This window comes from Bombina bombina, chromosome 5, assembly GCF_027579735.1.
Source record: "Bombina bombina isolate aBomBom1 chromosome 5, aBomBom1.pri, whole genome shotgun sequence".
NCBI lineage: Eukaryota > Metazoa > Chordata > Amphibia > Anura > Bombinatoridae > Bombina > Bombina bombina.
In genome coordinates, this window is record NC_069503.1 from 60113385 (window position 1) to 60185473 (window position 72089).

The window sequence follows — 72089 nt, forward strand, 5'->3', positions numbered from 1 at the left end:
TGCAGAGTTTTATAGAAAAGCCCAGAGTAACCGTCGGGGCCTGGGGCTTTTGACCCTTTGAGATTCTTAATACAAAATTTTATTTCCTCGTGAGTGATAGGTTTATTTAGGGAATCGCATTCATCTGTGGTGATGGCGGGGAGGGAACTGTTTCCTAAAAAGTGTTGTAGTTCTGTAGTCATGTCCTTGCCAGTCTTGCTGGTCTTTAAATTATATAGTCTACTGTAGTAGTCTGCAAAAATGTTCGCAATGTCTTGGGGATCATTGGTAATTTTATTGTCTAATGTTTGCAGCTGGGGAATTGTAGTGGTTCTAGTGATTTCCTTCAGTTTGTTAGCAAGCATTTTATCTGGTTTGTTTCCGTATATGTAGTACTGGGTATCAGTTACTTTTATTGATCTAAGTGCCTCTCTGTTTAGGAGTTTATCCAGTTCGTCATTTATTGCTTTTAATCGTTTAGATATGGTGTTTGTAGGATGCGTGCTAAATAGTAGTCTTAAATTATTTGCTTCTAATCTTAGCTTTGTTTTAGTATCTTCCATGAGTGTGCGTTGTTTGGCTGATTCTGCAATCAGAAGCCCTCTAATGTATGCTTTCAAGGCTCCCCACTCGAGGATTGGATTATTAGTGGAGCCATCATTAAGTTCAATAAATTCTCTAACTTGTTGTTGTACCCTATCTAAGATCACACTATCCTGGAGCAAAATGGGGTCGTAGGTCCATGTTTTAAGTCTGAGTGGGTTAATCATTCCCGCCAAAGAAACTGTAACAATAGAGTGGTCTGACCAAGAGCAGTTTTAAATTGAAGCTCTGATTAGCAGGGGCATTAGAATTTGACTGATAAGAATATAGTCTATTCTGGAGTGTGTTGTGTGTGCTGGAGAGTAATATGTGTAATCCCTGACATTTTGGTTCAATGACCGCCAACTGTCTGTTAGGTTGTGGTCTGTAACAAAATCTAAAAGAACTCTGCTCCTCTTTTTGGACGAGTCGCCTTGTGTAGAGGCTCGATTCGTCCTGTCTACTCTATTGTTCATAGTGCAGTTGAAGTCACCTCCTACAATCATTTTATGTCTTTTCCACAATGTGAGATGTTTACTTAACTTGGAGATAAAGTTTGCCTGTTGATCATTTGGGGCATATATGTTGACTATTAGGACAGGAGTGTTTTGTAATGTTCCCATTATAATTAAGAATCTCCCCTCTCTATCCTTCACAACCGATTCTTCGTGAAAATTCAAAGTGGAATGAATTAGTATTGAGACCCCGCATTTTTTTTTAGGTCCTATGGCGTGGTATTGTGTAGGAAAGGCTTTATCCCAATATTTGGGAGTGAATTTAGGTGTGAAGTGTGTTTCCTGCAGCATTATTATGTGTGCATTAAGAGCTTTATATTCTAAGATTGCTTTTTTCCTCTTGACGTCTGAGTTTAACCCTCTTACGTTATGTGAAATTATGTTTATTGACATGATGTGTCTGTGTGGGGGGAGTAGCTTAACCGGTACCTGTGATCATACAAGTGGGGGACCCAAATCCTGAATTCCTGAGGGAGAGCAGTGCGGATCATTCCATTTGTTGTCTCCTCATTCGAAGAGCACACCATAACTGTATTGTAAGCAGAGGAATGGCAAATTTTAATATTCAACAATGAGGTATACATAGTAGAGAGAGAACAATTATCATGAATTTCAATAAAGAGAGCGAGACTCACACCAAAAAGAAGAGCAATGTTGGAGATTATATCGAACAGGTGAACAAAAGGAATCATTATTCGACATATAAACCTATAATCATTATTACGAACATGTGCAGATCGTTGTAACTAGGTGGGAGCAGGGGAGAATAAGGAGGGGTGAAGGGTGGGGGAAGGTGTGGGAGGGAAACAAAAGGATTAGGGGGGGGGTGAAATCCTGAGAATTTAACCATAGTTTTTATGTGCAACATTGAGCTCGGCAATAAATGTGGTGACAATAATATAGAATGCAAAAAAGACTATATGCTAATATGGTGTTATTAATCCAAGATCGGAGGAGATAAACTCTTCCTATAGTTATTCGGGAACTTTTCAACTCTGAAACTATGAAATAAGAAGAACAAAGTACAAACTGGTAACTTGTAGGTGGCATGTATGAGCCAGTGTTCATGAGCTCAAAACTGCTCAATCAGTCCATGGGCCAAACTTGTATCACTAAAGTTTATATACTAAACCTCTGAATTAAGCTGAGGAGTCTTCGTCTTCGGTGAGGTGGGCCGCCTGTGTGGTGCTGCTCATCTTCGTTTTCTGTCTCTTAGCTTTACCATTTTTCCCCACTGGGGTCCATTCTCTTTGAAAAGATTTCTTCTGGGGTTCTGGAATGGCTGGTGAGGTAGGAAGGTCCGATTGGATTTTTAGGCGGTCTAGTATGGCTTTTCCTTCTTCCAGAGTGGAGCATGCGTAGTTGTTGTTTTGGTAGGAAAAGGTAAGCTTAAAGGGGAAATTCCACCTGTATTTAATGTGCTCCTTGGTGAGGGCCGTGGTTATAGGTTTCAAATTTTTTCTCTTCCGTAATGTAATGGGAGCAAGGTCTGCAAAAATCTGTATGATGTTACCTTCGAACTCAATGCATTTTTTTTCTCTGGCAGCTTTCATGATGAGCTCTTTCACGTGGTAGTAATGCATTTTAAGAACTACGTCCCTATTTGCATTTTGCTGAGGTCTTGTAAGGGCTCTATGTACTCTATCCATTAGTAATAGGGGTAGATCAAGGTCGGCACCAGCTGTTGAAACAAATCTGTCATGGTGGCTTCTAGATCTTTATAAGATTCTGGAAGGTCTCTGATTCGCAAGTTAGATCTACGTGATCTATTTTCATGATCTTCAAGCTGGTCCTCTAGTTTAGTTATGTAGGATGTGTTGTCCTGAATGGAGTTTTTAATATCTGGTATTTCTTCAGCCAAATTGTCTAGTCTTTCCTCAATTTCTGCCGTTCTTCCACCAATTTCTTTGATGTCTTGTCTAATCTCTTGTAAAGCTGTTTTAAATTCTTCCTGGAACAAGGATTTAATCTGAGACAGTAGATCTCTATTGGGGTCCTCTGGTTGAATGATTACAGGGTCCCCTAGGTTGCTCGTTGACGGGCTAGTGGTAGTAGCAGGGTTATTTTTATCTGCGCTTTTCTGTTTCGATTGTGACCTAGAAAGGCACTCCTTAACGGTTTGGGACTTGTTTTTCATGCTGTGTTGTTTTATAGAGCACAATAAAAGACTGTTTGGAAGAGGGAAGGAGACACTCTGGTGTATTGTGGGGATGGTAGTTCCCTTATAATTCTCAGGATTTGGCTTGGGAATTAACTTATTATGCACATGACTGCTATTATCCAATATGTAATTGGAATTACATGCTGTATAGGTTTATTGCCCTACTCCACTTCTCTGCTCTTACATTAAAGCAACAGGTGGCAGAGGTCTGGAGCTGAAGAAGTGTTGTAGTGTCCCTCTCGTCTATTGACTTATAGGCCCCAAATGAGTCTCTCCCAAAATTCCCAGACCGCCTCTAATAAGTGTAGGTTCCTAGGTTGAGAGTTCCGTTCTGATGAGCCTAAGGAGAGGGTTTGTGAGTTGCTTATTAAATTCTAAAGTTTTGGGAGCATGCCCCGCAGTGGGATTCTAGTACAGTGCAAGCCCTTTAGTTGTGGATAATGAGCGTAGGTTTAAAATGGCGTCCTTCCCGCCGTCTGACTATACTGTGACTGGGAATGCTGCCGCCCGAACCCCTCTGTTTGTTAATGGGTGTGTTTGAGTGTCCCTCAAAATTTCTTGCTGTGTTCTGGCTAGAAGTGAGGAGAAAGTCTTACGTGTTATATATCTCCGATTCTCCGCAGGCTCCCGCTATGTGGGCCAATTCACCTCTTTCTCCGTTCCCGTGTAGGGATGCTGCTACTATTCTATGCCGGTCCCGGCAGTTGCTAATGTCACCCGGGTGTCAACAGCGTCAGGTGAGCTTGCGACACTGAACCTGGCAGTCACCGGAGCGGAGCCCCGACCCTCCGGTCACTGCTGCGTGCTCCTAAAGGCCTCAAGTTTTAAGCAAACGGGTTGTAATGGGACCCGATCTTCAGGGTATCACCCCAGAGCTTGGTGTTGCTTTTGTAAGCCCTGTAATACTTTTTTCAACTCAGAGGAGCTATATAGTGACAGAAAAAAGCACTTTATTAGTCTCAAAGTGCAGAGCTCCTCTAAGACGCGTCTGTCTCTCACAGCAGTTAGCTCCACCTTCTTAATGCCTTATTTTTAAAGTAATGATAGCAACATCACAAGGAGCATTCATAATATGAGACAATTTTTAAAGTTGCTTAAAATAGAATACTCATTCAGAATGTATAAATCATTAATTTTTTAACTGTCTCCCTTTAAGTATATTTTTAGTTCATGTCCCTTTAAATAAACATTTCACAATAATGCTTGAAATATCAGAAACCTAGGCACCTTCCTTTTGATAAATTAGTATAACATATGAGTAAATAAAATTTAGATTAACTTCTGGATTGTTTTACACACTGACTGAAATATATATTGTAAAGGAGGTATTTCGGAGTCTTCAGCTTAGAGGGACATTAAGCTATATGTTATGTATGCATTTTGGATAAGATTATAATATTTGAACAACTTAATATGTTTTGGTATTCAATCATTAGATTGTAATTATATATATTTTTGGATTAAATACATATCTACATAGGCTATTTTGATGCTGATTGTTGGTTGCACATAGATACCTTATGTAATTGACTAAGATATGTGCATTGATGTTTGTTTTTCAAAGTATATTTAAAGACTGAATGTAATTCTATAGTACTTTCTAAATATGTTTAAATTCTTTTATGAATTATTTAAAAATCAATACACAATATACTTTGTGAATGTCCCTTTAAGGACAAAAACATTTGTAATGTTGATTTAACATTGTCAAAATAAACTAAAGGGGAATGAAAATTATATATAGATATGTGATGTCTAACCCAAGAGGTAAGATTTTAAAAACTACATAATATTAATAACTATAGTTAAATGACTCCACTAGAAAATCAAATCGATTAACCTGCCATCCAATAACTAGCTTGTGAAAAATATCAAGTTAAATGACCTACCATTTATAAATGTAAAAATTAAAATAATTTAGCAAATAATGTTTTGAGATACCTAAGGAAGATACAAGATCTTATAAAATTAATTTTACATTCAACAACACTGTCACTTTAATGTAATTGAACCACTTCCCCTTCTTAAAAGTGAAAACAAATAATTTATGAGAAATTGACTACATATCCGAAATTATTTTAACATCTAAGAATTTCAAAAGAAAAGCATCGATGGATCTCACTCCCCAATGAATGTTAAAAAAGATAGTTTAATGTAATATTCTCGGAATCAGTGGATTTTCTACAATTAATGCATTATTTGATCTTATGCATGTGCTTGTCAAATAGACAACTACCAGTCATGGGAGTTAAATTGTTTTTTATTGACAGATTATATGGATATTTATTATAATCTGTTCCAAAGAGTGTATTTAATACTAAAATGTTTATTATTACCATTTTAAAAATTAAGTTTCTGAACCAAAAAGAAAAAAATATTCCTGGAAGTCATCAGATGCCAATCTGAAATTAAAAAACAAAATTTTAACAAAGTTAATACACACGTAGTCAAAGATTCATAAAATACAATTACAATCATCTTGTGTCTATGCTCTAACTTTGTTCAACATTTTTTAAAGATATTTATTAATTAAATTTAAAAAAAAAAAAAAAAAAAAACATTATATTGTGTAATAAAAAAATAATAATCTGATTTTCTAATTATACATAATAATGTATATCACATTTCAATAATATATATGTTGCACATAAATGTCATATTTCATGTCCATTCAAATACCTCTATATCAACTATAATATGTATTCCTTTTTCTGATTGTGATCCCTAAATATCTAATGATGAAATATGTATGACTAATGTATGTAAGCTACCAATAATCAACATTCTTCCTGTGATTCTTAACTAGCATGCATTGGTACACCAACCTGGATAATGCATGGTCTTTGAAAGTCAATTCAGGGGTAAACAGTTGATCTTCAATAGGTGTCTTATTCATCATTTCAAAAATAGAGGACTGAAATCCCATCTAAAAATTAGAAATTCATCTAAGTGTCTGATTGTGATCTCTAAATATCTAATTAAGAACTAAATATGACTAATGTATGTAAGCTACTAATATTCAACATTCTTCCTGTGATTCTTAACTAGCATGCATTGGTACACCAACCTGGATAATGCATGGTCTTTGAAAGTCAATTCAGGGGTAAACAGTTGATCTTCAATAGGTGTCTTATTCATCATTTCAAAAATAGAGGACTGAAATCCCATCTAAAAATTAGAAATTCATCTAAGTGTCTGATTGTGATCCCTAAATATCTAATTAAGAACTAAATATGACTAATGTATGTAAGCTACTAATATTCAACATTCTTCCTGTGATTCTTAACTAGCATGCATTGGTACACCAACCTGGATAATGCATGGTCTTTGAAAGTCAATTCAGGGGTAAACAGTTGATCTTCAATAGGTGTCTTATTCATCATTTCAAAAATAGAGGACTGAAATCCCATCTAAAAATTAGAAATTCATCTAAGTGTCTGATTGTGATCCCTAAATATCTAATTAAGAACTAAATATGACTAATGTATGTAAGCTACTAATATTCAACATTCTTCCTGTGATTCTTAACTAGCATGCATTGGTACACCAACCTGGATAATGCATGGTCTTTGAAAGTCAATTCAGGGGTAAACAGTTGATCTTCAATAGGTGTCTTATTCATCATTTCAAAAATAGAGGACTGAAATCCCATCTAAAAATTAGAAATTCATCTAAGTGTCTGATTGTGATCCCTAAATATCTAATTAAGAACTAAATATGACTAATGTATGTAAGCTACTAATATTCAACATTCTTCCTGTGATTCATAACTAGCATGCATTGGTACACCAACCTGGATAATGCATGGTCTTTGAAAGTCAATTCAGGGGTAAACAGTTGATCTTCAATAGGTGTCTTATTCATCATTTCAAAAATAGAGGACTGAAATCCCATCTAAAAATTAGAAATTCATCTAAGTGTCTGATTGTGATCCCTAAATATCTAATTAAGAACTAAATATGACTAATGTATGTAAGCTACTAATATTCAACATTCTTCCTGTGATTCTTAACTAGCATGCATTGGTACACCAACCTGGATAATGCATGGTCTTTGAAAGTCAATTCAGGGGTAAACAGTTGATCTTCAATAGGTGTCTTATTCATCATTTCAAAAATAGAGGACTGTGAAATCCCATCTAAAAATTTGAAAATCATCTAAGTGTCTCCAATAGGATGCCTCAACAGCCTTATTCTATCAAATAGTTTGCACTTACCATGTGAACATGTCTTTGTATGGTTTTCAAGGTCAGCAGATTTGAAAGATAATGCCAGACATGATCCCATTGGTATACTTCAATTTCAATCTTGGCTTTTTCCACTGTCAGTCTGGGCAATCTTCACTGTCAGGCTTCTAATTCTTCCCTTTCAGTCTTTAGATTAAGTCAGCTCCCTAATGGCATAAAAAGTTTATTCAAAATTACTACAAGTGTGTGAATCATTTCTGTAGCCCTCTCCCACCCCCCATTTCATAAGAAATTTCTGTCACTAGCTTACTGTGTAGCATCTTGTGTTATGTTCTATCAAGTGTGAAGATGAGTCATATTGAGCAGAACAAACCTCTAATGTGTGACATTGAACCATAGTCATGCTAGAGGATCCCTTTCTGAGTATTTACATTTTAAGTAATGTGTAAACTAAATACTAGTTTATAAAATGTATGCCATATGATGTATTTGTGTACAATTCATGCCAGCAACAGTCCAGACATTTATACTTACCAGCTGATGTCCTCTTTAAAAACCAGGTGGCAAAGACTCGCTACAGGACCCAATGGCCAGAGCATCACCTATATTAATAAATGAAACACATTTTTAGCATTTGATGAACAATCCTAACATGTTTGCACAATTCTCTACTTGTCATTTCCCTAGAGTTCACATCTATTGATAATACTCCAGTCTAACTTCTATTCTTTACCGTCTAAAGTTGCGGTTGATGATGTCTGCTCTGACATTGAGCCCCTCGTCCCGGAATGGCCCCTCTAGAACAGGATCATCCTCCTCATCTCTGAGGAGGTTTCTGTCCGGCCGGACGGCCTGCAGCATCCCAGCCCGCTGTGCAATATTATGCAGGACGCTACAGGCTACAACGATCTTAGCCACCTTCTTTGGGTTGTACTGTAGGGCTCCTCCCGACCTGTCCAGGCACCTGAACCTCATCTTCAGGAGCCCGAACATCTGTTCAACCACCGCCCTGGTTCTCTTATGAGCCCTATTGTAGCGCTCCTCAGACACATCAGTCGGGCTACGCAAGGGGGTAATGAGCCAAGGCCGGCTCATGTACCCAGAATCACCTATAAATTATGAACAGAACATAATTCTAACAGAATCCTCAAAATAGTATTTGTAGTACATTAAAAAGTTTTGTACACGATAATCCATTAACAAATGTTTATTTTAAATTTAAAATATCTAGTTCAATATTATTCTCTATCTTCCCATTTCAGCTAAGACATGCTACATATGCGTATTTCTCCTAAATCAAGCCTTGTGTAAAATGCTAACTACATGGTTACATTGCATTCTCTATCTGAGCATTTAAGGTAAGACATGCTACATATCTGCATTGAACTAAAAGACATTAGCGGAAAGAGACAATGACATGGTTAAATTGCATTAGCTAATATCTTCCCATTTCAGCTAAGACATGCTACATATGCGTATTTCTCCTAAATCAAGCCTTGTGTAAAATGCTAACTACATGGTTACATTACATTCTCTATCTGAGCATTTAAGGTAAGACATGCTACATATCTGCATTGAACTAAAAGATATTAGCGGAAAGAGACAATGACATGGTTAAATTGCATTAGCTAATATCTTCCCATTTCAGCTAAGACATGCTACATATGCGTATTTCTCCTAAATCAAGCCTTGTGTAAAATGCTAACTACATGGTTACATTACATTCTCTATCTGAGCATTTAAGGTAAGACATGCTACATATCTGCATTGAACTAAAAGACATTAGCGGAAAGAGACAATGACATGGTTAAATTGCATTAGCTAATATCTTCCCATTTCAGCTAAGACATGCTACATATGCGTATTTCTCCTAAATCAAGCCTTGTGTAAAATGCTAACTACATGGTTACATTACATTCTCTATCTGAGCATTTAAGGTAAGACATGCTACATATCTGCATTGAACTAAAAGACATTAGCGGAAAGAGACAATGACATGGTTAAATTGCATTAGCTAATATCTTCCCATTTCAGCTAAGACATGCTACATATGCGTATTTCTCCTAAATCAAGCCTTGTGTAAAATGCTAACTACATGGTTACATTACATTCTCTATCTGAGCATTTAAGGTAAGACATGCTACATATCTGCATTGAACTAAAAGTAGACATTAGCGGGGGGAAAATATATGGTTAAATTGCATTCTATAGCTGAACATTACGCTAACATTTTAAAACTACAGTGGCAATTGTCAAACTAATTAACCATGTTGTGCACAAATACTCACCAACGAGATAACCAGGGGGCATTTGTCTTTCCTCAAACTGTCTCCACAGGGACGACAGAGAGAGGATGCGGGCATCATGACAAGCCCCTCCAAAATTCGCACACACATGCATAATCCTCATCTGTGCGTCACAAACATACTGCACGTTGAGGCTATGAAAATGTTTGCGATTTCTGAAGGGCGAGTCATCAATTGGAGCACGCAGCGCAATGTGGGTACAATCTATGGCTCCCAAGACATTGGGCAATTGAGCAATATCAAAGAATTCCCGCTTCAGGCGCCTCCAATCACCATCATTCTGTGGGAATCCTATGTATTGCTTACTGATACATACCATGGCGTCCAGAAAGTTATCAAACACACCAGAGAATGTACCTTGAGCCAGGCCATGCATGTACAGTTCTCCGGATTGAAAACTCCCGGAGGCCAGGACGTATAGACAGCTTAGCATCTTACTCATGGCGGGAACAGCAGTCCTTATTCTTATACGTGGCTCCAAATGAGGTTTAAGAAGATCGTAAAGGCCAATGAGCTGTTCGCAATCGAGCCGATACTTATCATAAACCTCAAAGTCGCTCATGTTTTCCAAGGTGGGTCTCACCCTGTAGACACGAGGACCTCGAACCAGATGACCCCTTCGTCTCAGTCTGAGCCGCCGAGGCTGCCTGATTCGACCAACAGCTAGTTCGCCAATAGCAGCACCAGCAGCGTCTACCATGTCATCATCATCCATCTTTCAAAACAGCGTAACAAGGTAAGCACTTGATCTGATGTGGATCACAAGTGATGCATTGGCCATGTTGTTTGGGGGATTTATAGTACAATTAGTCCAATGGTAGTGAGTTTGTAATGATTGCTGATTGTATTCACCTGTTTGTATGTGAGCGGCGCGAATGCTTTCACAGTGGGCGTTTATTTGTTGTTTGCTGAAATGTTATTTTCCAACAATGAATCTCAATGTGAAAGTGTCAAATATCACACATACAGTGCATGTTTGTAATGTTTGATCATATGCGTAATCAATATTTCTTAAACGCGATCTTATAGTAACATGCACACGTCCAGGCTAACATGAATGAAAGTGCATAGTTGTGTATAATGTGCATCGAATGTGATCGATCAATGTTGCTGCAATATTGTTTGTAAACGATAAAGTAACAGCTGCCATCTGTAGTATTGTATATATAAGTGATTGCCGAGATGTCAATATTGTATGCGTCCCTTTAAAATCGCAATAATAATTCCGAACTTCCCGTCTGCCATCTGTAGTATTGTATATATAAGTGATTGCCGAGCAGTCAATATTGTATGCGTCCCTTTCAAATCGCACTAATGCTGAATAACTTCCGGCTGTCATCTGTAGTATTATATATATAAGTGATTGCCGAGATGTCAATATTGTATGCGTCCCTTTCAAATCGCACTAATACTGAATAACTTCCGGCTGTCATCTGTAGTATTGTATATATAAGTGATTGCCGAGATGTCAATATTGTATGCGTCCCATTAAAATGGCACTAATACTGAAGAACTTCCCGGCTGTCATCTGTAGTATTGTATATATAAGTGATTGCCGAGCTGTCAATATTGTATGCTTCCCATTCAAATGGCACTAATACTGAATAACTTCCGGCTGTCATCTGTAGTATTATATATATAAGTGATTTGCGATCTGACAATATTTATTAATTGTCCCATTCAAATCTCCCTAATAATGCTGTTCCAAACTGTTCTTTACGTATATGTTGTATTGTAGTATTGAGTGGTAAAGTTCAGAAAGGGGCGGTACAGTCGTGAATCTGTGATGTGTATGGTTGAATCTTCTAATGACGTCATGATATTATTAACCTGCCTATGTAGTTCTGAAATCCTCATTGTGTTGTTGTATTGTGCTACATTGTTATTGTGTGCTGAATAAAATCTAAATGTGTGCTTTGTGGTTGCGTGATGCGTGTTATGTACATGTACGTATATATTGTGATTGTGTCCCACATATGCTGACTTCTATATAGCGGTCTGGCATTGTTGTTCCTTCCCATAAAGTGACATCTGTAATCTGGTGTAATGATGTTCTTGTTGTACGTAATTCCTAATGGTTTCTGGTGATGGAATCATGATGTTAAAAGTACAGTAAAATCCATATGTTCTGTTTTGTGATTCCTAGAGAGAATGTAATGGGGCCTAGTTATCAAGCTGTCAACCTCAAATACGCTGGAATTCCGCAGCGTATTTGTGGCGAGGCTGATTCGCCTTAGTTATCAAAGGCTCGAGACCGGCAAAAGTAGAATTTTGTGACGTAAGCATCGATCCGCCGGACTCAGTCCGACACAGATCGATTCTTACGTCACTCCAGTGCGGCACATTCTCACTACTTTTGCTAGCTATCAAAAAACTAGCAGGTACGCTCGGCACTTTTACGGCCCAGCGTACCTGGTTTTCAAAGCGCCAGCCTGGAGGCGTCGGATCCCATAGGAATCAATGAGAGTCTGACCATAGCGAAAGTACAAGTTCGCTGCTGACAGACATCCCATTGATTTCTATGGGAGCTGTCTACACCTAACACCCTAACATGTACCCCGAGTCTAAACACCACTAATCTGACCCCCCCTACACCGCCGCAACGAAATAAAGTTATTACCCCCTAAACCGCCGCTCCCGGAGCCCACCGCAAGCTACTCTATACATATTAACCCCTAAACCGCCGCTCCCGGAGCCCACCGCAACTATAATAAATGTATTAACCCCTAAACCGCCGCTCCCTGAACCCGCCGCAACCTATATTAAATGTATTAACCCCTATCCTGCCCCCCCTACACCGTCGCCACCTATAATAAATTTATTAACCCCTATCCTGCCCCCCCTACACCGTCGCCACCTATAATAAATTTATTAACCCCTATCCTGCCCCCCACTACGCCGCCGCCGCCACTGTAATAAAATTATTAACCCCTAAACCTAAGTCTAACCCTAACGCCCCCCTAACTTAAATATTAATTAAATAAATCTAAATAAATTAACTCTTATTAACTAAATGAATCCTATTTAAAACTAAATACTTACCTTTAAAATAAACTTCGCCCGGATAGAAGACCTCTTCAGCGCCTCTTTGAAGATGACATCGGCTGGATCGAAGACTTCTTCAGCGCCGCCTGGATGATGACTTCATCGGATGGAAGATTTCTTCAGCGCCGCTTGGAGGATTAACTTCTTCCGCTCCGGATGTCCTCTTCAGTTCCATCGGTGGCTCGGCTGAGTGAAGACGACTCAAGGTAGGATGATCTTCAGGGGATTAGTGTTAGTTTTTTGTAAGGGGGGTTTGGGTTAGATTAGGGGTATGTGGGTGGTGGGTTTTAATGTTGGGGGGGGTTGTATTTTTCTTTTACAGGCAAAAGAGCTGAACTTTTTGGGGCATGCCCCCACAAATGGCCCTTTTAAGGGCTGGTAAGGTAAAAGAGCTTTGAAATTTATTTAATTTAGAATAGGGTAGGGTTTTTTTTATTTTGGGGGGGTTTGTTATTTTATTAGGGGGCTTAGATTAGGTGTAAGTAGCTTAAAATTGTTGTAATATTTTTAACATGTTTGTAACTTAATTTTTTATTTTTTGTAACTTAGCTTTTTTTATTTTTTGTACTTTAGTTAGTTTATGTAATTGTATTTAATTGTAGTTATTTGTAGGTAGTTTATTTAGTTAATTTAATGATAGTGTAGTATTAGGTTTAATTGTAACTTAAGTTAGGATTTATTTTACAGGTAATTTTGTATTTCTTTTAGCTAGGTAGTTATTAAATAGTTAATAACTATTTAATAACTATTCTAACTAGCTAAAATAAATACAAAGTTACCTGTAAAATAAATATAAATCCTAAGATAGCTATAATATAATTATTAATTACATTGTAGCTATCTTAGGGTTTATTTTACAGGTAAGTATTTATTTTTAAATAGGAATAATTTATTAAAGTATAGTGTAGTGTAGTGTTAGGTGTAATTGTAACTTAGGTTAGGATTTATTTCACAGGTACATTTCTCTTTATTTTAGCTAGGTAAGCTATTAAATAGTTAATAACTATTTAATAGCTATTGTACATGGTTAAAATAAATTGAAAGGTACCTGTAAAATAAAAATAAATCCTAAGATAGCTAGAATATAATTATTATTTATATTGTAGCTATATTAGGGTTTATTTTATAAGTAAGTATTTAGTTTTAAATAGGATTCATTTAGTTAATAAGAGTTAATTTATTTAGATTTATTTAATTAATATTTAAGTTAGGGGGGCGTTATGGTTAGGGTTAGACTTAGGTTTAGGGGTTAATCATTTTATTACAGTGGCGGCGGCGTAGTGGGGGGCAGGATAGGGGTTAATAAATTTATTATAGGTGGCGACGGTGTAGGGGGGGCAGGATAGGGGTTAATAGGTTTAATATAGGTTGCGGCGGTTTCATGGAGTGGCGGTTTAGGGGTTAAACTATTTATTTAGTTGCGGAGAGGTGCGGGATCAGCAGGATAGGGGTTAATAATTTTATAATAGAGGGCGACGGTATAGGGGGGGCAGGATAGGGGTTACTAGGTATAATGTAGGTGGCAGCGGTGTCCGGGAGCGGCGGTTTAGGGGTTAATACATTTATAAGACTTGCGGCGGGGTCTAGGAGCGGCGGTTTTGGGGTTAAAACATTTATAAGACTTGCGGCAGGGTCTAGGAGCGGCGGTTTAGGGGTTAGTAACTTTATTTAGTTGCGGGGGCCTCCGGGGGCGCCGGTATAGGGGGTAGAACAGTGTAGTTTAGTGTGAGTGCTTAGTGACAGGCTAGCAATAAAGCTGGGAAAAAGCCGAAGGGCAGCGAGATCGGATGAGTGATAACTGTCACAGTCCGCTGCTCATCGCCCCGCGGCTTTTTGACAGCTTTATTTGATAACTTAGGCGTATTTTTTAAGGTCCGCGGCGGCGAAGGTAGGCGAGCTTAGGCGGACGTATTGGGCCGGCGAAGCCAGAAAAGTAGACGGCTTGATAACTACCCCCCAATGTGTTTTTCCCCCATCATTTGAATGCACATGTATGAGTGAATGTTAAAAGTAATGTATGTGCATCCATGACTGATCATGTGTTAAGCCTATGTAGATATGCTGTTGCTGCAAGCATATGAGTTGAATAACTGAAATGCAATAATAAAGGTAAATGAGAATTGTTTCCCATTGTGTAGTGTTTGTGAATCCTGAAAAGTTGACATTATTTTTGTGTCCGTTTAAATGTAATTTTTTTGAAACAAAAATTTTGTTACTAGTGATGTTGATTTGTAGTTGATGTAATATAAAAGTCTGAAACAATTTAATGGTGTTGTGAATATTCAAACAGTAAAATCCATAAATCCACCATAGGGAAATAGTCATTTCTTGATCTATTTATCATAGCTGGGTCTAACGCATGAAATCATGTCTTTTCTAGCGCTGGTATTTGGAGTTTTTCTGTCTACGCTATTTGCGTGCGTTAGGGAAATGAGGGTTTCGCGTGCACGAGCACGTCTTCCCAATAGAAGTCAATGGAGGCTCTAAAATATGTTCATTTTTTTTTCTAAGACTGGTTTTCCTCGTAAAGTGAATGACGTCATGAGCTTTTGTGAAAAAGTAACTAAATCGTGTTCTTTTTGTGATAAATAAATATTTTGTGTATGTCATGTGGTGTATATTGTTTGTATGCATCGATGAGTGTATGTTTGTGATAATGTTATTAGTTAGATGTAGGTATATGAGGGTCTTTTCCCGTATGTCAATGTAAGTCAATGGGAAAATGGATTTGTGTTGTTTTTTTTTTCTAACACCCGAGATCTCGCAACTTTAATCCTTTGTATTTTGATGAAAAATTATTAAATATGAAAAATAAATATAGTGTCGTGTTTGTATGAGTGTAAGTGTACTTTGTGTAATATTTGTTTTGTGATTCGTGGATGTTTTTTTTGTCGGTATATGTTTACTACTGGTTCTGAGGTGTCGGTAGAAATTTGAGCGTTAGGTGTTTTTTGAGTGTCGGTAACTGAACTCTAAATACCGGAGTCCGTAAGAAACCCGCGTTAGGAACCTCTAACGCTGGTTTTCACGGCTAACGCCAAACTCCAAATCTAGGCCTAAGGTAGGAATGTGGTTATAAATCTAATTTAACTTTTAAATTCTTTGTTGTCTACTGTTTTATTTACTTAAAGAACCTGTTTTATTTTTTGATATTATACAGGATCCTTTCAGAATTCTAATGCCGGGCCTGGCCCTTATTTGACTGTGTATTTAATAACTGCTGTTGCTGTTGAGAGTTGGTACAATTTTCTCAAAGGAATTTTCTATCTCTGAAAGGTATATAGTTATTAGTATTGCATACCCCTTTAATTCATTGACTTTCTTTTACTAAGTTTTTTATGTTATTTTTGTGTATTGTTTACTTAATTATTCTGTTTTTCTTTTTTATACAGGATCCTTTCAGAATTCTAAAGCCGTCTCTTATTTGACTGTGTATTTAATAACTGCAGTTGCTGCTGTTGCGAGTTGGTACAATTTTCTAAAAGGATTTCTCCATCTCTGGAAGGTATATAGTTATTATTATTGCATACCCCTTTAATGCATTGGCTTTCTTTTACATAAGTTTGCATGTGTTGTTTTTGTGTACTGTCTACTTAATGAATCTTTTTGTTTTTCTTTATTATACAGGATCCTTTCAGAATTCTAAATCCGGCCCTTATTTGACTGTGTATTTAATAATTGCTGCTTTTGCTGCTGCTGAGAGTTGGTACAATTTTATAAAAGTCATTTTCCATCTCTGAAAGGTAATAATATAGTTATTAGTATTGCACACCCCTTTAATGCATTGGCTTTCTTTTACCTAGGTTTGCATGTGTTATTTTTGTGTACTGTTTACTTAATGAAACTCTGTGTTTTTCTTTATTTTACAGGATCCTTTCAGAATTCTAAAGCCAGCCCTTATTTGACTGTGTATTTAATAATTGCTGCTTTTGCTGCTGCTGAGAGTTGGTACAATTTTATAAAAGGCATTTTCCATCTCTGAAAGGTAATAATTTACAGCTAGATTTGGAGTTTGGCGGCCAAGGGGGTGCGTTAGCTACGCAGGCTTTTTTCTGGCCGCACCATAAAATTAACTCTGGTATTGAGAGTCCAAAAAAATGCTGCGTTAGGCTCCAAAAAAGGAGCGTAGAGCATTTTTACCGCAAATGCAACTCTCGATACCAGAGTTGCTTACGGACACGGCCAGCCTCAAAAACGTGCTCGTGCACGATTCCCCCATAGGATACAATGGGGCTGTTTGAGCTGATAAAAAACCTAACACCTGCAAAAAAGCCGCGTTCAGCTCCTAACGCAGCCCCATTGTTTCCTATGGGGAAACACTTCCTACGTCTGCACCTAACACTCTAACATGTACCCCGAGTCTAAACACCCCTAACCTTACACTTATTAACCCCTAATCTGCCGCCCCCGCTATCGCTGACCCCTGCATATTATTTTTTAACCCCTAATCTGCCGCTCCGTAAACCGCCGCTACTTACATTATAGCTATGTACCCCTAATCTGCTGCCCCTAACACCGCCGACCCCTATATTATATTTATTAACCCCTAATCTGCCGCCCACAACGTCGCCGCCATCTACCTACACTTATTAACCCCTAATCTGCCAACCGGACCGCACCGCTATTATTATAAAGTTATTAACCCCTAATCCGCCTCACCAACCCTATCATAAATAGTATTAACCCCTAATCTGCCCTCCCTAACATCGCCGACACCTAACTTCAATTATTAACCCCTAATCTGCCGACCGGAGCTCACCGCTATTCTAATAAATGGATTAACCCCTAAAGCTAAGTCTAACCCTAACACTAACACCCCCCTAAGTTAAATATAATTTAAATCTAACGAAATTAATTAACTCTTATTAAATAAATTATTCCTATTTAAAGCTAAATACTTACCTGTTAAATAAATCCTAATATAGCTACAATATAAATTATAATTACATTGTAGCTATTTTAGGATTAATATTTATTTTACAGGCAACTTTGTAATTATTTTAACCAGGTACAATAGCTATTAAATAGTTAAGAACTATTTAATAGTTACCTAGTTAAAATAATTACAAAATTACCTGTAAAATAAATCCTAACCTAAGTTACAATTAAACCTAACACTACACTATCATTAAATTAATTAAATAAAATACCTACAATTACCTACAATAAAACCTAACACTACACTATCAATAAATTAATTAAATACAATACCTACAAATAACTACAATGAAATAAACTAACTAAAGTACAAAAAATAAAAAAGAACTAAGTTACAAAAAATAAAAAAATATTTACAAACATCAGAAAAATATTACAACAATTTTAAACTAATTACACCTACTCTAAGCCCCCTAATAAAATAACAAAGACCCCCAAAATAAAAAAAAAATGCCCTACCTTATTCTAAATTAATAAAGTTAAAAGCTCTTTTACCTTACCAGCCCTGAACAGGGCCCTTTGCGGGGCATGCCCCAAGAAATTCAGCTCTTTTGCCTGTAAAAAAAAACATACAATACCCCCCCAACATTACAACCCACCACCCACATACCCCTAATCTAACCCAAACCCCCCTTAATTAAACCTAACACTAAGCCCCTGAAGATCTTCCTACCTTGTCTTCACCTCACCAGGTATCACCGATCCGTCCTGGCTCCAAAATCTTCATCCAACCCAAGCGGGGGTTGGCGATCCATCATCCGGTGCTGAAGAGGTCCAGAAGAGGCTCCAAAGTCTTCCTCCTATCCGGCAAGAAGAGGACATCCGGACCGGCAAACATCTTCATCCAAGCGGCATCTTCTATCTTCTTCCATCCGGTGCGGAGCGGGTCCATCTTGAAGCAGCCGACGCGGATCCATCCTCTTCTTCCGGCGACTCCCGACGAATGACGGTTCCTTTAAGGGACGTCATCCAAGATGACGTCCCTCGAATTCCGATTGGCTGATAGGATTCTATCAGCCAATCGGAATTAAGGTAGGAATATTCTGATTGGCTGATGGAATCAGCCAATCAGAATCAAGTTCAATCTGATTGGCTGATCCGATCAGCCAATCAGATTGAGCTCGCATTCTATTGGCTGATCGGAACAGCCAATAGCGTCGGCTGCTTCAAGATGGACCCGCTCCGCACCGGATGGAAGAAGATAGAAGATGCCGCTTGGATGAAGATGTTTGCCGGTCCGGATTTCCTCTTCTTGCCGGATAGGAGGAAGACTTTGGAGCCTCTTCTGGACCTCTTCAGCACCGGATGATGGATCGCCAACCCCCGCTTGGGTTGGATGAAGATTTTGGAGCCAGGACGGATCGGTGATACCTGGTGAGGTGAAGACAAGGTAGGAAGATCTTCAGGGGCTTAGTGTTAGGTTTAATTAAGGGGGGTTTGGGTTAGATTAGGGGTATGTGGGTGGTGGGTTGTAATGTTTGGGGGGGGGTATTGTATGTTTTTTTTTACAGGCAAAAGAGCTGAATTTCTTGGGGCATGCCCCGCAAAGGGCCCTGTTCAGGGCTGGTAAGGTAAAAGAGCTTTTAACTTTATTAATTTAGAATAGGGTAGGGCATTTTTTTTATTTTGGGGGTCTTTGTTATTTTGTTAGGGGGCTTAGAGTAGGTGTAATTAGTTTAAAATTGTTGTAATATTTTTCTGATGTTTGTAAATATTTTTTTATTTTTTGTAACTTAGTTCTTTTTTATTTTTTGTACTTTAGTTAGTTTATTTCATTGTAGTTATTTGTAGGTATTGTATTTAATTAATTTATTGATAGTGTAGTGTTAGGTTTTATTGTAGGTAATTGTAGGTATTTTATTTAATTAATTTAATGATAGTGTAGTGTTAGGTTTAATTGTAACTTAGGTTAGGATTTATTTTACAGGTAATTTTGTAATTATTTTAACTAGGTAACTATTAAATAGTTCTTAACTATTTAATAGCTATTGTACCTGGTTAAAATAATTACAAAGTTGCCTGTAAAATAAATATTAATCCTAAAATAGCTACAATGTAATTATAATTTATATTGTAGCTATATTAGGATTTATTTAACAGGTAAGTATTTAGCTTTAAATAGGAATAATTTATTTAATAAGAGTTAATTAATTTCGTTAGATTTAAATTATATTTAACTTAGGGGGGTGTTAGTGTTAGGGTTAGACTTAGCTTTAGGGGTTAATCCATTTATTAGAATAGCGGTGAGCTCCGGTCGGCAGATTAGGGGTTAATAATTGAAGTTAGGTGTCGGCGATGTTAGGGAGGGCAGATTAGGGGTTAATACTATTTATTATAGGGTTAGTGAGGCGGATTAGGGGATAATACATTTATTATAGTAGCGGTGCGGTCCGCTCGGCAGATTAGGGGTTAATCAGTGTAGGCAGGTGGAGGCGACGTTGAGGGGGGCAGATTAGGGGTTAATAAATATAATATAGGGGTCGGCGGTGTTAGGGGCAGCAGATTAGGGGTACATAGCTATAATGTAGGTGGCGGCGCTTTGCGGTCGGAAGATTAGGGGTTAATTATTGTAAGTAGCTGGCGGCGACGTTGTGGGGGGCAGGTTAGGGGTTAATAAATATAATACAGGGGTCGGCGGTTTTAGGGGGAGCAGATTAGGGGTACATAGGGATAATTTAGCTGGCGGCGCTTTGCGGTCGGCAGATTAGGGGTTAAAAAAAAAAATTATCGAGTGTCGGCAATGTGGGGGGGCCTCGGTTTAGGGGTACATAGGTAGTTTATGGGTGTTAGTGTACTTAAGAGTACAGTAGTTAAGAGCTTTATAAACCGGCGTTAGCCCAGAAAGCTCTTAACTCCTGCTTTTTTCCTGCGGCTGGAGTTTTGTCGTTAGATGTCTAACGCTCACTTCAGAAACGACTCTAAATACCGGCGTTAGAAAGATCCCATTGAAAAGATAGGATATGCAATTGACGTAAGGGGATCTGCGGTATGGAAAAGTCGCGGCTGAAAAGTGAGTGTTAGACCCTATTTTCAGTGACTCCAAATACCGGAGGTAGCCTAAAACCAGCGTTAGGAGCCTCTAACGCTCGTTTTCATGGCTACCGCCAAACTCTAAATCTAGCTGTTAGTTATTAGTATTGCACACCCATTTAATGAATTGTCTTTCTTTTACCTAGGTTTGCATGTGTTATTTTTGTGTACTGTTTACTTAATGAAACTCTGTGTTTTTCTTTATTATACAGTATCCTTTCAGAATACTAAAGCCGGCCCACATTTGACTGTTTTTTTTAATAATAACTGCTGCTGCTGCTGAGTGTTGGTACAATTTTCTCAAAGGCATTTTCCATCTCTGAAAGGTAATAATCTACTTATTAGTATTGCACACACCTTTAATGCATAGGCTTTCTTTTATATAGGTTTGCATGTGTTATTTTTGTGTACCCTTTACTTAATGAATCTCTTTTTTTCTTTTGTATACAGGATCCTTTCAGAATTCTAAAGCCAACCCTTATTTGACTGTGTATTTAATAACTGCTGCTGCTGGGAGTTGGTACAATTTTCTTAAAGGCATTTTCCATCTCTGAAAGGTAATAATATAGTTATTAGTATTGTACACCCCTTTAATGCATTGGCTTTCTTTTACCTAGGTTTGCATGTGTTATTTTTGTGTACTGTTTACTTAATGAAACTCTGTGTTTTTCTTTATTATATAGGATCCTTTCAGAATTCTAAATCCGGCCCTTATTTGACTGTGTATTTAATAATTGCTGCTTTTGCTGCTGCTGAGAGTTGGTACAATTTTATAAAAGGCATTTTCCATCTCTGAAAGGTAATAATATAGTTATTAGTATTGCACACCACTTTAATGCATAGGCTTTCTTTTACATAGGTTTGCATGTGTTATTTTTGTGTACTCTTTACTTAATGAAACTCTGTGTTTTTCTTTATTATACAGGATCCTTTCAGATTTCTAAAGCCGGCCCTTATTTGACTGTGTATTTAATAATTGCTGCTTTTGCTGCTGCTGAGAGTTGGTACAATTTTATAAAAGGCATTTTCCATCTCTGAAAGGTAATAATATAGTTATTAGTATTGCACACCCCTTTAATGAATTGTCTTTCTTTTACCTAGGTTTGCATGTGTTATTTTTGTGTACTGTTTACTTAATGAGACTCTGTGTTTTTCTTTATTATACAGGATCCTTTCAGAATACTAAAGCCGGCCCACATTTGACTGGTTTTTTTAATAATAACTGCTGCTGCTGCTGAGTGTTGGTACAATTTTCTCAAAGGCATTTTCCATCTCTGAAAGGTAATAATCTACTTATTAGTATTGCACACCCCTTTAATGCATAGGCTTTCTTTTATATAGGTTTGCATGTGTTATTTTTGTGTACCCTTTACTTAATGAATCTCTTTTTTTTCTTTTGTATACAGGATCCTTTCAGAATTCTAAAGCCAACACTTATTTGACTGTGTATTTAATAACTGCTGCTGCTGGGAGGTGGTACAATTTTCTTAAAGGCATTTTCCATCTCTGAAAGGTAATAATATAGTTATTAGTATTGTACACCCCTTTAATGCATTGGCTTTCTTTTACATAGGTTTGCATGTGCTATTTTTGTGTACTCTTTACTTAATGAAACTCTGTGTTTTTCTTTATTATACAGGATCCTTTCAGATTTCTAAAGCCGGCCCTTATTTGACTGTGTATTTAATAATTGCTGCTTTTGCTGCTGCGGAGAGTTGGTACAAATTTCTAAAAGGCATTTTCCATCTCTGAAAGGTAATAATATAGTTATTAGTATTGCACACCCTTTTAATGCATTGGCTTTCTTTTACCTAGGTTTGCATGTGGTTTTTTTTGTGTACTGTTTACTTAATGAGACTCTGTGTTTTTCTTTATTATACAGGATCCTTTCAGAATTCTAAATCCGGCCCTTATTTGACTGTGTATTTAATAATTGCTGCTTTTGCTGCTGCTGAGAGTTGGTACAATTTTATAAAAGGCATTTTCCATCTCTGAAAGGTAATAATATAGTTATTAGTATTGTACACCCCTTAAATGCAGTTGCTTTCTTTTACATAGCTTTGCATGTGTTATTTGTACTGTTTACTTAATGAATCTCTGTTTTTCTTTATTATACAGGTTCCTTTCTGATTTATAAGTCTGGGCTTTGTTTGTCTGTGTATTTAAAAAATTGAGGAGCACTGACTACAAGTGCTTCGTTTCTGTACTGCTGGAGTTGTGCTGAGAACAGGATCCTTTCTGATTTCTAAGGCCTAGATTTAGAGTTCGGCGGTAAAAGGGCTGTTAACGCTCCGCGGGCTTTTTTCTGGCCGCACCATAAATTTAACTCTGGTATCGAGAGTTAAAACAAATGCTGCGTTAGGCTCCAAAAAAGGAGCGTAGGGCATTTTTACCGCAAATGCAACTCTCGATACCAGAGTTGCTTACGGACGCGGCCGGCATCAAAAACGTGCTCGTGCACGATTCTCCCATAGGAAACAATGGGGCTGTTTGAGCTGAAAAAAAACCTAACACCTGCAAAAAAGCAGCGTTCAGCTCCTAACGCAGCCCCATTGTTTCCTATGGGGAAACACTTCCTACGTCTGCACCTAACACTCTAACATGTACCCCGAGTCTAAACACCCCTAACCTTACACTTATTAACCCCTAATCTGCCGCCCCCGCTATCGCTGACCCCTGCATTACACTTTTAACCCCTAATCTGCCGCTCCGTAAACCGCCGCCACCTACGTTATCCCTATGTACCCCTAATCTGCTGCCCTAACATCGCCGACCCCTATGTTATATTTATTAACCCCTAATCTGCCCCCCACAACGTCGCCGACACCTACCTACACTTATTAACCCCTAATCTGCCGAGCGGACCTGAGCGCTACTATAATAAATGTATTAACCCCTAATCCGCCTCACTAACCCTATCATAAATAGTATTAACCCCTAATCTGCCCTCCCTAACATCGCCGACACCTACCTTCAATTATTAACCCCTAATCTGCCGACCGGAGCTCACCGCTATTCTAATAAATGTATTAACCCCTAAAGCTAAGTCTAACCCTAACACTAACACCCCCCTAAGTTAAATATAATTTTTATCTAACGAAATAAATTAACTCTTATTAAATAAATGATTCCTATTTAAAGCTAAATACTTACCTGTAAAATAAATCCTAATATAGCTACAATATAAATTACATTTATATTATAGCTATTTTAGGATTAATATTTATTTTACAGGCAACTTTGTAATTATTTTAACCAGGTACAATAGCTATTAAATAGTTAAGAACTATTTAATAGTTACCTAGTTAAAATAATTACAAATTTACCTGTAAAATAAATCCTAACCTAAGATATAATTAAACCTAACACTACCCTATCAATAAAATAATTAAATAAACTACCTACAATTACCTACAATTAACCTAACACTACACTATCAATAAATTAATTAAACACAATTCCTACAAATAAATACAATTAAATAAACTAGCTAAAGTACAAAAAATAAAAAAGATCTAAGTTACAGAAAATAAAAAAATATTTACAAACATAAGAAAAATATTACAACAATTTTAAACTAATTACACCTACTCTAAGCCCCCTAATAAAATAACAAAGACCCCCAAAATAAAAAATTCCCTACCCTATTCTAAAATACAAAAATTACAAGCTCTTTTACCTTACCAGCCCTGAACAGGGCCCTTTGCGGGGCATGCCCCAAGAATTTCAGCTCTTTTGCCTGTAAAAAAAAACATACAATACCCCCCCCCAACATTACAACCCACCACCCACATACCCCTAATCTAACCCAAACCCCCTTAAATAAACCTAACACTAATCCCCTGAAGATCTTCCTACCTTGTCTTCACCATCCAGGTATCACCGATCCGTCCTGGCTCCAAGATCTTCATCCAACCCAAGCGGGGGTTGGCGATCCATAATCCGGTGCTCCAAAGTCTTCCTCCTATCCGGCAAGAAGAGGACATCCGGACCGGCAAACATCTTCTCCAAGCGGCATCTTCTATGTTCTTCCATCCGATGACGACCGGCTCCATCTTGAAGACCTCCAGCGCGGATCCATCCTCTTCTTCCGACGACTAGACGACGAATGACGGTTCCTTTAAGGGACGTCATCCAAGATGGCGTCCCTCGAATTCCGATTGGCTGATAGGATTCTATCAGCCAATCGGAATTAAGGTAGGAATATTCTGATTGGCTGATGGAATCAGCCAATCAGAATCAAGTTCAATCCGATTGGCTGATCCAATCAGCCAATCAGATTGAGCTCGCATTCTATTGGCTGATCGGAACAGCCAATAGAATGCGAGCTCAATCTGATTGGCTGATTGGATCAGCCAATCGGATTGAACTTGATTCTGATTGGCTGATTCCATCAGCCAATCAGAAAATTCCTACCTTAATTCCGATTGGCTGATAGAATCCTATCAGCCAATCGGAATTCGAGGGACGCCATCTTGGATGACGTCCCTTAAAGGAACCGTCATTCGTCGTCTAGTCGTCGGAAGAAGAGGATGGATCCGCGCTGGAGGTCTTCAAGATGGAGCCGGTCGTCATCGGATGGAAGAACATAGAAGATGCCGCTTGGAGAAGATGTTTGCCGGTCCGGATGTCCTCTTCTTGCCGGATAGGAGGAAGACTTTGGAGCACCGGATTATGGATCGCCAACCCCCGCTTGGGTTGGATGAAGATCTTGGAGCCAGGACGGATCGGTGATACCTGGATGGTGAAGACAAGGTAGGAAGATCTTCAGGGGATTAGTGTTAGGTTTATTTAAGGGGGTTTGGGTTAGATTAGGGGTATGTGGGTGGTGGGTTGTAATGTTGGGGGGGGGGTATTGTATGTTTTTTTTTACAGGCAAAAGAGCTGAAATTCTTGGGGCATGCCCCGCAAAGGGCCCTGTTCAGGGCTGGTAAGGTAAAAGAGCTTGTAATTTTTGTATTTTAGAATAGGGTAGGGAATTTTTTATTTTGGGGGTCTTTGTTATTTTATTAGGGGGCTTAGAGTAGGTGTAATTAGTTTAAAATTGTTGTAATATTTTTCTTATGTTTGTAAATATTTTTTTATTTTCTGTAACTTAGATCTTTTTTATTTTTTGTACTTTAGCTAGTTTATTTAATTGTATTTATTTGTAGGAATTGTGTTTAATTAATTTATTGATAGTGTAGTGTTAGGTTAATTGTAGGTAATTGTAGGTAGTTTATTTAATTATTTTATTGATAGGGTAGTGTTAGGTTTAATTATATCTTAGGTTAGGATTTATTTTACAGGTAATTTTGTTATTATTTTAACTAGGTAACTATTAAATAGTTCTTAACTATTTAATAGCTATTGTACCTGGTTAAAATAATTACAAAGTTACCTGTAAAATAAATATTAATCCTAAAATAGCTATAATATAATTATAATTTATATTTTAGCTATATTAGGATGTATTTTACAGGTAAGTATTTAGCTTTAAATAGGAATCATTTATTTAATAAGAGTTAATTTATTTCGTTAGATAAAAATTATATTTAACTTAGGGGGGTGTTAGTGTTAGGGTTAGACTTAGCTTTAGGGGTTAATACATTTATTAGAATAGCGGTGAGCTCCGGTCGGCAGATTAGGGGTTAATAATTGAAGGTAGGTGTCGGCGATGTTAGGGAGGGCAGATTAGGGGTTAATACTATTTATGATAGGGTTAGTGAGGCGGATTAGGGGTTAATACATTTATTATAGTAGCGCTCAGGTCCGCTCGGCAGATTAGGGGTTAATAAGTGTAGGTAGGTGTCGGCGACGTTGTGGGGGGCAGATTAGGGGTTAATAAATATAACATAGGGGTCGGCGATGTTAGGGGCAGCAGATTAGGGGTACATAGGGATAACGTAGGTGGCGGCGATTTGCGGTCGGAAGATTAGGGGTTAATTATTTTAAGTAGCTTGCGGCGACGTTGTGGGGGGCAAGTTAGGGGTTAATAAATATAATATAGGGGTCGGCGGGGTTAGGGGCAGCAGATTAGGGGTACATAAGTATAACGTAGGTGGCGGTCGGCAGATTAGGGGTTAAAAATTTTAATCGAGTGGCGGCGATGTGGGGGGACCTCGGTTTAGGGGTACATAGGTAGTTTATGGGTGTTAGTGTACTTTAGGGTACAGTAGTTAAGAGCTTTAGAAACCGGCGTTAGCCAGAAAGCTCTTAACTCCTGCTTTTTTCAGGCGGCTGGAATCTTGTCGTTAGAGCTCTAACGCTCACTGCAGAAACGACTCTAAATACCAGCGTTAGAAAGATCCCATTGAAAAGATAGGCTACGCAAATGGCGTAGGGGGATCTGCGGTATGGAAAAGTCGCGGCTGAAAAGTGAGCGTTAGACCCTTTAATCACTGACTCCAAATACCAGCTGGCGGCCAAAACCAGCGTTAGGAGCCTCTAACGCTGGTTTTGACGGCTACCGCCGAACTCTAAATCTAGGCCCTAGTCTGGCCTTTGTTTGTCTGTGTATTTACAAAATTAAGGAGCACCAACTAGTCTACAAATGCTTCATTTCTTTACTGCTGGAGTTGTGCTAGAAACGGGAAGATCCTTTCAGATTTGCTAAATCTGGCCTTTGTTTGACTGTTTATTTACAAATTTCAGAGCAACAATTACAAATGCTTTGTTTATGGACTACAATCTACAGACTGCTGATGGAACTGAGCTGAAAACAAATCAGTTTCTGTATTTGTCGAAAAATGCTGCTTACTGCTGCTGCTGACAATATTCTTCCATCTCTATATAAAAATAATTATTCATGCCAATTATTGGTGTTGTGGGGAGGATTGTGGAGAATTTTTTCAAGTGTTTATTGATTATTAAAAATAAAATAATATATAAATACTAAGACCAGTTGTATATCTTTATTTTCTCTATTATTTCAGTTATGATAACTATGAGGGTCATATAAATAAATCAAATAGCTAACACAAATAAAAACACTTATTTTATTCGAAAAAATAAGACAATAAAGAATAAACTTTTTTGATGAAACAACTTTATTGTTGAAAAAAAAATTAAGATGTATATTATTATTGCTATTAAAGTACTGTTCAAAATTTATAAGTCACAACTCGAAATTTGATAGTGTTAAAGGGACACTGAACACAAATTTTTTCTTTCATGATTCAATTTCTGATTTGTCTTTGTTCTCTTGCTATCTTTTTTTGGAAAATAAAGTATCTAAACTTTTTTTTTGGTTCATACCTGTGGACAGCACTTTTCAATTGGTGGATGAATTTATCCACCAATCGGCAAGAACAACCCAGGTTGTTCACCAAAAATTGTCCGGCATCTAAACTTACATTGTTGTAATTTAAAATAAACATACCAAGAAAATGAAGAACATTTGATAATAGAAGTAAATTAGAAAGTAGCTTAAAATTGTATGCTCTATCTGAATTACAAATGAAAAAAATTTGGTTCAGTGTCCCTTTAAGGTCATTGTATTTATTCATGGGCAACAGTGTTCTTCTAACACCAACATGCAATGTGCATTGGCGTATTTAGATTTTGTGCAGCCCTAGGCACTCAAAATTCTGCTGAGCCCCCCCCCCCCCAAGGTCTTAGGCATTTTTTGGATTTTTTTTTTTTATTTGGAATAGTATTTCCAAAGTAAACGTCCACCAGAGCTTGCAAAACACTTGCACAGAGAGTGACCTACATAATCACAGACACATACAAAGTTATGCACATAGACACTGTCACATGCGCACGTGCACACACACACACATATATATAAATATATACACTCACACATACAAATACACAACTATTACTACAATATATGTAGAAAAACTCAGATTCAATACTTTGCAAGCACAATGCTGAGTGTTGGAAATGCAAGCAAACTAAATGTAATAGCTATTGGAATAAAAGAAAGGTTCAGAGTTACCTCTCTTATTATACTCCCTTGATTTTAAGTTTCGTAAACTAAGTCTCTCATTAGATACCTGTATAATACTTCTAAAATAACTCTATGAAATATAGCCACAACAAATCTACTGCCCCGCTCACATATATGCTGCCCTAGGCAAGGGCCTTGTTTGCCGAGACCAAAATATATACCCCTGCCTCCATAGTAACCTACCTAATCAACTACAGTACTTTAATAGAGGGGGGTTATGAATGAAATAAGACTGTTTCGCCCTATCTTGGGGCTCGTCAGTATGGCGTAGGTTAATTATTTCACTCAATGTGTAATTTGAGTGATTAACATCACCAGCCATAGACAGCCTGTTTGGCCCATATGAGCCTCCTCCAATTAAACATTACTAAGTATCAATGTTTAAAATGTAAAAAAAAAATATTGATGATAAATACATGTGAAATGTAAAAAGGACATTACAAAAGAAAGGTTTCATGTCCCTTTAAATGGTTGGTTATAGAGGAAGGTTAGTATAGTAACCTATTAAAAAATACCACCTATGGTAGATTATTTCACATGTGATCCTCTATCAATGATCATCATATCATAAGATTCTGAAGTTTTAAGGAATAAATGAGGAATTGAGTATTTTAATTTTAAATATAGATATAAAATCTCAAAAAGATGAAATGCTTGAGTTGAGTTGAACATCAACCATACAAAAAATAAAATTTTGGAAACTGAATGAGGCACAAAGATGGCGAAACGGGCTGCCTATGGTTGATGTATTTTTATATCTCAACACATTTCACCTTTTTGAATATTATAATAGACTAAAAAACATTACTTTCGGATCTTTTTTTTTTTCTTTTTCAAAGTTAGAAAATAAATTTTTTTTGTGGTCACTAATTTCTATACAAGGTATAGATTTTCTTAATCTTACAATAAAATTTAGTTTGACACAAGAGCTGTGGGTGAGACAGAGACTAAAGTCAAGCGTGACTGATTTGATTATCTTCAATGAACAAAAATTTGTCAATAAAATTATCAATAGTTGTTTTGTTTTACTTTAGAGATCAGGGGGTCCATCCGATAAAAATCGTCGCCCGCAAAAGTCGGCGACGGCAAGATTTGCGCGGGTTTGGTATCCTATATACGGAGTAAGCTAGAAGTTACGCGCGTAGATTTCTGGCGTCGCCCGTAGTTTTTTGGCCCATAGACTGACATACAAAACACGCGCAATTTGCTATCCAATATACGGCGTAAGGACTTACGCGCGCAGATTTCACAAAATCTACTCCATTCTCAGCTCGCCACAAATTGAAGGCGCAGGAACCCTTGCACTGACTTAGAAACCAACGTAACTCTCAGAAGGCCTAACAAATGCATGCCTAACAATATACATAGCAGCAGCTTGTTCACAAATAGTTAACCTCTTAAAAGCATTTATTATTCCTGCCCCTGCAAGTGTGTCAAACCAATCACAAACAGCACAACCTCTCACCTGCAGCCTTAAAACACCTGCAAATGCACATCCTCATTAGCCACCATGTTTCCCTTGCAGTATATTGCATTTAGAGTGAGACAGTGTCGTGGGGCACAAGGGGTGCTGGAACCCCTACAAGCCCCTGTTTTGGATGGTATCCCTGCTGCTGAGGTCCCTGGTCATGGTGCTGTAGCTGTCCCTGCTCCAGCTGCTGCCCTCCCTGCTCCTCCTGCTGTTGTCCCTGTTCCTGGTGCTCCCCATGCTGCTGTTGCTGCAGCTGCCCATAGGCCAGCAGGGCCTATAAGACGAAGGCATCAGCAGAGGGGAAGAGCACCAAGGGTACACAGGGTTAGGGTCACCCTGTTTGGGATGACAGAAGTGGAGGTCAGGGAAAAATATCGCTTGACATCTGCAAGCCTCATTAACCTATATGAGGTCTTGAAGGATGATATTGACCCTCAAGCGTATAGGAACCGAGCTCTGACTGGTATGCAGAAGCTGTTGTGTGTTGTACACTTCCTGGCAACTGGCTCATACCAGTCAACAGAGGGGCTTGTGTCTGGCCTAGCGCAGTCTACCTTCTCCAGGATTCTAGGGGAGGTTCTGACTGCTCTAGATAACCAGACACAATGATACATTCATTTCCCCCGTACCCCCCAGGAATGGAACCGTCTTAAACAAGGCTTCTATCGACTGGGGGGTATTCCTAATGTCATGGGGGCAATTGATTGCACACATGTGCGTATCGTGGCCCCACATGAGGAGACAATCCTCTATATTAACAGGAAAGGGTTTCACTCATTGAATTGCCAGATGGTCTGCGATACCAATCTGAAATTCTTACATGTGTATGCAGGCTTCCCGGGGAGTGCACATGATTCCTACATCCTGCGCCAGACCTCCTTATTCAATATGTTTGAAAATGGAACACTCTCGGGAGGATGGCTGCTTGGTGAGTACCTTCATTCTGTCTGTATATTTCTACTAAAGGGACACTAAACACATATTTTAATCTCATGTTTCAGATAGAGAATACAATGTTAAACAGCATTACAATTCACTTCTATTATTTCATTGTATTTATTCTTTAGATATCTTATTTTAAAAAAATAGAAATTCACATATATGAGCCAATCATATGAGGCTTCTATGTGCAGCCACCAATCAGCAGCTATTGAGCATATCTAATATGCTTGTCATCAAAAGTTATCTATAGAATGGAGAAAATGATCTAATCTAAGTAAATTATCAAGCTGCTAACAATTGCAGGTTCTTATTAAATGGACAGTCTAGTATAAATTGCACTTCCATTATTCAGATAGGACTTTTAATTTTAATAAACTATCCAAATTACTAGACATGTGCACGGCTAAAAAATTCGGTTCGTTTTCGGTTCGGATCGATTCAGACTTTTCGAATTTCGTTTCGGATCGAATCGGATTTGGCAAAATTTGAATAAATTCGTTTCGGATTTATTCGGATCCGAATAAATTTGTTTCGGATTTATTCGGATTCGGCTGAATTCGGTTCTATTCGGTTCCGAAATTCGGTATGTTTTAGTACACTAAGTCACTAACACCCATAAACTACCTATGAACCACTAAACCGAGGCCCCCCCACATCGCAAACCCTATAATAACATTATTTAACCCCTAATCTGCCGATCGGATATCGCCGCAACCTACATTATAGCTATTAACCCCTAATCTGGTGTCCCTAACACCGCCGACCCCTACATTATAGTTATTAACCCCTAATCTGCCCCCCAACGTCGCCGCAATCTAACTACAAGTATTAACACCTAATCTGCCGACCCGATATCGCCGCCGCCTACATTATAGCTATTAACCCCTAATCTGCTGTCCCTAACACCGCCGACCCCTACATTATAGTTATTAAACCCTAATCTGCCCCCCCCAACGTCGCCGCAATCTAACTACAAGTATTAACCCCTAATCTGCCGACCCGATATCGCCGCCGCCTACATTATAGCTATTAACCCCTAATCTGGTGTCCCTAACACCGCCGACCCCTACATTATAGTTATTAACCCCTAATCTGCCCCCCCCAACGTCGCCGCAATCTAACTACAAGTATTAACCCCTAATCTGCCGACCCGATATCGCCGCCTACATTATTGCTATTAACCCCTAATCTGGTGTCCCTAACACCGCCGACCCCTACATTATAGTTATTAACCCCTAATCTGCCCCCCCCCAACGTCGCCACAATCTAACTACAAGTATTAACCCCTAATCTGCCGACCGCAAATCGCCGCCACTATAATAAATGTATTAACCCCTAAACCGCTGCACTCCCGCCTCGCAAACACTATAATACATTTTATTAACCCCTAATCTGCCCTCCCTAACATCGCCGCCACCTACCTACAATTATTAACCCCTAATCTCCCGCCCCCAACGTCGCCGCTACTATAATAAGGTTATTAACCCCTAAACCTAAGTCTAACCCTAACACTAACACCCCCTAACTTAAATATAATTTAAATAAAACGAAATAAGTTTACTATAGTTAAATAAATGAATCCTATTTAAAACTAAAGACTTACCTGTAAAATAAACCCTAATATAGCTGCAATATAACTAATAGTTACATTGTAGCTATTTTAGGATTTATTTTTATTTTACAGGCAACTTTGTATTTATTTTAACTAGGTACAATAGTTATTAAATAGTTAATAACTATTTAATAACTACCTAGCTAAAATAAATACAAATTTACCTGTAAAATAAATCCTAACCTAAGTTACAATTACACCTAACACTACACTATCATTAAATTAATTAAATAAATGAATCATATTTAAAACTAAATACTTACCTGTAAAATAAACCCTAATATAGCTGCAATATAACTAATAGTTACATTGTAGCTATTTTAGCATTTATATTTATTTTACAGGCAACTTTGTATTTATTTTAACTAGGTACAAAAGCTATTAAATAGTTATTGACTAATTAATAGCTACCTAGTTAAAATAATTACAAAATTACATGTAAAATAAATCCTAACCTAAGTTACAATTAAACCTAACACTACACTATCATTAAATAAATTAACTACAAGTACCTACAATTATCTACAATTAAATAAACTAAAGTACAAAAACCCCCCACTAAATTACAAAAAAAAAACCCCCACTAAATTACAAAAAATAAAAAAATATTACAAGAATTTTAAACTAATTACACCTAATCTAAGCCCCCTAATAAAATAACAAAGCCCCCCAAAATAAAAAAAAAATGCCCTAACCTATACTAAATTACAAAAGTTAACAGCTCTATTACCTTACCAGCCCTGAACAGGGCCCTTTGCAGGGCAGGCCCCAAAGTAAACAGCTCTTTTGCCTGTAAAAAAAAAACACAATCCCCCCCACATTACAACCCACCACCAACATACCCCTACTCTAACCCAAACCCCCCTTAAATAAACCTAACACTACCCCCCTGAAGATCTCCCTACATTGAGTCGTGTTCACCAAGCCGGGCCGAAGTCTTCATCCGATGGGGCAGAAGAGGACATCCAGACCGGCAGAAGTCTTCATCCAAGCGGGGCAAGAAGAGGTCTTCCATCCATCATACAAGTACCAAAATACAAACAAACACTAAATTACCAAAAATAATAAAATATTACAATCATTTTAAACTAATTACACCTAATCTAAGCCCCCTACTAGCTATTAATATAGCTTCAATATAACTAATAGTTACATTGTAGCTATTTTAGGATTTATATTTATTTTACAGGCAACTTTGTATTTATTTTAACTAGGTACAATAGTTATTAAATAGTTAATAACTATTTAATAACTACCTAGCTAAAATAAATACAAATTTACCTGTAAAATAAATCCTAACCTAAGTTACAATTACACCTAACACTACACTATCATTAAATTAACTAAATAAATGAATCCTATATAAAACTAAAGACTTACCTGTAAAATAAACCCTAATATAGCTGCAATATAACTAATAGTTACATTGTAGCTATTTTAGCATTTATATTTATTGTACAGGCAACTTTGTATTTATTTTAACTAGGTTCAATAGCTATTAAATAGATATTGACTATTTAATAGCTACCTAGTTAAAATAATTACAAAATTACCTGTAAAATAAATCCTAATCTAAGTTACAATTAAACCTAACACTACACTATCATTAAAAAAATTAACTACAAGTACCTACAATTAAATACAATTAAATAAACTAAACTAAAGTACAAACCCCCCCCACTAAATTACAAAAAATAAAAAAAAATTACAAGAATTTTAAACTAATTACACCTAATCTAAGCCCCCTAATAAAATAACAAAGCCCCCCAAAATAAAAAAAATGCCCTACCCTATACTAAATTACAAAAGTTAACAGCTCTATTACCTTACCAGCCCTTAAAAGGGCCTTTTGCGGGGGCATGCCCCAAAGAAAACAGCTCTTTTGCCTGTAAAAAAAAACACAATACCTGCCCCACATTACAACCCAACACCCACATACCCCTACTCTAACCCAAACCCCCCTTAAATAAACCTAACACTACCCCCCTGAAGATCTCCCTACCTTGAGTCGTGTTCACCAAGCCGGGCCGAAGTCTTCATCCGATGGGGCAGAAGAGGACATCCAGACCGGCAGAAGTCTTCATCCAAGCGGGGCAAGAAGAGGTCTTCCATCCATCAGAAAAGTACAAAAAAACAAACAAACACTAAATTACCAAAAATAATAAAATATTACAATAATTTTAAACTAATTACACCTAATCTAAGCCCCCTACTAGCTATTAATATAGCTACAATATAACTAATAGTTACATTGTAGCTATTTTAGGATTTATATTTATTTTACAGGCAACTTTGTATTTACTTTAACTAGGTACAATAGCTATTAAATAGTTAATAACTATTTAATAACTACCTAGCTAAAATAAATACAAATTTACCTGTAAAATAAATCCTAACCTAAGTTACAATTACACCTAACACTACACTGTCATTAAATTAACTAAATAAATGAATCCTATATAAAACTAAAGACTTACCTGTAAAATAAACCCTAATATAGCTACAATATAACTAATGGTTATATTGTAGCTATTTTAGCATTTATATTTATTTTACAGGCAACTTTGTATTTATTTTAACTAGGTACAATAGCTATTAAATAGATATTTACTGTTTAATAGCTACCTAGTTAAAATAATTACAAAATTACCTGTAAAATAAATCCTAACCTTAGTTACAATTAAACCTAACACTACACTATCATTAAATAAATTAACTACAAGTACCTACAATTAAATACAATGAAATAAACTAAACTAAAGTACAAAAAAACAAACACTAAATTACAAAAAATAAAAAAAATTACAAGAATTTTAAACTAATTACACCTAATCTAAGCCCCCTAATAAAATAACAAAGCCCCCCAAAATAAAAAAATGCCCTACCCTATACTAAATTACAAAAGTAATCAGCTCTATTACCTTACCAGCCCTTAAAAGGGCCTTTTGCGGGGGCATGCCCCATAGAAAACAGCTCTTTTGCCTGTAAAAAAAAACACAATACCCCCCCCACATTACAACCCACCACCCACATACCCCTACTCTAACCCAAACCCCCCTTAAATAAACCTAACACTACCCCCCTGAAGATCTCCCTACCGTGTCTTCACCCAGCGTGCTGAAGTCTTCATCCGATCGGGCAGAAGAGGACATCCAGACCGGCAGAAGTCTTCATCCAAGCGGGGCAAGAAGAGGTCTTCCATCCATCAGAAGTCTTGATCCAGGCGGCATCTTCTCTGTTCATCCATCCGGAGCGGAGAGGCAGCATCCTGAAGACATCCCACGCAGAGCATCCTCTTCTTTCTTGATCCGACGACTAAGTGACTGTACCTTTAAGTGACGTCATCCAAGATGGCGTCCCTTGAATTCCTATTGGCTGATAGGATTCTATCAGCCAATCGGAATTAAGGTAGGAAAAATCTGATTGGCTGATTCAATCAGCCAATCAGATTCAAGTTCAATCCGATTGGCTGATCCAATCAGCCAATCAGATTGACCTCGCATTCTATTGGCTGATCGGAACAGCCAATAGAATGCGAGGTCAATCTGATTGGCTGATTGGATCAGCCAATCGGATTGAACTTGAATCTGATTGGCTGATTGAATCAGCCAATCAGATTTTTCCTACCTTAATTCCGATTGGCTGATAGAATCCTATCAGCCAATCGGAATTCAAGGGACGCCATCTTGGATGACGTCACTTAAAGGTACAGTCACTTAGTCGTCGGATCAAGAAAGAAGAGGATGCTCTGCGTGGGATGTCTTCAGGATGCTGCCGCTCCGCTCCGGATGGATGAACAGAGAAGATGCCGCCTGGATCAAGACTTCTGATGGATGGAAGACCTCTTCTTGCCCCGCTTGGATGAAGACTTCTGCCGGTCTGGATGTCCTCTTCTGCCCGATCGGATGAAGACTTCGGACCGCTGGGTGAAGACACGGTAGAGAGATCTTCAGGGGGGTAGTGTTAGGTTTATTTAAGGGGGGTTTGGGTTAGAGTAGGGGTATGTGGGTGTTGGGTTGTAATGTGGGGGGGGGGTATTGTGTTTTTTTTTACAGGCAAAAGAGCTGTTTTCTTTGGGGCATGCCCCCGCAAAAGGCCCTTTTAAGGGCTGGTAAGGTAATAGAGCTGATTACTTTTGTAATTTAGTATAGGGTAGGGCATTTTTTTATTTTGGGGGGCTTTGTTATTTTATTAGGGGGCTTAGATTAGGTGTAATTAGTTTAAAATTCTTGTAATATTTTTTTATTTTTTGTAATTTAGTGGGGGGGGTTTTTGTACTTTAGTTTAGTTTATTTCATTGTATTTAATTGTAGGTACTTGTAGTTAATTTATTTAATGATAGTGTAGTGTTAGTTTTAATTGTAACTTAGGTTAGGATTTATTTTACAGGTAATTTTGTAATTATTTTAACTAGGTAGCTATTAAACAGTAAATATCTATTTAATAGCTATTATACCTAGTTAAAATAAATACAAAGTTGCCTGTAAAATAAATATAAATGCTAAAATAGCTACAATGTAACTATTAGTTATATTGTAGCTATATTAGGGTTTATTTTACAGGTAAGTCTTTAGTTTTATATAGGATTCATTTATTTAGTTAATTTAATGACAGTGTAGTGTTAGGTGTAATTGTAACTTAGGTTAGGGTTTATTTTACAGGTAAATTTGTATTTATTTTAGCTAGGTAGTTATTAAATAGTTATTAACTATTTAATAGCTATTGTACCTAGTTAAAATAAATACAAAGTTGCCTGTAAAATAAATATAAATCCTAAAATAGCTACAATGTAACTATTAGTTATATTGTAGCTATATTAATAGCTAGTAGGGGGCTTAGATTAGGTGTAATTAGTTTAAAATTATTGTAATATTTTATTATTTTTGGTAATTTAGTGTTTGTTTGTATTTTTGTACTTTTCTGATAGATGGAAGACCTCTTCTTGCCCCGCTTGGATGAAGACTTCTGCCGGTCTGGATGTCCTCTTCTGCCCCATCGGATGAAGACTTCGGCCCGGCTTGGTGAACACGACTCAAGGTAGGGAGATCTTCAGGGGGGTAGTGTTAGGTTTATTTAAGGGGGGTTTGGGTTAGAGTAGGGGTATGTGGGTGGTGGGTTGTAATGTGGGGGGGGGGGTATTGTGTTTTTTTTTACAGGCAAAAGAGCTGTTTTCTATGGGGCATGCCCCAGCAAAAGGCCCTTTTAAGGGCTGGTAAGGTAATAGAGCTGTTAACTTTTGTAATTTAGTATAGGGTAGGGCATTTTTTTATTTTGGGGGGCTTTGTTATTTTATTAGGGGGCTTAGATTAGGTGTAATTAGTTTAAAATTCTTGTAATATTTTTTTATTTTTTGTAATTTAGTGGGGGGGGGTTTGTACTTTAGTTTAGTTTATTTCATTGTATTTAAGTGTAGGTACTTGTAGTTAATTTATTTAATGATAGTGTAGTGTTAGTTTTAATTGTAACTTAGGTTAGGATTTATTTTACAGGTAATTTTGTAATTATTTTAACTAGGTAGCTATTAAACAGTAAATATCTATTTAATAGCTATTGTACCTAGTTAAAATAAATACAAAGTTGCCTGTAAAATAAATATAAATGCTAAAATAGCTACAATGTAACTATTAGTTATATTGTAGCTATATTAGGGTTTATTTTACAGGTAAGTCTTTAGTTTTATATAGGATTAATTTATTTAGTTAATTTAATGACAGTGTAGTGTTAGGTGTAATTGTAACTTAGGTTAGGGTTTATTTTACAGGTAAATTTGTATTTATTTTAGCTAGGTAGTTATTAAATAGTTATTAACTATTTAATAACTATTGTACCTAGTTAAAATAAATACAAAGTTGCCTGTAAAATAAATATAAATCCTAAAATATCTACAATGTAACTATTAGTTATATTGAAGCTATATTAATAGCTAGTAGGGGGCTTAGATTAGGTGTAATTAGTTTAAAATGATTGTAATATTTTATTATTTTTGGTAATTTAGTGTTTGTTTGTATTTTGGTACTTGTATGATGGATGGAAGACCTCTTCTTGCCCCGCTTGGATGAAGACTTCTGCCGGTCTGGATGTCCTCTTCTGCCCCATCGGATGAAGACTTCGGCCCGGCTGGGTGAACACGACTCAAGGTAGGGAGATCTTCAGGGGGGTAGTGTTAGGTTTATTTAAGGGGGGTTTGGGTTAGAGTAGGGGTATGTTGGTGGTGGGTTGTAATGTGGGGGGGGGATTGTGTTTTTTTTTTACAGGCAAAAGAGCTGTTTTCTTTGGGGCATGCCCCGCAAAGGGCCCTGTTCAGGGCTGGTAAGGTAATAGAGCTGTTAACTTTTGTAATTTAGTATAGGGTAGGGCATTTATTTTTATTTTGGGGGGCTTTGTTATTTTATTAGGGGGCTTAGATTAGGTGTAATTAGTTTAAAATTCTTGTAATATTTTTTTATTTTTTGTAATTTAGTGGGGTTTTTTTTTGTAATTTAGTGGGGTTTTTTGTACTTTAGTTTATTTAATTGTAGATAATTGTAGGTACTTGTAGTTAATTTATTTAATGATAGTGTAGTGTTAGGTTTAATTGTAACTTAGGTTAGGATTTATTTTACAGGTAATTTTGTAATTATTTTAACTAGGTAGCTATTAATTAGTCAATAACTATTTAATAGCTATTGTACCTAGTTAAAATAAATACAAAGTTGCCTGTAAAATAAATATAAATGCTAAAATAGCTACAATGTAACTATTAGTTATATTGCAGCTATATTAGGGTTTATTTTACAGGTAAGTATTTAGTTTTAAATATGATTCATTTATTTAATTAATGAAATGATAGTGTAGTGTTAGGTGTAATTGTAACTTAGGTTAGGATTTATTTTACAGGTAAATTTGTATTTATTTTAGCTAGGTAGTTATTAAATAGTTATTAACTATTTAATAACTATTGTACCTAGTTAAAATAAATACAAAGTTGCCTGTAAAATAAATATAAATCCTAAAATAGCTACAATGTAACTATTAGTTATATTGCAGCTATCTTAGGGTTTATTTTACAGGTAAGTCTTTAGTTTTAAATAGGATTCATTTATTTAAAGGGACAGTCTACACCAGAATTTTTATTGTTTTAAAAGATAGATAATCCCTTTATTACCCATTTCCCAGTTTTGCATAACCAACACAGTTATAATAATATACTTTTAACCTCTGTGATTATCTTGTATCTAATCCTCTGCAAACGGCCCCTTTTTCAGTTCTTTTGACAGACATGCAGTCTAGCCAATCAGTGCCAGCTCCCAGATTACTTCATGTGCACGAGCACTGTGTTATCTATATGAAATATGTGAACTAACACCCTCTAGTGGTGAAAAACTGTTAAAATGCAATCTGAAAGAGGTGGGCTTCAAGGTCTAAGAAATTAGCATATGAACCTCCTAGGTTAAGCTTTCAACTAAGAATACCAAGAGAACAAAGCAAAATTGGTGATAAAAGTAAATTGGAAAATTGTTTAAAATGACATGCTCTATCTGAATCATGAAAGTTTATTTTGGTCTAGACTGTCCCTTTAACTATAGTAAACTTATTTCGTTTTATTTAAATTATATTTAAGTTAGGGGGTGTTAGTGTTAGGGTTAGACTTAGGTTTAGGGGTTAATAACCTTATTATAGTAGCGGCGACGTTGGGGGCGGGAGATTAGGGGTTAATAATTGTAGGTAGGTGGCGGCGATGTTAGGGAGGGCAGATTAGGGGTTAATAAAATGTATTATAGTATTTGCGAGGCGGGAGTGCGGCGGTTTAGGGGTTAATACTTGTAGTTAGATTGCGGCGACGTTGGGGGGGACAGATTAGGGGTTAATAACTATAATGTAGGGGTCGGCGGTGTTAGGGACACCAGATTAGGGGTTAATAGCTATAATGTAGGCGGCGGCGATATCGGGTCGGCAGATTAGGGGTTAATACTTGTAGTTAGATTGCGGCGACGTTGGGGGGGGCAGATTAGGGGTTAATAACTATAATGTAGGGGTCGGCGGTGTTAGGGACAGCAGATTAGGGGTTAATAGCTATAATGTAAGTGGCGGCGATATTCGGTCGGCAAATTAGGGGTTAATAAAATAATGCAGGTGTCAGCGATAGCGGGGGTGGCAGATTAGGGGTTAATAAGTGTTAGATTAGGGGTGTTTAGAGACTCGGGGTACATGTTAGGGTGTTAGGTGCAGACTTAGTGTTTCCCCATAGGAAACAATGGGGCTGCGGTGTTAGTTTTTTTTCAGCCGAAACTCCCATTGTTTCCTATGGGGAAATGCCGAATTTTACCGAGCTAATTCGGATTTATTCGGAGATATGGCAGTTATTTCGGATTCATTCGGTAGATTCGGAAGTATTTTAATTCGGAAATCCGAATCGATCCGAATCTCCGAATTTACCGAATTTTCCGAATTTCCGAATTAATCCTAAACGAACCGCACATGTCTACAAATTACTTCCATTAACAAAATGTGCACAGTATTTGTATCTTTTATATCTTTGAGTCACCAGCTCCTACTGACCATGTGCAAGAATAAGTGTGTATGCATTTGTGAATGGCTGATGGATGTCACATGGTACAGGTGGATTTTCAAAATACATAACACTTTAAATTGTAATAAAAAATAACTTTGATATTAGACTAAGTGCTATTGCATTGTCTTGTTATCTAGCATTTTTGGATAATGAAAATCTACTGTGTTGACTGGTCCTTTAAAATAGATTTTTGGTCTAGACTAATACTGGCATAAAAGTAGATTGCTTATAATGCACAAATTTAATGTTTTTATTAAATCTATCTTTTATATGAAATTCATGTTGTGTCCCTTTAAAGCACATGATGTACCTGTAGTAATCCAAACACATATGTTACATGACAGGTGACGCAGGGTACGGCTGCAGACCATGGCTATTAACCCCCTTGGTGCACCCCATTACAGAGCCACAACTCAGGTACCAGGAGGCACACATAAGAACAAGGAATGTCATTGAAAGGAGCTTTGGCCTATTAAAAACCAGGTTCAGGTGTCTGGATGTTACAGGCGGAGCACTACAGTATAACCCCAACAAAGTGTGTTCCATTGTCAATGCTTGCTGTATTCTACACAACATTGCTGTGGACACACGTTTGTTGGGGGACATTGACCCAGAGCAGCAGCAGCAGCTGGTTCCTGTACCTGAGGATGTGGACAGGGGGACACTGAGGGGGAATGAAGTGAGGGATTATGTCATCCGGGAATACTTCACCTGTAAGTTACTTATTCATAAGTACAGTAAACCGTAACATTCACATGTATTATGATGTTTGACAGTACCTCACCAACCATTGCATGTGTATATATCATGTCTTGCAGAATTTCTAAATTTGGATTTCCACTGCATGTAAGTGAAACTACTACATCCCAACCCCCTTCCCTTAAAGGGACACTATACCCAAACATATTCATTCATGATTAAGGATAGAGAACATAATTTGTAAAAACCTTAAAATTTACTTCAATTACCTATTTTCAGTTATTCTCTAGATATACTTTAATGAAGACATAGCAATGCACACAGTGAAACAATCCCAGGAGGCATCTATATACAGCTACTAATCAGCAGCTACCAAGCATATCTAGATATGCTTTTCAGCAAAGAATATCAATAGAATGAAGCAACATAAATAATAGAAGCAAATTATTAAGTTGTTTATAATTGTCTTCTCTTTCCAAATCATGAAGGAAACAATTTTGCTTTCATGTCCCTTTAACAACCCTAATTACTGTATATTTCTCATTTGTTTCATTCATGTTTAGTTCACTATCATTAAGAATGAGGATAATGGATATTTATACCTTATGTTCACACCTTCTTTAAATACATTATTAGTTATATATACCAATGTGTAAATTTATATTGGATGTGAGAAACCTTGATTTACATCTTAGAAGTGAATATTACTATATGTACCGTTCAGACACAACTATGTGATGTGGTTTATTGAGCAGGAATATGTCAGAAACATTATAATAATACCTTTTTTGTCCATTTCAACACAGGTATTATTATATGTTTTACCAATATATTCTTGTACTAAAACACACCTCACATGGATGTGGATGACAATTATATGGTAAATAACAGAGGACAAGATTTGTGATGAAATAGAATAAGATTTTTTTTTTTTAGGCCTCTTAGATGAGGGGCCTGGAGTGGGTCTTCTGCCTCTCCTGGGTTGTGTGGATCCAGTAGGAGTGCTGGTCACAGACGAGATGCTTGAGGCGATGTCCTGCTGGTGGGTGAAATGCTCCACCAACACACCCAACAGTTGGTTCTGTTCCCTCCATCTGTGGTCACTCTGGATTTGCATGTCCGAAATGACTCTCAGCATTTGTGATTGGTTTTGTACCATAGCTGTTACAGATGCTGCCATGTCCCTTTGCAGCTCAATGGATCACTGTTGTAAATGCTGTTGGCTCCTATGGAACCTGCGTTGGTCCCTCTGCATTCTTTCACAGGTTGATGTTAGACTCTCACACGTCAATGTTTGCCTCCTCTGTAGGGATATGTATTCCTCACCCATGGCGGAACTCAGTGGATCCATGGGCTCTTCCCCAGCAGGGACTATAGGCACTGGTTCCATTTCTTGATCCTCAGATGGGGGTGCATGCCCCGGAATCTGAGCTGGAGGTGCAGGCACCGGAATCTGAGCTGGAGGTGCAGGCACCGGAATCTGAACTGGAGGTGCAGGCCCCGGAATCTGAGCTGGAGGTGCAGGCCCCGGAATCTGAGCTGGAGGTGCAGGCACCGGAATCTGAGCTGGAGGTGCAGGCCCCGGAATCTGAGCTGGAGGTGCAGGCCCCGGAATCTGAGCTGGAGGTGCAGGCACCGGAATCTGAGCTGGAGGTGCAGGCCCCGGAATCTGAGCTGGAGGTGCAGGCACCGGAATCTGAGCTGGAGGTGCAGGCCCCGGAATCTCAGCTGTAGGTGCAGGGCGATGAATTTCAGTTGGTGGAGCTCTTCCAACTGCTGCCGATGGTACAGATGTCCGGATGGACTGATAGTCCCATTGGCTGCTGGTGTGCATCCACTCAGCCTGCTGGTATAATCCTTGAGTGGCATGATATTCTTGTGGGGGGGTAAAGACATCTACCCTTTGGGGCTGGCGTGGCTCCCCCTCCAAGCCAAAGGAATAATCCTCCGGCCAGGGCTCCTGCCAGGTATTCTCCTGTAATGCAGGCGGCATAATATTGGGATTCTCAATTGAGGCAGTCCAACCCATGTCATGCCTGGCATACTCCTGCTGGACTCTCTGGACCGGTGGTTGAGGTGGAGATATACTTTGATCCGGTGTTGGGGGATTCATGGGCGTAGGCACCCTGGTGACTGGAGGTTCTGTGGAGGAGTCAAATGATGAGAGGGATTAGTACAGTCAGATATCTATCCATGTGGGCATACAATGTACATGCTAGGGCCTATCCACATTCTCATGTCAAACTCTATAACATGCATGTGCACATTGAGATTTGTGATATGATGGGTTTTAATATGCAAAGTATACATGTATGTGCTTCATACAATAGTTCTGTGTACATGTCAGTGATGGAGAAAATGTGTTCCTTAAGTGACACTATGGTTGTGATGACTATGGTGTCCATTTACTGAAAAGTCTACATGTGGCTTGTGGCCTGTGTTACTCTGAGACATGTTAGTATTTCACTATTCCACCTCATATCATGATTTTCAATGTGTTAAGTAGCATTAAATGGACATGCAACCCATATTTATTCTTTCATGATTCAGCTAGCCAAGCATGGAATTTTAAACAAACTTTTAATTTACTTCCATTAGCTAATATGCTTCATTATCTTGATATTCTTAGTTGAAATGCATTTCTAGATAGGCTCATAAGCTGCTGATTGGTGGCTGCACATCAATGCCTCGTGTGATTGCCTCACCCATGTGCATTGATATTTAATAAACTAAGATTATGAAAATAATGATGAAAAATAGATAATAGAAGTAAATTGGGATGTTGTTTAAAACTGTATTCTCTATCTGAATAATGAAATAAACTTATTTGTGTTTCATGTCCCTTTAATGTTAAATCTCATTGTATATTTTGTTGTTAGTAAGCAAAATACCATGCTCCTCATTGTGTACATGAATGTGTGACAATATAGGATGTTATAACTCAAATACATATAATACTGGTGTGTGGGAAGTTACTCACCAGCATGCTGTGCTGATGTTGCAGCCCCTGAGTCACGAGCCCCTGGAAGTCCACGGACTGCTGTGAGGCTCAGGGACCTACGAATGAGCTCCTGCCACTCATTGTATTCCGCCTCATAGTGAGGCCCACCTCCTGTTGCCCTCTGGGACATTGCTTCCTGGCCCATCTTCTCCTTGACTCTCCTCTTACAATCATTCCACCTCTTCTTTAGGCCATCCACATTCCTCCTCTGTTGGGACACACCATTGACGGCCTCCACCACCTTCTGCCAAGCATCTTTACACCTACGGGCAACTCCTTTGCCCTTCTCTTGTCCAAAGAGGGCATTATGGTTCTCCAGGACAGCCTGGACTAGAGCGAGGTTTTCTGCAAAACTGAAATTAGGACACCTCATACGCTCCTCGTCCTGGGCCGCCTGGCTCCCTCCCTGGGATGTCCCTGGTGTGGGTTCCTCCCTATCCTCTCCCTCCTCCCCCCTTCTATCCCCATGTGCACCCTCTATCCCTCTTCTAAGTGTGCCTGGCCTTGGGGCAACCCCACTCCCATCCTCCCTTCTGGCTCTCCCTCTCCCCACTCCGCTCACTCCCTGACGGGGACCCTGCTGCTCCTCCTGTCCATAATCCTCTCCCTGCAACTCCCCTTCCCTTCTCCCCCCAGCCCTAGCTCTCCCTGACATCCTCACACTACACACACTCACACACTCACACTCACTCCCACTTCAATCACACACAATCACAACCAGACACTCAGCCTTTCAAACTGTAAAAGATAAATAAAATATGTAAGGTGTTATCAAAAAGAAGTGTTGTGTATTTTGTATATGTGTGTATGCAAAATGTGTGCAATATGTAAAAAAGTGACAGTAAATGTACAAGCTTATCAAATCCTCCAAATCCGACCTAACTAAATATTATGCAATGCGCCTCTCTCTCTACTCTAATGACTTTCTCCTACTCACTGTAGTGTGCTGTAGCTCCAAGAACCAACCAAACACACTAAAGAAATGGCGGCTGCACAGGGGTTTAAGTATGAATTTTGAATCTCGTCATTACGTGGCGCATCTCTTAGAACTGGCGTTATTTTTTACGAGTCGTAGGCTAATTTGCATAAAACTACACTTTATTGAGACTTTACGTGAACAAAATACAGGCGCAAGTACTTGCGATGACTAAAATGTGTATTTGCGCACATTTTGCCTGCTCGTCGGTTTTTCAGACTTACGCCAGTTTAGCATCTGACGGCGCTGAATATTGGGTAGCTCGAGTTGCGAGCTGAAACTGCGGGCGACGCGGGTTACCTCGCTTGCGCCGCAAACTACGATCTATATCGGATCGCGCCCAATATGTCTAAATATTTCTTGTCTACAAGAAAAAAAAGGAACCAACTTGTAACTGCTTCATCTCTGTGCTGTGTGACTGTCTGAGAATGAACAATTATGAACATTTATTAAATAATTCACTCAGTAAATGTGCATTTGTGCACTGCAGTGTTTATCCACTGGTTTTGTGTAATATTTCTTTTTTTGATTAGCTCATCTTTTTATATATTCTGTTAATCTTAAAGATGATCAATAACTAAGTCAATTAGCAAGACTCAGGCTGAGTATTTGTGATGTGCACTGCACATTTAGATATAAATACTTTTACTTTTAAAGTTTATTAAAATACTGTATTATATCGCAATCTTCAATGTTAAAATTGAACTTGCACAATCCTTAAAACAATTAATTAATTTATTATTAGCTGTTTTTAAATAGGATGTGATGTCCCTTTAAGAGGTCCGCTATTACAGACCATAATCAATTGCAAAGTATTCTTCTCAGATTCCTAAAAAGGATAACTGGAAGGAAGCAAATTTACAGGGGAATTAAAAATCCATTCCATTCTCGGCATGTTTCAAAAGTAAACTACCATGGTGGCATGGATGGCACAATACCATGTGCCTTTTAAGAGAGAGGCTTTTAAAAAGGTGTGTCAAGCATTAAAAAGATAATGTCAAAATTAAACTTCAAATTGTTGATTAGATAAAGATTTGAAAATTTTTCAACATTAATTTCTTTTTAAATATACAATTGCACACCTTTTGTTTTAAATTATTAGGGGTGAAATGTTTGGCCTAAATCATGCCATCCTTGGTGTTAGAAAAACTTCCAAGTTAGCAAGGTGATCATGTGATTCATTTTAAATTAATAATGTACCTAGTACTTACCGTACCAAACCACAATAAAAAGATATAAAAGCCTTCAATTTCCTATGCATAATGAGTGACGCCCAACTACAGAGCGCAGCAATTTTCAATAAGTTTCCGATTAAATTCTATTTAGGAAATGTACAACAAATATCGCTTGATATTCTATGTTGAAAACAAGATACCTAGGTAGAGGCAAGGCATTCTGGGCCCCTAAATGGCAGGAAATAGTGCAGACTGCAGACATCCAGTGCTCTTTCAATTCATTCTTGCAAGACTGCTGCCATTTAGTGATCAAGAGACGTGCACACTCCTGAGCTTTTATTCCTACTTAATTTCAACAAAGATACCCAGAGAAAATAATGTCAGTACAGTAGAAGTAACTAGAGAACTTAAAACTTTTGCTCTGTCTGAACAGTGACAAATTTAGGGTTAAATAATAAATATACCATTCCCTGCAAAGAAATTGTCAAGGCAAACTGCTTTAACTAACACATAAAAGGGATTGGTTTTGATTTATTTGTTTTTGTTTTGTTTTTTTGTGTATGTGTGTATGAGACAGAGTGTGTGCGTGTAAAGTAGAGAAAAGACAACAGAGTTTAGAATAAGAGATATAATTAAACACATAAAAATTAATGAGGACAATGTGAGACGCCCTTTAATGAGTGCAGCAATTTAAAATAAGTTTCCCATTTACTGTACTTTAATTTAGGAAATGTACATAAATTATCGCTTGATAATCTTTTGCTGAAAAGTAAAACTAGATACCTAGGTAGCAGGGACGTGCAGTCAGGGGCACTGGCCATATGCGGTCAAAACTGAATGAATACAAACAATTAATATTTCTAAATAACAAATATATATATTTTATTCACTTGTTAAGTTATGGAGAGAGGCAGTGAGTGAGCACTACAGGTCTGCTTAGATCCATTGCTCACCATGACTAGTATTTCCTATGAGCCGCGAGCACCAGCGTCCAGCACCACCCACAGAGTTGTTGCAGCTCAGAGCAGACAAGAATAAACCCAATCTGAGGCAGCTCCCATAGTGTGTGTATAAAATGTGTCAGAGTGTGTTGGTAGTGTACGTGTGTGTATATATATATATATATCTCTGATGAAGCGCATGTGCTCATGCGCGAAACGCGTTAGATGGAGCTCACCTAACTTGTTGTAAGCCTGCATTGCAATAAACTCCATTACTGACCCCAGGACTCAGCTTCCTTTTTCCTCATTTCATATATATATATATATATTGAAAGTAATGCATTCATTTTGCAAAATGCAAGTCACAGACCTAGATTTGGAGTTTGGCGGTAGCCGTGAAAACAGCGTTAGAGGCTCCTAACGCTGGTTTTAGGCTACCGCCGGTATTTAGAGTCACTCAAAATAGGGTCTAACGCTCACTTTTCAGCCGCGACTTTTCCATACCGCAGATCCCCTTACGTCAATTGCGTATCCTATCTTTTCAATGGGATCTTCCTAACTCCGGTATTTAGAGTCGTTTCTGAAGTGAGCGTTAGACATCTAACGACAAAACTCCAGCCGCAGGAAAAAAGTCAGTAGTTAAGAGCTTTCTGGGCTAAAGCCGGTTCATAAAGCTCTTAACTACTGTACTCTAAAGTACACTAACACCCATAAACTACCTATGTACCCCTAAACCGAGGTCCCCCCACATCGCCGCCACTCGATTAAATTTTTTTAACCCCAAATCTGCCGACCGCCACCTACGTTATCCTTATGTACCCCTAATCTGCTGCCCCTAACACCGCCGACCCCTGTATTATATTTATTAACCCCTAATCTGCCCCCCACAACGTCGCCGCCAGCTACCTACACTTATTAACCCCTAATCTGCCGTCCGCACGCCGCCACCAGCTACATTATCCCTATGTACCCCTAATCTGCTGCCCCTAACACCGCCGACCCCTATATTATATTTATTAACCCCTAATCTGCCCCCCACAACGTCGCCTCCACCTGCCTACACTTATTAACCCCTAATCTGCCGAGCGGACCTGAGCGCTACTATAATAAAGTTATTAACCCCTAATCCGCCTCACTAACCCTATAATAAATAGTATTAACCCCTAATCTGCCCTCCCTAACATCGCCGACACCTAACTTCAATTATTAACCCCTAATCTGCCGACCGGAGCTCACCGCTATTCTAATAAATGTATTAACCCCTAAAGCTAAGTCTAACCCTAACACTAACACCCCCCTTAAGAGCTGAACTTCTTGGGGCATGACCCGCAAAGGGCCCTGTTCAGGGCTGGTAAGGTAAAAGAGCTTTTAACTTTAGTAATTTAGAATAGGGTAGGGCATTTTTTATTTTGGGGGGCTTTGTTGTTTTATTAGGGGGCTTAGAGTAGGTGTAATTAGTTTAAAATTGTTGTAATATTTTTCTTATGTTTGTAGATATTTTATTATTTTTTGTAACTTAGTTCTTTTTTATTTTTTGTACTTTAGCTAGTTTATTTAATTGTATTTATTTGTAGCAATTGTATTTAATTAATTTATTGATAGTGTAGTGTTAGGTTAATTGTAGGTAATTGTAGGTAGTTTATTTAATTAATTTATTGATAGTCTAGTGTTAGGTTTATTTGTAACTTAGGTTAGGATTTCTTTTACAGGTAAATTTGTAATTATTTTAACTAGTTTAGCTATTAAATAGTTCTTAACTATTTAATAGCTATTGTACCTGGTTAAAATAAATACAAAGTTACCTGTAAAATAAATATAAATCCTAAAATAGCTATAATATAATTATAATTTATATTGTAGCTATATTAGGATTTATTTTACAGGTAAGTATTTAGCTTTAAATAGGAATAATTTATTTAATAAGAGTTAATTAATTTCGTTAGATTTAAATTATATTTAACTTAGGGGGGTGTTAGTATTAGGGTTAGACTTAGCTTTAGGGGTTAATCCATTTATTAGAATAGCGGCGAGATTCGGTCGGCAGATTAGGGGTTAATAATTGAAGTTAGGTGTCGGCGGTGTTAGGGAGGGCAGATTAGGGGTTAATACTATTTATGATAGGGTTAGTGAGGCGGATTAGGGGTTAATAACTTTATTATAATAGTGGTGCGGTCCGGTCGGCAGATTAGGGGTTAATAAGTGTAGGCAGGTGGAGGCGACGTTGTGGGGGGCAGATTAGGGGTTAATAAATATAATATAGGGGTCGGCGATGTTAGGGCAGCAGATTAGGGGTACATAGGGATAATGTAAGTAGCGGCGGTTTACGGAGCGGCAGACTAGGGGTTAATAATAATATGCAGGGGTCAGCGATAGCGGGGGCGGCAGAATAGGGGTTAATAAGTGTAAGGTTAGGGGTGTTTAGACTCGGGGTACATGTTAGAGTGTTAAGTGCAGACGTCGGAAGGGTTACCGCATAGCAAACAATGGGCCTGCGTTAGGAGCTGAACGCGGCTTTTTTGCAGGTGTTAGGTTTTTTTTCAGCTCAAACAGCCCCATTGTTTCCTATGGGAGAATCGTGCACGAGCACGTTTTTGAGGCTGGCCGCGTCCGTAAGCAACTCTGGTATCGAGAGTTGAAGCTGCGTTAAAAATGCTCTACGCTCCTTTTTTGGAGCCTAACGCAGCCTTTATGTGGACTCTCGATACCAGAGTTATTTTTATGGTGCGGCCAGTAAAACGCGGGCGTTAGTTTTTCGGGTCGTTACCGACAAAACTCCAAATCTAGCCGACAGAAAATTAATATAAGTGATAGAATAAATTAAAAGTGGCGCTACAATAGCTTTAAGTATTAAAAACTATGGGTAAAAGTAATAACAAAATTTGATGATAATATGTAATAATTATAAAATTCTTACACACTCAATATAAAGTAATGTGTGATGATAATATACAAATAAACCACAATAGGAGAATTAGCTAGAAAAAGATAGATTGATTTAATATAAAAAGATGATAAACGAATAACACTTTATAAAAGGAAGCAGCAACAAATTTAAGCATAAAGAAAATATTTTCGGTCGATTTAGCTTTTTTAATAATGCATGGACAAAAAAATAAAATAAGACAATCAAATGAAAGAATGTATACATCAAACCAACTTAATGAATTTGGTTGCACAATTCATATATAAAAGAGAGAGAGCCCAGAATTTAAAAAGTCTTGATCAACATAAAATGATTCCTTTATTAAAATAATTAATCCAATGGATCAGTATAGAGAATTACCTTTTTTTTTTTAAAAAAAAAAAGCATGTCAATTAGGTAGGCGTTTTGGTATCTTTAGCTGTACCTATAGTTAAAGCTAATAGTCTTTTAGCGTCCCAAAAATGTAGTTTCAATTTATCACTTAAAAGTTGTTTTGTATCTTAGCTGTACCTATAGTTAAAGGTAATAGTCTTTTTGCGGTCACAATTTGTAGTTTCAATTTATTTCTTAAAAGTTATGATTAGTAGTTCAGTAAAAATAGTAGTGACCAGCCACTATTAAAACTTTCAGAGTCCCGCTGTGAAATGTTAGGAGCACAGTTTAGTACACACAGATCTTACTTGTCAGATTCCTACCTTAGGTGGATATATACCTGGCATGCTGTGCAGGTAATCTCACCCTTCAGCGTCCACAATCTGAGATCTGGCAGGCTTCTGATGTCGGTGCTCGAACTGCTCGGTAATGATTGTAGATGATTGTTGGTCCCCGTTTTTTTCAGACTTGCGCAAGTCACCGTGGTAAACCAGTGTTTCTTTATACCTTAGGTGGATATATACGTGGCCTGCTGTGCAGGTAATCTCACCCTTTAGAGTCCACAATATGATATCTGGCAGGCTTCTGATGTTGGTGCTCGGTAATGATTGTAGATGATTGTTGGTCCCCGTTTTTTTCAGACTTGCGCAAGTCACTGTGGTAAACCAGTGTTTCTTTATACCTTAGGTGGATATATACGTGGCCTGCTGTGCAGGTAATCTCACCCTTTAGAGTCCACAATATGATATCTGGCAGGCTTCTGATGTCGGTGCTCGGTAATGATTGTAGATGATTCTTTGTCCCAGTTATTTTCAGACTTGCGCAAGTCACCGTGGTAAACCGGTGTTTCTTTTCTCTGTGATTTTCCTGCTCTTAGTACTTAAATGTACGCAGGAAGCAGTAGACAGCTTGCAAACCTCCCGGTTTGGTTAGGGATCTTTATTTGATATAAGGAAACAAATCCTGGGTACAGCTTTTCAAAATACACAGCTTTCTAAGCGTTTAACCCGATTTCAGGGCTTTTTTAAAAAAAAAAAATTTAGAAGTAAATTTTCTATACTGATCCATTGGATTAATTTTTTTCAGAAAGGATTCATTTTATGTCAATTAAGAATATTTAAATTATGTGCTCTCTCTCTTTTATATATGAATTGTTCAACCAAATTCATTAAGATGGTTTGATGTATTGTATACATTGTTTATTTTGATTGTCTTATTTTATTTTGTTTGTCCATGCATTATTGAAAAAGCAAAATCTACAGAAAATGTTTTCTATATGCTTAAATTTGTTGCTGCTTCCTGTTATCAAGTGTTATTCGTTTATCATCTTATTATATTAAATCAATCTATGTTTTTCTTGCTATTTCTCCTATTGTGGTTTATTTGTATATTGTCATCACACATTACTTTATATTGAGTGTGTAAGAATTTTATACTTATCACTTCTTATCATCAAATCTTGTTATTACTTTTAACCATAGTTTTTAATACTTAAAGCTATTGTAGTGCCACTTTTAATTTATTCTATCACTTATCACATTTTTTATAAGCAGGAAGAGGTTATCATAAAAGAGGCCTAAGTATTTGAAGTCCAGCGCTGTAAACTTAACACACATAAAATTAATATCAAACAGCTGAAGCTGACAACTGACAATTATCCATGTAACAACAACCAGTTTCATCATTGATAACATAACAGTTCAAGGAGTTGTAACTTTATAACATATCCATGAAAGCAGAAATGTATACACCATTACAAGCACAAAAACATTACTTTAATATTTCATAACAGCTTATTATTTACTGCATGCATAACCATTATTCTTGGTTTTTCAAAAGATACTTCAGAACAACAATATGAAAAGAAAGTTCATATCAATAATTGTGCCTTATACATAACATTTGAAGCCATATTAATGAAGAGTCCATGTCCATATAATGCTAACTGTATCACAGCAAATACCCTGTCCGTCTAGCAAATCGAATCACTCGATTGGTATTGTGAGATAACTATTGGAATTTGTAAATTTCTCCAATATCTGTGGTTAAAACAGAATGAAGGGGAGCCCTAGATGAGAGTCAACCAACTCACAGCAAATACCGAGGGGGACCAGTAAGCTCCGAGTCGCTCCAGCATATCGAATCACAAGATTGGTATAGTGACGTGAGATAACTATTGGAATTTGTAAATTTCTCCTATATCTGTGGTTAAAACAGAATGAAGGGGTGCCCTAGACGAGAGTCAAACAGCTCACAACAAATACCGAGGGGGACCGGTGAGCTCCGAGTCGCTCCAGTATATCGAATCACACGATTGGTATTGTGACGTGAGATGGAATTTGTAAATTTCTCCTCTATCTGTGGTTAAAACAGAATGAAGGGGCGCCCTAGATGAGAGTCAAACAACTCACAGCAAATGCTGAGGTGGACTGGTAAGCTCCGAGTCGCTCCAGCATATCGAATCACACGATTGGTATTGTGACGTGAGATAACTTATGGAATTTTCAAATTTCTCCTATATCTGTGGTTTGCTTAGGAGCATACATTTTTGACAAAGTTATGGCTTTAATGTTATTTATAAGGTATCATTATTGATATGAACTATCTTTTCATATTGTTGTGCTGAAGTATATTTGAAAAAAAAAACAAGAATAATGGTTAATGCATGCAGTAAATAATAAGCTGTTATGAAATATTAAAGTAATGTTTTTTTGCTTGTAATGGTGTTTACATTTCTGCTTTCAATGATATTTTATAAACATACAACTCTGTACACCCTTAAGAAATGATGAAACTACTTGTTACTTGTTATATGAATAACATCACTTGTCCACTTAAGCTATTTGCTATTAACTCTATATTACAATTATAGTGTATATTAGTGTATGAGTGTGTATGTTTGGACATATCATAACTGTTGATGAGATAGTTACAAAATAAAAGTTTCATTGTATACAGACCTGTGAAAATAGTTTACTTACAATGCAAACAAAAAATTAAAAAAATATCTAGGATAAAACTGAATGTCATCCAGCCTTGTACACATATTAACTGCCAGTCTGTATACCAGCACAGCCCATACTCTAGCTGTAAGTGCTCATCCGCCTCAAACCCATATCACTTGCCTCTGTGTACCATTTGTGTTGATAAGAATAAATATTGGAACTACATTTGCATATATTTAACAACTATTGAATTATTTTCTTACCTGTATGCGATTGCGTGTGTTGTAAAGAATGCTAATTGTCATGTAATTTAATCGTAACTTTAAAGGGAAAGTAAAATACAAAAGAAAATTTACATGATTGAAATAGGGCATGTAAATTTTAAAGAACTTACAAATTTAGTTTTTTTAAACAAATTTGATTTGTTCTCTTGGTATTCTTAGTTGAAAGCTAAACCTAGGAGGTTCATAATCATATACAGCACTTACTAATTTCTTAGACCTTGAAGACAGCCTTGAATCTGAATGCATTTTGACCGTTTTTCAACACTAGAGGGCATTAGTTCATGTATTTCGTAAAGATAACATTGAGCTCACGCATGTGAATTTACCTAGGAGTGAGCACTGAATGGCTAAAATGTTAGTCGATCAAAGTGACTGAAATAACAGGGAAGCTTGCATAGGCTTACATACAAGGTAATTACAGAGCAAAACTGACGAATGGGTAATAAAGCAAAGGGATTATCTATCTTTTTAAACAACAAAAAATCTGGTGTTGACTGTCCCTTTAAGCTAACTCTATTGGGTTTATATATATGTGTTTTGTGTGTTTTATAGCCGTTGGCAGTGCCCTACAACAACCACCAGGCTCTGACCTCAGTCACCGTCCACTGCACGTCACTGCTAGGTAGAGGCAAGGCATTCTGGAACCCTAAATGGCAGGAGATAATGAAGACATCTAGTGCTCTTTCAAATCATTCATGCAAAACTGCTGCCATTTAGTGATGATCAAGAGACGTGCACACTCCTGAAATTTGTTACCTGCTTATTTTCTTAAAAAAATACCCAGAGAAGACAATACATTGGTTATGCAAAACTAGGGACTAGGTGTGTAATAAAGGGATTATCTATCTTTGAAAAAAATAACAATTCTGATGTATACTGTCCCTTTAAATAAGTTTACCATTTTATTCTATTTAGGAAATGTACCACAAATATCGCTTGATATTATTTGTTGAAAACAAGATACCTAGGTAGAGGCAAGGCATTCTGAACCCCTAAATGGAAAGAAATGGTGCAGAAATCTAGTGCTCTTTCAAATCACTCTTGCAAAACTGCTGCCATTTAGGGATCAAAAGACGTGCACACTCCTGAGCTTTTGTTCCTGCTTGATTTTAACAAAGATACCAAGAGAAAACAATATCTGTACAGTAGAAGTAAATAAAGAACCGAAAAAGTATGCTGTCTGAACAGTGACAAATTTAGTTTTAAATATCCCTTTAAAAATAAAAAGGGAAAATGCAAAAAAAGGAACTTTTTTTTATTTTTTTATATTTGTTTTATATATATTTTTTTTATATATATATATATATATATATATATATATATATATATATATATATATATTTTTATATTTTTGTTTTTTATATTTTTTTTTATATATATTTTTTTATAAATATATATATTTTTTATATAACAGTATATATATATATTATTAAAATAAACTATGCTACCTATGACCTAAAAAAGGGATGGAAGGCAAGGTAGTGGTTGGTACTGTTAGCACTAGGACATAAAAAAATACAAAACAGAAAAAAACACAGCAAGCAGCAATTCCAGCAAAGAATAATCCCTTTAAGAGGGTAAACAAAACAAACAGGGAAAATAAACCTAGAGGAGTAGTATCTTTTTTTTTGTGGGAGAGGGTTGTTCTAAAATTAGTCTGACTCTTGACTTATAAGAATGCAGGACCCGCGTCACTTCCCGCGACGTGACATCTGCTGTTGGAGGTGTGTGGTGCTCACTGCACATGCGCAAGAGGCCCATCCTCCTAAAATCAGCAGTTGAAGCCTACACAACGGGTCAAGGAATTATATGGGCAGTATACTTCATTGCACAGGCACGCAGAATACCGCACATGCGGACACACACAACCCGACTCCTCACGCTCAGTTTAATAAACTGCATCAGATGGTCCATAATTTTTACAGGTGATTTGGCCTTTAGTTTGCATGTACACACTGCCGTAAACATGCATGCGCACTAAAGGCCAAATCACCCGTAAAAATTATGGACCATCTGATGCAGTTTATTAAACTGAGCGTGAGGAGTCGGGTTGTGTGTGTCCGCATGTGCGGTATTCTGCGTGCCTGTGCAATGAAGTATACTGCCCATATAATTCCTTGACCTGTTGTGTAGGCTTCAACTGCTGATTTTAGGAGGATGGGCCTCTTGCGCATGTGCAGTGAGCACCACACACCTCCAACAGCAGATGTCACGTCACCGGAAGTGACACGGGTCCTGCATTCTTATAAGTCACAACTATTTTTAGAACAGGGGCAATGGACAAAGGGAAATAATACCAATAATGTTGTGAAAGCTAAAAATAGCTTTCAGCAACAAGAAGACCCCTTTAAGTGCTCTCAAAATGAGGCACTGATTTTTTTTTTTTTTTTGGGGGGGGGGAGGTTAACTATAACAAGCCCTCTTCTACTCTCCTGAGCTCCTCAGGGTGCTTCTCAGCCAAATGAGCATGCAAAGCGGCATATCTGCTTGAAGCAAAACAGTCTCCATATGACACCACCTTCAAGCACACACCACATACTAAGCCACAAAGGCGAAAAATCCTTTGACAGCCACCTGCAGTAAGGTCAAAAGATGACCCTACCTGCATTGTATGTGTAGGGGACTGGGGGGGGGGAAACCGGTGAAAAATGTGCTGGTGATGTAGCCGACCCAGCTATTACAGCTGAGGCTGGCGTTACAGAGGACTGTAGAGGAGAAGAGGAAGGGCACAGCTACACTTGTCGTGGCTGTCATTGAGCTTGTTGACGGCACCACTGGTGCCGCAACACTTCCAGGACGGGGTCTTATCCTGGAAGTACGCAACCCCTTCGACTGTCCAGCAACAGTTTTGGATTTCCGAAACCGAGATTTCTTGGAGATTCCAGAACTAGTTGATGGACTATCCACCACACTCCTGCTGGATGTAGTGCCTGTGGTGTGTGAAACTGGAGGAGGGGGTCCAACCACTGGGGAGCTCGCTCCTTCTCCACTGTCAGCACCAGGAGTTGCAAGTCCTTTTTTAGGACCTGGCCTCTCTATCTCCTTGTGCACAATGGAGAGGTGATGCGTAAGGGCAGTAGTGCCCAATCTCCCTCCTTTCCCCCTCTTGATGCTCTTCCCACAATGAATACACTGCACCTGCAGTGCTTCATTTACACTGGAGCCGTCAGGGATACAAAAATGTTCCCATACCCACGACCTGAGTCTGGATTTCACAACTCCAGCGTCATGTCTGCGCTGTGATTCAGCAGGCTTGGTGAGAGACACCGGTACATCAGAAGAGGGTAAGGTAGTGGCAGATGTAGAAATAGTGGTGTCGTCAGAAGCAACTATTGTACCTGTAACACCTGGAGTTGCTGGGCGGTGGACCCCGGCCTCCACAGGCGCAGCAACATCAGAGTGCTGGGAATTTACACCACACTCAGGTACAACAACTAATTCTGACCCCATTGCATCTTATGTGTCAGCTGACACATCATGCAAAGAAGCATCAAGTCCCAATTGCACCGAATGGTGGATGACATCCGCCGCCATGGGAGAAGAAGTTCGCATAGAACTTAACTTCTCCCCGGAATCATCAAAATTGGCACTTGATTCTTCCCCACTTAAGTCAATATCAAAGGTTGCAAAACCCTTGACTTGACTTGCTGCAGAATGAGGAATCCCAGTAACATTAGGAGACAACATATCCTGCAGGTCCACATCAGTTAGGAATGAGTGCTCTTCAAATCCTGCAGCCAAAGAAGTACTTGGATCACCAGCGGTATGCGATCCATTTCCATCATTAACTGAGGATTTCAAAGCAAAAACAATGGGGCTCTACTATATCTAAGTAGTGTGTCCAGAAATAAGGTGCGCCTAATTTATGCTATTTCAAAAAAGTGATAATATGGATAGATCCTAAGTTTTATATCTTACAAAAAATCAACAATATGAACTGTATAATTATAAATACAAATACATAACAATAGTCACCACAGTCATATGGTTAGGAAATATACATCCATAGATGCAAGTGAAAGTCCCAATATAGAGTGATGTCCAATCTGGAAATGATGTCCCAAACGATAGCTGCTCTCTCCAAAGATGTTGAAAAAGAGATGACTGCGTTCTGTATAGAAACAAAAAAAGAAGAGGCGCTCTGGTGCAGATGATCCTTGGCTACAAATGATTCTAAACTAACAGTTCAGAGTAATACTCACAAAGATGTTTGCACATGCAGTGCAATAACAGGTGAGCCAAAGCTTCAGAGCCGCTCGGCTGACTCGCTAGAGGGTGAAATCAGCTGTTCACTGGGTAATCACTTCACCAACGATGTGGGGAAAAAGATACCTATGACATAAAATATAGATACCGCCCTTGGTGCAGATTATCCCAGGCACAGAATACACATACAACAGGTGTCGAGAAGTTATACTCACAAACGGAGTTGCACAAGCAGTGCAATATCAGGCGTGCCGAATCTTAAAGAGCCGTTCGGCTGACTCCCTGAGGCCTGTACAGCTGCTCCTGGATCGTTGGAGGAGTGGTGGAAAATAAAGGTGGATATGCCAATAGAGGTTAATCCAAGCAAGGGATCAATAAGGCAAATAGAACAATTCACCAGCAAGGTAGACAAAATAAAAGTATTTATTAAAAATATAAAAATTACTTAGCAACGCGTTTCTCGGCTAACATGCCGTTTCATCAGGCTATTGGATTTAAATATGTATAAAAATAGAATACATATTTTCGAATTTCGAATGTGTATATTATATCTTTTATTTTCAATCGAAATCGAAAATGACATTCGAAATCGAAAGTGCATTTCGAAAACGGAAATACGCATTCGAAAAAGGAAGTTACATTCGAAATTGAATATGCATTTTCGAAATGGAATATGCACATTCAAAATATAATATACAAATTCGAAATCGAATGACACATTCGATTTCGAATGTCACATTCGAAAACGAATGTCACATTCGGAACCTAGAAAAAATTTCGAAAATCGAATTTTATAGAATATTCGTTCTTACCGACATTCGAATTTATAATTCGAATTTCGATAACATTCGTTCTATTTTCGAAATTCAAAATTTTACACATTCGCCCATCCCTAATTATTATCACTAGCACATAACAGCTATACAATATATATTATTAACACTAGCACATAACAGCTATACAATATATATTATTAACACTAGCACATAACAGTTATACAATATATATTATTAACACTAGCACATAACAGTTATACAATATATATTATTAACACTAGCACATAACAGCTATACAATATATATTATTAACACTAGCACATAACAGCTACACAATATATATTATTAACACTAGCACATAACAGTTACACAATATATATTACTAACACTAGCACATAACAGTTACACAATATATATTACTAACACTAGCACATAACAGTTACACAATATATATTATTAACACTAGCACATAACAGCTACACAATATATATTATTATCCCTAGCACATAACAGCTGTACAATATATATTATTAACACTTGCACATAACAGCTACACACTATATATTATTAACACTAGCACATAACAGCTACACAATATATATTATTATCACTAGCACATAACAGCTATACAATATATATTATTAACACTAGCACATAACAGCTACACATTATATATTATTAACACTAGCACATAACAGTTACACAATATATATTATTAACACTAGCACATAACAGCTACACAATATATATTATTATCCCTAGCACATAACAGCTGTAAAATATATATTATTAACACTTGCACATAACAGCTACACACTATATATTATTAACACTAGCACATAACAGCTACACAATATATATTATTATCACTAGCACATAACAGCTATACAATATATATTATTAACACTAGCACATAACAGCTACACACTATATATTATTAACACTAGCACATAACAGCTACACACTATATATTATTAACACTAGCATATAACAGTTACACAATATATTTTATTAACACTAGCACATAACAGCTACACACTATATTTTATTAACACTAGCACATAACAGTTACACAATATATATTACTAACACTAGCACATAACAGTTACACAATATATATTACTAACACTAGCACATAACAGTTACACAATATATATTATTAACACTAGCACATAACAGCTACACAATATATATTATTATCACTAGCACATAACAGCTGTACAATATATATTATTAACACTTGCACATAAAAGCTACACACTATATATTATTAACACTAGCACATAACAGCTATACAATATATATTATTAACACTAGCACATAACAGCTACACACTATATATTATTAACACTAGCACATAACAGTTACTCAATATATATTATTAACACTAGCACATAACAGTTACACAATGTATATTATTAACCCTAGCACATAACAGCTACACAATATATATTACTAACACTAGTACATAACAGTTGCTTAATATACAGTACATTATTAACACTGGCACATAACAGCTACACAATATATATATTATTAATACTAGCACAGAACAATTACACAATATATATTATTAACACCAGCACATAACAGCTACACAATTTATATTATTAACATTAGCAAATAATAGCTACATTATATATATTATTAACACTAGCACATTACAGCTACACAATATATATTATTAACACTAGCACATAACAGCTACACAATATATATTATTAACACTAGTACATAACAGCAACACAATATATATTATTAACACTAACACATAACAGTTACACAATATATATTATTATCACTAGCACATAACAGCTACACATTATATATTATTAACACTAGTACATAACAGCTACACAATATATATTATTAACACTAGTACATAACAGCTACACAATATATATTATTAACACTAGCACAGAACAGCTACACAATATATATTATTAACACTAGCACATAACAGCTACACAATATATGTTATTATCACCAGCACATAACAGCTATACAATATATATTATTAACACTTGCACATAACAGCTACACACTATATATTATTAACACTAGCACATAACAGCTACACAATATATATTATTTTCACTAGCACATAACAGCTATACAATATATATTATTAACACTAGCACATAACAGCTACACACTATATATTATTAACACTAGCACATAACAGTTACTCAATATATATTATTCACACTAGCACATAACAGTTACACAATGTATATTATTAACACTAGCACATAACAGCTACACAATATATATTACTAACACTAGTACATAACAGTTGCTTAATATACAGTACATTATTAATACTGGCACATAACAGCTACACAATATATATTATTAACACTAGTACATAACAGCTACACAATATATATTATTAACATTAGCAAATAATAGCTGCATTATATATATTATTAACACTAGCACATTACAGCTACACAATATATATTATTAACACTAGCACATAACAGCTACACAATATATATTATTAACACTAGTACATAACAGCAACACAATATATATTATTAACACTAGTACATAACCGCTACACAATATATATTATTAACACTAGTACATAACAGCTACACAATATATATTATTAACACTAGCACAGAACAGCTACACAATATATATTATTAACACTAGCACATAACAGCTACACAATATATGTTATTATCACCAGCACATAACAGCTATACAATATATATTATTAACACTTGCACATAACAGCTACACACTATATATTATTAACACTAGCACATAACAGCTACACAATATATATTATTATCACTAGCACATAACAGCTATACAATATATATTATTAACACTAGCACATAACAGCTACACAATATATATTATTAACACTAGCACATAACAGTTACTCAATATATATTATTAACACTAGTGATGTCGCAAACTTAAAATTTTCGGTTTGCGAACCGCGGACTCGAACTTCCGGTATTGTTCGCGAACGCGCGAACCGCGAGAACCGCCATTGAATTCAATAGGCAGACGAACTTTAAAACCTACAAGGACTCTTTCTGGCCACAATAGTGATGGAAAAGTTGTTTCAAGGGTCCTAACACCTGGACTGTTGCATGCTGGAGGGGGATCCCTGGCAAAACTCCCATGGAAAATTACATAGTTGATGCAGAGTCTGCTTTTAAGCCATAATGGGTTTAAATCAACTAACATTCCCAAAGTGGCTGTCTCAAAACATCCCGGACAGAAGATAGATTGATAGTGATAGATAGGATAGATAGATAGATATACATAGATTGATAGTTAGATAGAATCGATAGAAGAGAAATAGATATATTTGTTAGATATATAATTACCCTAATAAATTCTAATAATCAAACATGTTCTTGGACCCAACTAGCTTGTGTCAATTAGTACTTTTCTTAGCACTTTAATCCCTGTTCCCCCCCCCCCCCTATCGTGGGAGTTCTATATGGCCTGCCAGATTACCCTGAAAAATTATAATAATAAGACATGTGGTCTGCTACCTATTTTAACAAGGTTGTGTTTTAAGTACTACCATTCTTAGCACTTTAATCTCTGTAACTCCCCCTATTTGGTGAGGTCTATACGGCCTGGATGATTACCCATACAAAATATAATAATAAGACATCTGCTCTTGGTCTGCGACCCATGGTAACTATGTTGTGTTAATTAGTAATGTCCTTCGCATTTTAATAGCTGTTACTCATACTCACCCTATCGGTGGAGGTCTATATGGCCTGCATGATAACCCTTACAAAATATAACAACCAGACATATGTTCTGGGACCCATGGTAAGTAGGTTGTGTTATGTAGTACTGTTCTTTGCATTTTCATACCTGTTACAACACCAAATGGTGGCAGGTCTATCTGTCCTTCATGATTAGCTGCACCCAAACCCAAAAAAAAGCCGAGTGGTCTTAGACTAACATCCATGGCTAACTCTGTTGTTTCAATTAGTACTATTCTTAGCACTTTCATCCCTGTTACAGGCGGTCTACATGGCCATCATGATTAGCCGAACAAAATACTACAATCCAACCTTTGCTCAGTCTTCATAGGCCCTTCATTGTCTGTATTTTGATAGTACAGTTCTTATTAATTTTATAGCTGATACAACACCGAATGTTGTCAGCTCTATATGGCCTGCAGGATTAGCTGCACCCAATACAAAAATAAATCCAAGCGGTCTTGGATTAACACCCATGGCTAACTCTGTTGTTTCAAGTAGTACTATTCTTAGCACTTTCATCTCATCATCCCTGTTACTTCCAGGACTCTCGGTGGTGGTGGTCTATATGGCCATCATGATTAGCCTAACCAAATACTAAAATCCAACCTTGGCTCAGTCTTCCTAAGGCCCTTCATTGGCTGTATTTTGCTAGTACTGTTCTTATTACTATGGTGGTCTACATGGCCATCATGATTAGCCTAACCAAATACTACAATCCAACCTTGGCCCAGTCTTCCTAAGGCCCTTCATTGGCTGTATTTTGGTAGTACTGTTCTTATTAGTTTAATAGCTGATACGACACCGAATGTTGTCAGCTCTATATGGCCTGCATGAATAGCCGCACCCATAGCCAAAAAAAAGCCAAGCGGTTTTGCACTAACACCCATGGCTAACTCTGTTGTTTCAAGTTCTACTATTCTTAGCTCTTTCATCTCATCATCCCTGTTACTTCCAGGACTCTCGGTGGTGGTGGTCTACATGGCCATCATGATTAGCCTAACCAAATACTACAATCCAACCTTGGCCCAGTCTTCCTAAGGCCCTTCATTGGCTGTATTTTGGTAGTACTGTTCTTATTAGTTTAATAGCTGATACGACACCGAATGTTGTCAGCTCTATATGGCCTGCATGAATAGCCGCACCCAAAGCCAAAAAAAAGCCAAGCGGTTTTGCACTAACACCCATGGCTAACTCTGTTGTTTCAAGTTCTACTATTCTTAGCTCTTTCATCTCATCATCCCTGTTACTTCCAGGACTCTCGGTGGTGGTGGTCTACATGGCCATCATGATTAGCCTAACCAAATACTACAATCCAACCTTGGCCCAGTCTTCCTAAGGCCCTTCATTGGCAGTATTTTGGTAGTACTGTTCTTATTAGTTTAATAGCTGATACGACACCGAATGTTGTCAGCTCTATATGGCCTGCATGAATAGCCGCACCCAAAGCCAAAAAAAAGCCAAGCGGTTTTGCACTAACACCCATGGCTAACTCTGTTGTTTCAAGTTCTACTATTCTTAGCTCTTTCATCTCATCATCCCTGTTACTTCCAGGACTCTCGGTGGTGGTGGTCTACATGGCCATCATGATTAGCCTAACCAAATACTACAATCCAACCTTGGCTCAGTCTTCCTAAGGCCCTTCATTGGCTGTATTTTGGTAGTACTGTCATCCTTTTGAATAAAAGATTACAGTAAAGGCATTGATTTTAGAAACCTACAGATCATTATTTGCAACCGTGAATTTAGAAAAAAAAAATTGATTACACAGCCGTCACACTTATTTATGCTCAGGCCTTTTTAATACGAGGGTCCCGGAGCCTCAACCGAAACAACAGCATGAAAGAGGAGATATGTCATACTTTTGAATAAAAGATTACAGGAAAGGCATTGATTTTAGAAAGCCACAGATCATTATTTGCAACCATGAAATTACACAAAAACATTGATTAGACAGCAGTGACACTTATTTATGCTCAGGCCTTTTTAATACGAGGGTCCCGGAGGCTCAACCGAAACAACAGCATGAAAGAGGAGATATGTCATCCTTTTGAATAAAAGATTACAGTAAAGGCATTGATTTTAGAAACCCACAGATCATTATTTGCAACCGTGAATTTAGAAAAAAAAAATGATTACACACCCGTCACACTTATTTATGCTCAGGCCTTTTTAATACGAGGGTCCCGGAGCCTCAACCGAAACAACAGCATGAAAGAGGAGATATGTCATACTTTTGAATAAAAGATTACAGGAAAGGCATTGATTTTAGAAAACCACAGATCATTATTTGCAACCATGAAATTACACAAAAACATTGATTAGACAGCCGTGACACTTATTTATGCTCAGGCCTTTTTAATACGAGGGTCCCGGAGGCTCAACCGAAACAACAGCATGAAAGAGGAGAGATGTCATCCTTTTGAATAAAAGATTACAGTAAAGGCATTGATTTTAGAAACCCACAGATCATTATTTGCAACCGTGAATTTAGAAAAAAAAATTGATTACACACCCATCACACTTATTTATGCTCAGGCCTTTTTAATACGAGGGTCCCGGAGCCTCAACCGAAACAACAGCATGAAAGAGGAGATATGTCATACTTTTGAATAAAAGATTAAAGGAAAGGCATTGATTTTAGAAACCCACAGATCATTATTTGCAACCGTGAATTTAGAAAAAAAAATTGATTACACAGCCGTCACACTTATTTATGCTCTGGCCTTTTTAATACGAGGGTCCTGGAGGCTCAACCGAAACAACAGCATGAAAGAGGAGATATGTCATACTTTTGAATAAAAGATTACAGGAAAGGCATTGATTTTAGAAACCCACAGATCATTATTTGCAACCGTGAATTTAGAAAAAAAAATTGATTACACACCCGTCACACTTATTTATGCTCAGGCCTTTTTAATACGAGGGTCCCGGAGCCTCAACCGAGACAACAGCATGAAAGAGGAGATATGTCATACTTTTGAATAAAAGATTACAGGAAAGGCATTGATTTTAGAAAGCCACAGATCATTATTTGCAACCATGAAATTACACAAAAACATTGATTAGACAGCCGTAACACTTATTTATGCTCAGGCCTTTTTAATACGAGGGTCCAGGAGCCTCAACCGAAACAGCATGAAAGAGGAGATATGTCATCCTTTTGAATAAAAGATTACAGGAAAGGCATTGATTTTAGAAACCCACAGATCATTATTTGCAACTGTGAAATTAGAAAAAAAAATTGATTACACACCCGTGACACTTATTTATGCTCAGGCCTTTTTAAAACGATGGTCCCGGAGCCTCAACCGAAACAACAGCATGAAAGAGGAGATATGTCATACTTTTGAATAAAAGATTACAGGAGAGGCATTGATTTTAGAAACCCACAGATCATTTATATGACCCGTGTAATAGAAAAAAACATTCATTAGACACCGGTTACACTTATTTATCCTCAGGCCTTGTTAATACGAGGGTCCCGGAGCCGCAACTGAAACAACAGCACGAAAGAGGACATATGTCAATCTTTTTGAATTATAGATTACAGGAAAGGCATTGATTTTAGAAACACTGAGGTAATTACTTGCAACCGGGAAATCAAAAAAAAAATTGAACAGACACCCAGTACACTTTATTATCCATAGGCCTTTTCAGCAGAGGCTCCAGGACCCTCAACAAAAACAAGAGCAGGGAGCTGGGCATAGGAGTACAATGGAGTGTGACAATAATAATCTGAAGGTGAAGATTGCATAGTTGTGGCATTTTAATTTTGTTATCGTGGGAACTTAGTACTTGCAATGACCTTGCTCTGGTGAATCCATATCGCAAATGTGTTATTTAAGGCACTGTTTGTCTATTTTTTTGAATATCAGCATTTGTTAAATGAAGCTCAACTTAGGCTGGTGAGAAACGACCTTTCTTCTGGCTGTTTGCAAATGTTGTGGCTCTGGACAAACATGTGAATAAGGGGCCATCATCCATATTCTGCACGCAACCCCTTTGATGATTGACGATAAACATGTGTCACCTGCAAGCAGAGCTCGTTACTTCTGTCTAAATCATCTTCCTGGTATGGACAGGCCACTGTTTCCCACAGCAAGTACAAATTTTGAAATACAAGATTGTCTTGAGTATGGTAGGAAACCAAAGTTTATTTAATTCAGTACTATCTATCACCACAAAAAATGAACTTCTTGAAGCAACAAAAATGCCAGCAATTTCATGTGCTTATGGATGACAAGGACGTCATGTCCTTTGGTGCACAGAGATGGAGACGATTTTTGCCCTCCCTGTACACTACCCAGATGTCTCAAACATCACCAGAAACACAATACAGCCACTCTTGTGAAGTTCCTGGTGTTCCGGTAGCCATCTCTTTGCGCTCCTAAAGGAATACTTTATCAGTGTTTTTGTATACATCCGACAACAGCTTCAGAGACTGTGGTGACGCACATGTTATTTACTGTTGTTCCAGCTGTGGCAATATCAATTGGCATGAAAAAGTTAAGATTTGTGGGTTGTGGAGCCTATAGCTGTTAAGGTAGGACGTGTGTTTGAGGAGCTCCAGGTCTTACAAGTTACTTTGGAGTTAGTTTTCAACCTTAATTTAATTTTCTTTTTGGGATTCATAGTCACACTTTCTGGGGCTATCCAAGAGGAGCCTGGTAAAAGCAGTAGTAGTCACCCCTTATATCAACGGGTACGGAGACCTGTTTTTTGCGTTTCCAATATTGCGCTGTACCCCAAACTAATCCTGAATGAAAAAAAAATAATTAAAATTTGGACTAGTGACGCACATTTTATGCACGCTGTGGCAATTGCAATTTGCAATAAAAATAATCTGCTAACAACAACCACTACCTACGACCACACCTGACTCCTGAAGTCATGCTTCAGTTATTAAGTCAAGTTAAATTAATTTTTTTTTCTTTATTATGCGCAGCAGAGGCTCCAGGACCCTCAACAAAACCAGCAGCAGGAAAGAGGACATATGGCATCCTTTTGAAAAAAATGATTATAGGAAAGGCATTGATTTTAGAAACACAGAGATCATTAGTTGCAACCGTGAAATCACAAAAACATAATTTATGTAAGAACTTACCTGATAAATTCATTTCTTTCATATTAGCAAGAGTCCATGAGCTAGTGACGTATGGGATCAACATTCCTACCAGGAGGGGCAAAGTTTCCCAAACCTCAAAATGCCTATAAATACACCCCTCACCACACCCACAAATCAGTTTAACGAATAGCCAAGAAGTGGGGTGATAAAAAAAGTGCGAAAGCATATAAAATAAGGAATTGGAATAGTTGTGCTTTATACAAAAAAATCATAACCACCAAAAAGGGTGGGCCTCATGGACTCTTGCTAATATGAAAGAAATGAATTTATCAGGTAAGTTCTTACATAAATTATGTTTTCTTTCATGTAATTAGCAAGAGTCCATGAGCTAGTGATGTATGGGATAATGACTACCCAAGATGTGGATCTTTCCACGCAAGAGTCACTAGAGAGGGAGGGATAAAATAAAGACAGCCAATTCCTGCTGAAAATAATCCATACCCAAAATAAAGTTTAATGAAAACATAAGCAGAAGATTCAAACTGAAACCGCTGCCTGAAGTACTTTTCTACCAAAAACTGCTTCAGAAGAAGAAAACACATCAAAATGGTAGAATTTAGTAAAAGTATGCAAAGAGGACCAAGTTGCTGCTTTGCAAATCTGATCAACCGAAGCCTCATTCCTAAATGCCCAGGAAGTAGAAACTGACCTAGTAGAATGAGCTGTAATCCTTTGAGGCGGAGTTTTACCCGACTCGACATAAGCATGGTGAATTAAGGATTTCAACCAAGATGCTAAAGAAATGGCAGAAGCTTTCTGACCTTTTCTAGAACCGGAAAAGATGACAAATAGACTAGAAGTCTTTCGGAAAGACTTAGTAGCCTCAACATAATATTTCAAAGCTCTAACAACATCCAAAGAATGCAACGATTTCTCCTTAGAATTCTTAGGATTAGGACATAATGAAGGAACCACAATTTCTCTACCAATGTTGTTGGAATTCACAACCTTAGGTAAAAATTCAAAAGAAGTTCGCAACACCGCCTTATCCTGATGAAAAATCAGAAAAGGAGACTCACAAGAAAGAGCAGATAATTCAGAGACTCTTCTGGCAGAAGAGATGGCCAAAAGGAACAAAACTTTCCAAGAAAGTAATTTAATGTCCAATGAATGCATGGGTTCAAAAGGAGGAGCTTGAAGAGCCCTCAGAACCAAATTCAAACTCCAAGGAGGAGAAATAGACTTAATGACAGGCTTTATACGAACCAAAGCTTGTACAAAACAATGAATATCAGGAAGATTAGCAATCTTTCTGTGAAAAAGAACAGAAAGAGCAGAGATTTGTCCTTTCAAGGAACTGGCGGACAAACCTTTATCTAAACCATCCTGAAGAAACTGTAAAATTCTCGGAATTCTAAAAGAATGCCAGGAAAAATTATGAGAAAGACATCAAGAAATATAAGTCTTCCAGACTCTATAATATATCTCTCTAGATACAGATTTACGAGCCTGTAACATAGTATTAATCACAGAGTCAGAGAAACCTCTTTGACCAAGGATCAAGCGTTCAATCTCCATACCTTTAAATTTAAGGATTTGAGATCCTGATGGAAGAAAGGACCTTGCGACAGAAGGTCTGGTCTTAACGGAAGAGTCCACGGCTGGCAAGAGGCCATCCGGACAAGATCCGCATACCAAAACCTGTGAGGCCATGCTGGAGCTACCAGCAGAACAAACAAGCATTCCTTCAGAATCTTGGAGATTACTCTTGGAAGAAGAACTAGAGGCGGAAAGATATAGGCAGGATGATACTTCCAAGGAAGTGATAATGCATCCACTGCCTCTGCCTGAGGATCCCGGGATCTGGACAGATACCTGGGAAGTTTCTTGTTTAGATGAGAAGCCATCAGATCTATTTCTGGGAGTTCCCACATTTGAACAATCTGAAGAAATACCTCTGGGTGAAGAGACCATTCGCCCGGATGCAACGTTTGGCGACTGAGATAATCCGCTTCCCAATTGTCTATACCTGGGATATGAACCGCAGAGATTAGACAGGAGCTGGATTCCGCCCAAACCAGAATTCGAGATACTTCTTTCATAGCCAGAGGACTGTGAGTCCCTCCTTGATGATTGATGTATGCCACAGTTGTGACCTTGTCTGTCTGAAAACAAATGAATGACTCTCTCTTCAGAAGAGGCCAAGACTGAAGAGCTCTGAAAATTGCACGGAGTTCCAAAATATTGATCGGTAATCTCACCTCCTGAGATTCCCAAACCCCTTGTGCTGTCAGAGACCCCCGCACAGCTCCCCAACCTGTAAGACTTGCATCTGTTGAGATTATAGTCCAGGTCGGAAGAACAAAAGAAGCCCCCTGAATTAAACGATGATGATCTGTCCACCACGTCAGAGAATGTCGGACAACCGGTTTTAAAGATATTAATTGAGATATCTTTGTGTAATCCCTGTACCATTGTTTCAGCATACAGAGCTGAAGAGGTCGCATGTGAAAACGAGCAAAGGGGATCGCGTCCGATGCAGCAGTCATAAGACCTAGAATTTCCATGCATAAGGCTACCGAAGGGAATGATTGTGACTGAAGGTTTCGACAAGCTGAAATCAATTTTAGACGTCTTTTGTCTGTCAAAGATAGAGTCATGGGCACTGAATCTATCTGGAAACCTAAAAAGGTTACCCTTGTCTGAGGAATCAATGAACTTTTTAGTGAATTGATCCTCCAACCATGATCTTGAAGAAACAACACAAGTCGATTCATATGAGATTCTGCTAAATGTAAAGACTGAGCAAGTACCAAGATATCGTCCAAATAAGGAAATACCACAATACCCTGTTCTCTGATTACAGACAGAAGGGCACCGAGAACCTTTGTAAAAATTCTTGGGGCTGTAGCTAGGCCAAACGGCAGAGCCACAAACTGGTAATGCTTGTCCAGGAAAGAGAATCTCAGGAACTGATAGTGAGCTGGATGAATCGGAATATGCAGATATGCATCCTGTAAATCTATTATAGACATATAATGCCCTTGCTGAACAAAAGGCAAGATAGTCCTTACAGTTACCATTTTGAATGTTGGTATCCTTACATAACGATTCAATATTTTTAGATCCAGAACTGGTCTGAAGGAATTCTCCTTCTTGGGTACAATGAAGAGATTCGAATAAAACCCCAGCCCCTGTTCCAAAACTGGAACTGGCATAATTACTCCAGCCAACTCTAGATCTGAAACACATTTCAGAAATGCTTGAGCTTTCACTGGGTTTACTGGGACACGGGAAAGAAAAAATCTCTTTGCAGGAGGTCTTATCTTGAAACCAATTCTGTACCCTTCTGAAACAATGTTCTGAATCCAAAGATTGTGAACAGAATTGATCCAAATTTCTTTGAAAAAACGTAATCTGCCCCCTACCAGCTGAGCTGGAATGAGGGCCGCACCTTCATGTGGACTTAGAAGCTGGCTTTGCTTTTCTAGAAGGCTTGGATTTATTCCAGACTGGAGATGGTTTCCAAACTGAAACTGCTCCTGAGGATGAAGGATCAGGCTTTTGTTCTTTGTTGAAACGAAAGGAACGAAAACGATTATTAGCCCTGTTTTTACCTTTAGATTTTTTATCCTGTGGTAAAAAAGTTCCTTTCCCACCAGTAACAGTTGAGATAATAGAATCCAACTGAGAACCAAATAATTTATTACCCTGGAAAGA